Source organism: Hyperoodon ampullatus, assembly GCF_949752795.1.
Source record: "Hyperoodon ampullatus genome assembly, chromosome: X".
Lineage (NCBI taxonomy): Eukaryota > Metazoa > Chordata > Mammalia > Artiodactyla > Ziphiidae > Hyperoodon > Hyperoodon ampullatus.
Genome location: NC_136913.1, coordinates 130,911,979 through 130,980,728, shown reverse-complemented (window position 1 = coordinate 130,980,728; position 68,750 = coordinate 130,911,979). Strand labels below are relative to the sequence as shown.

The 68,750-nt window shown below is 45.8% G+C and overlaps 2 protein-coding genes across 2 annotated transcripts; one reads left to right on the top strand and one right to left on the bottom strand.

The window, feature by feature from the left end:
* Positions 1–8,059: 8,059 nt before the first annotated feature.
* Positions 8,060–35,779, bottom strand: NSDHL (NAD(P) dependent 3-beta-hydroxysteroid dehydrogenase NSDHL; the record flags this gene model as incomplete). The annotated part of the gene is made up of 8 exons (XM_079727317.1): positions 35,702–35,779; positions 29,353–29,467; positions 25,624–25,782; positions 18,812–18,958; positions 13,006–13,134; positions 10,551–10,693; positions 9,212–9,314; positions 8,060–8,392 (listed from the first exon to the last, which is right to left on the bottom strand). The coding sequence occupies exons 1-8, from the start codon at positions 35,749–35,751 to the stop codon at positions 8,060–8,062; spliced, it is 1,179 nt and encodes a 392-aa protein (XP_079583443.1). The 5' UTR covers positions 35,752–35,779.
* Positions 35,780–36,004: 225 nt separating this feature from the next.
* Positions 36,005–39,673, top strand: CETN2 (centrin 2; the record flags this gene model as incomplete). Its single annotated transcript, XM_079727722.1, has 5 exons — positions 36,005–36,103; positions 36,966–37,124; positions 37,383–37,511; positions 38,916–39,053; positions 39,484–39,673. The coding sequence occupies 5 exons, from the start codon at positions 36,005–36,007 to the stop codon at positions 39,571–39,573; spliced, it is 615 nt and encodes a 204-aa protein (XP_079583848.1). The 3' UTR covers positions 39,574–39,673.
* Between the last annotated feature and the right edge of the window lie 29,077 nt (positions 39,674–68,750).

The window sequence follows — 68,750 nt, the reverse complement described above, 5'->3', positions numbered from 1 at the left end:
TTAGGGCTTCAATGTGTCTTTTGGAGGAACACGAGGCAACTGGTAACAGTGCCCGTCTGGTTTCCAGTGGCCAGTGAGAGCTTTATTCCTGTGACTTTCCCTCCCTCACTACTTTCCTCAGCACAGACTTCTAGAAGGAGCTGGACAGAGGATCTAGGATGGGATTATCATTGTAATAGCTATTCTTTCATGAATAGGCTTTTCTTCTTAGACTAATCTCAGCCCTCCCTGAGTCTTGACCCCTTATCTGAGCAATGAAGGGGATGACCTAGGTGCCCTCAATCAGTTCCAGACCCTAGAGGAGGAAAGTCAGCCAACTGGGTGCTGGACTCTGGCCCCTGAAGACTGCTAGGCAGAGCCTGGCTGTTCCCAGGCAGTCTTGGGCCAACTTGGACTCATGGAGCTTGGGTCCTGGAGAATTCCTTCAGCCCTGGGTAATTACTGCTTTCTCATTACTGTATTGCTGGGCTTTCATGCCAGTGGCCTACTACAGCAGAGGCCTCCTCTAGCTAACCCCCAAGGCAGCTTCTGCCTTCTCTTCAATTCCATTTAGTTCAGCTCTGTGGAACACTCATGCTGAGGTGGGGAGAGGTAGGCTCCAGGGTGCCAATGCCTGTACTGGCAATTCAAGGGTCACAGGGAGGTTCTGAGTGGGCCCTGTCTTGGAGGACTCCTTAGTCTAGAGGGATGCAGGTATAAGAGCCAGGAATCTTGGGCTAGTGGCAGTGGTAGAGGAAGCAGGTACAGTGGGAGCTTGGGGAAGGGCACAGCAGGACCTTCAACTGGCCAGGCTGCCAGCCCAGGCAAAGGGGACAGGAGGCATTCCAGGAAGAGGCCCTTACGTGCTACCATGGGTCTCCCTCTAAAGCTCCTGAGCAAAGTGCATGTGGAACCCCCCGGCCATAGATGTCAAAGGTTACCTTGGGCCCCTCCACACTGAAAACAGCCTCTCAACATCCAGTAGTCTGAGCCAGAACTGGCTTTGGAAAATTGAGCAATCAGACAGTCATGTTAACAGGACAGGGACCTCTGGAGCCCTTGGCGCTGCAGTGGCATGGGGCACCCTCTCCTGAACAGCCTGCAGTGCCGTCGAGCCTTGGGTCTTGTCCCTGCCTCTCTTGCAGGGCCCAGTCTCTACAGGTTTGTTATCAGCACCACATGGGCCCATACTGGGAGCCCTTTTAGTTGGCTATGGCTAGATGGCCTTTGGCTGGTTGGCCTTAGCTTAGCCTCTGAGCTTCATTCCCCTGAATGCTAATCCCGGCCCCAAACAGGGCACAAAGAGCATGTCCAAATCCCAATCCCTCCCCTACTGGGACCCAAGGCCCAGTCCAGGATCAGAGGCCCTGGTCCTGGTCCTGGAGGCAGTGCTGGAGCAAACACTTGCTCACCTGGGCCACTGGATTCTCAGGCCTTTCTGAGCCCTCCCTACGGATCCACCCACATTTCTCAGCACCTTCTAAGCCAGTGCCATCCTATTAGTAACCTCCGTACAGGTTTTACAATCATCACTTGTGCCAAACTAGCCCAGTGAATGATCTGAATAATATTTGGCAGACAGGGCTCCAGGGATGTAGCAGTTTGCTCAGAGCCCTTGGCCCAGCAGAGGCAGGTTAGACCGTTAGGTAGGCAGCCCTTTGGCGCTTTACCCAGGGCCTCGTCTCTTCCAGCCAGCTCTGCAGGAGCTGCCCCACACTGGATTCATGGCTGTTGAGCCTATCAGGACTTGTCTGTCCTTTGGCCCCCTCTTCCAGCTGGAGGCCTGTCACGTACCTGGGCCCCTCCCATGCCTCAATGGCCTGCTCAGCACCCTCTGTGTGCATCTACCCATAGTGTTGCAACTCTACCTGGCCACCGCCTGAGCTAGTTGTCTCACTGCCTTGTACTTGGGTTCAGACAGAACTTCATGCTTGACTGGTTTTGCCAGATGAATGTTAGAGGACTAGGACACTCCTACCCTGCTGACCACCAGCCCAGAGGAATCCCTTTCTAGATCCCATGTACCTCATTAGCCACTGTGGTAGGTTGATTAATGGCTCCCAAAGATGTCTACATCTTGAGGAGAAGGAGATGTGGCAATGGAAAACAGAGACTGGAGTGAAATAGGCAAGAAAAAGGATTTTCACCCCAGAGCCTCCAAAAGCAACCACCCTGTTGACACTTTGACTTTCTGTCAGTGTAACTGATTTTGAACTTCTGACTTCTAGAACTGTAAGAGAATAAGTTTCCATTGTTTTAAGCCACTAAGTTTGCAGTAATTTGTTACAGCAGCCACAGGAAACTCATACATCTAGTATTCCCATCCAGTGCAGGGGATAGGGGCTCAGGCCACTCAGGATTATCCTGGGAGAGTGGAAAGCCATTGGGGAAGAGAATGTTGGGTCGGAGGGCAGCCAGCCTGGGGTTAAGGCACAACTGTGACTCAATCAGCTGTGTGTCTTGAGAAAACCCCTCTCCCCCGCCCAAGGCTTTGGGCTTCCTTGTACAAAGTGGGGATCAGAATAAACAGGATTGTTGTGAGGATCAAAGGAGAGAACACTGATCCGTGTGTCTGTTCATCCATGTATTTGGGAATGTGCTGGCTGAGGAGGTGCTGAACAAAAGCCAGCCCTCTGCCCTCCTCCCTAAGACCCTGCTCCTGTCATCTTGCTCTGCATTCCTCTTTGGCCTTTTCTCCAGTCCCCTCCTATCAAAATCATTTAACAAATCTGGAGTGTCATTGGTGTGACTAGCATCATCTGGGTCAGGAGTTGGAGGGTTCTTTAAAGTCAAAGAAAATCTGCCCTTGAGAAGACAACCATCAAAGAAGAATACGGAGGGGAAGATGAAGGAAGGATTCGAGTTGCATGAGCAGGACATGGAAATCTGCCTTGGGTACAAGAGTACCACTGACTGATAATGCTTGCTGCCTCAGGCTGCAGCTTCTCTGTGACCACTGAGCCCAGTTGTAATGAACTGTGATTCTGTCATTAATAACTACCTCTTCCTCCCTGCAACCTCATCTCCTACCATTTCTGGAAGGTGGAATGCTATTCTTCCTCAAGTTGGCCAAATCGGTCTCATTCTATTTTGCTTTGTTTTGTTTTTTTTTGATAGTAGCCATCCTAATGCGTGTGAGGTGATATCTCATTGTGGTTTTGATGTGCATTTCCCTAATGATCAGTGATGTGGAGCAGCTTTTCATGTGCTTGTTGGTGTACTGATCACTCTTAAGCAGAGGTTGGCAAACTTCTTCTGTAAAGACGAACTATTTTAGGCTTGTGGGTCACATGATCTCTGCCATAACTGGTCAACTCTGCCGTGGTAGCACAAACACAGCCATTGACAACATGTAAAAGAATGGACGTGCCTGTGTGCCAATAAAACTATATTGACCAAACCAGGCAACAAGCAGGATGTGACCCTGACTTCACAGTTTGCAGACCTCTGCTCTTGAGGCAAGGAGCACTTGAGTTGTTACTTTCTCTGTGGGACTCACTGAGAGTAAGGGCTCTGTCTTGGTCACTTCTGTAACCCTTTGGACTTAGAGGTGGTCAGTTAATGTTTTCTGCATTGATGGTCCCCGACTTCCCCTGCCACAGCCAATGGTGCCTGTGTCTCCTAGCACCTGCTAGACAAGGCATATTGCAAGAGTTAGTTGGGAGATAGGCTCCAGTAGAGGACAAAAGGAGGGACCCTTTTCCCTCCTTTCCTCCCTTACCCAGGTCACTCTAGAAAGTTCTCTGGGCTGAAGCAGCTAATGTGAACAAAACTGCTGGGGCTGAGTGGGTGCGAGGCAGACCCAACAAAGGGAAGTCTACTTTGTGTCCACCATAATTTGGAGTCTTCCGAGATCAACAACTAGGTAGTGCTTATGGAAAGAGGTGAATGCTGGTGATGGAAGGTTCTAGTGTCTCCCAACATGCCTCTTTTCTTTCTCCCCATTCCTAAATATCTATTTGTGCCCCTTGAGTCCTTCACTTTGGAAAGCCTCAGATGAGAGCCTGTGTCCCTTGGTGGTGCGTTAAGCTGCCTGAATCTAGATGGTAACATGGGGTGCGCTGGCCTGGGGAATCGGGAGCCCATGGTCCAGCCCTGGCTGTGCTCAGTGCCTGAGTGCCCTTGGCTGTGGCTGCTTCTCTCTGGGGCTCCCCCAGCTGGTCAGTGTGGGTGTTACTGGCTTTCTCCTCTCAGTGCCCTTCCAGTCTGGTGACACTTACTGATCACCTTCTCGGGAGTAAGCACTACACAGGACTCCAGGGACAGAGAAATGAATCAAAAGCCCCTGGCCCTTGAGCAGTGTAGCGGCTCATAGGAGATCTGGGCAACTGAGCCAGTGCTTACTGTGTGATTGAGAAAGTGCTCAGACGGCAACACAGGCCAGGATTTGTAGGAAGCCAGAAGAGAGAGATCTTCATGGGGGAAAGCTGTGAGGAGGAAATGCTGCTGCAGGTGAGGTCTGAAAGAAGGGGATGTGGGCCCAGCTGTGCAGAGGAGAGTGCTGCTGAGGAGCCACGAGGAGCTTAGAGGCTAACTTGCTGGGGTTGTGTGGAGGGAGGGAAGGCGAGGGAAGTCACATCGAGAGGCATTTCAGTTCAGTAGGAGGGAGAACCTTCTAGCACCAAGGCTGTCTCACCCAGCAAGTAGAGAGGAAGCCTAGAGCTCCTTGTAAGTGGGGAGAAATGCACACCAGAGTTTACAGGGCTGTGGCCAAAGGCCTCAACCATTCCTGTCCTGTCTGCTGAACCAGCCTCTGCCTTGGTTCCAGTCCTTCCCTGGTTTGGAGTCATGGACCCCACAGATGGAACAGCTGGCCACAGGCACCCCCTGTCCCAGGAACACACACAGGTTGGGATGCCTGGGAGCCCCAGTCTGGGCTCTGCCCCCTCGGCTTGTCTCTCTTGGACCCTCCATCCAGGGCAGGCTTCTCTGCAGCTGCTGGCCCCCAGCCCACTGGCTCGAATTTTGTGTTGGGCCACAGTCATCTGTGAAAAACTGATGACAGCTCTGTGCCTCTCCTGCCAAAAGACACACACTCACAGATGCCCCAAAGGCCATGTCCAATTTATGGGGTTCACAGACCTCCCGAGTTCACACACGAATGCCAGGCCTGGAACCTCTGCTCCAACTAGGCCCGCTGGCTGCTGTTCCCCATTCCTTGGACTGTTTCCTCTGCTTGCAGCTGTTACTCTAGGATTCTAGGCCAGGCAGGTGCTTACCCATGCTTCCTGACCTCCCCTCTGTGCTGTGGGGACACTGGTTGCCTGTACCTCCAAGGAGCTCCTGCCTGGTGTGGGTAGGAGAAAGCACACAGAGGGAATACAGTAAATGACGTAAAGTTCGAGAGCCTCGGGCCGGGAGCCCAGAGGAAAGAGATGGTTTCCAGTCGGGAGGCTCAGGGTAGGCATTGGCGGGGGAAAGGGAGCTGGCCATTCTGGACTTGGGGCCACATGGGGGAGAGGACACTGGAGACGGCGGGGGCAACCTGGGCAAGGGGATGGATGACAGGGCCAGAGAAGTTTGCCTAGAGCACAGCAGGTGGGAAGCCCAGGGGAAGAAGCTGGCAAGGTGGACTGGGCACGAGCCATTATGGACTGGCTGCAGAATGTGTTCAGGAGAAAACTGGGACCCACTCAAGTGTTTTCGGCAGAGGAGAGGCAGGATCTAGTTGTGTTTTAGGAAGGACACCTGTATGGGCGTAGAGTCTGCATTGGAGGGGACAGACAGATCAGCTCAGCCGTCTCAGTACACCTGACCCAGGTGTGCACGGGGCCACGTGTGGAACTAGGTCAGCATGGATGGGGAGGGGAGAGGGCCTGAAACAAGAGAGCTCCCGAATGAACATGCAGAACCGGGCCTGGACTTGTAGCTGTCCCCAAGCTGGGAGACAACGGCCTTCCCTCAGGCCTGAGGCTGCACAGGGGTGAGCCACAGGCCGGTTCGGTTATCCAGTGTATCATTTTAGGGACGTGCACTGCACTGCGAGGCTCTGGTTGGCAGGAAAGGGACAGGGTGGGAAAGTGGATGGAAGGCGGTGGTCCAGGGATCCGGGCAAGTTCAGTCTTTCGGGGGCTGACGCGAGGTTCTAGCTGTACTCAGTGACCTGGTGGGAGACCACTTCAGTTGCTCTGAACCATTGTGGGGGCTTGTGAAACAGAGTGCCAGGCCTGCCCTCCAAGTCTCAGTTCAGGTCTGTGGTGGGGCGCCAGTTTCTAACAACTTCCCAGGGCTGTGCAGAGTCTGTTTTCCTGGCTGTCACACTTTCTACAAACAGGTGGGGGGCCGGGAGCATTTTGGTCCTCGGTGCTCCTCAGCGAGACCCGCCAGCTTCAGTCTTCCCGGCCTGAGACCCTCCTTCCAGTAGCTCCAAAAGTGGAGTCTTCCCTTCACTGCCCTGGCCTCCTCCTCCCTCTCACCCCCCAGAGGACTCCTGACTCCTTTCCAGGCCCTTCCACTAAGGCTCCATTTCTAGTTCCATGGACAGCTGCATCATTGCTCAGAGTTTTGTTACTTCCTATCTGGTCTCTCAGGCTCCACATAGGGTGGCTGGAATGAGTTTGTGGGTTTTTGCTCCCCGTTGCTGGAACTGTCAATGGTTTCCCAGGCTTACAAGATAAAGTTCAGGTCAACCAACCTCCAGGACCAGCTGGACATTTCTGTACTTCACTGAATCAGAGAGACAACACATTGCTAATGAAACGATGACAAGCCAATGCCTGTGAACCTTACCTTTTACCTTGAAATGCCATCTAGGGGCCTGCACCTACTTACTCTTTATCCATCCTTCAAGGCCTTGGCTGGAAGCCACGTATCCTTCCTCTGAACTTACAGCACCTCGTCTCGAGCGTGTCTATCATTTCCTACCTGCTATTATAGGGGCTTGTGAATGCATCTTAACTCCTCTGTTCTAACTGCCTTAGGGGCAAAACCCGTTTTATTTCTGTTTGTGTCCCCCCACCCCAGTAGCTGTTTCCCCCTAGGTGGGGGTCAAGTTCATATCACACAAACTGCACAGCATGTACACTTTATTCCAGCCTTCACTTTATTCCAGTCTCCCCAGCTGTCTCCCCACCCTTGCACCAAGGCAGAGAAGCAAACAGAAGCCTTTAAGGTTACATTTCAATGAGTCTGAGAAGAAACCAGATTCTGTAAGCAGAACATCAGAAAATAAAGAACGCTGAATCACTATATGTGCTATGACTGTCAGAAACTGGCCTGAAGGGTTCTATGAGCATGAGCTGCAGGGAAGTAGCCCTTTCTGCATCATCTCGTGCTGTTTCTGCCCAAACTCCAAGCAGATAAAGGAGGCACTCTTCTCTCTGACCTTTTCCATGGCTTACTGTCAACCTGCCCAATGTCCCATGTTAGGAGAGGTGCTAAACAGCTTGAAACGGCATGCCACTCGGGCAGACCACCACCTTGCCATTAAAAGGACACAGGGCTCTGTGGATAAAGAGAAAGGTGTCCATGAAGGAATGTTGTATGAAAAAATACCATAGGCAGGCACACCAGCTGTACCTGAGAGAGAACTTGGGCGCACGTAAGGAGATGAACAACCGGTAGCTCTTCTCCCCAGGGATTTGGGGGGTTTATAGTTATTCAAGCTTTTTAGAAGCTTTTGCTCTAAACTCTGTGTCTATTTAAAATGTACACTTGAAGCCTCACCATGTGTTTATAACTTCTGCTTTTCTCTAGGGTATCTGTCATCTGTGGCTCCTTGAACAGTCTGCATGGAAATCAGTCTAGGACCCCCCCTCAATCAGCAAATGGCTTGTTTCTTCCCTACGGCTTCTTTGATTGTTTACAAGGCCACTGGAATGATAAGGAACCCAGGAGGAAGCGGGTGGGGGAGAGGGAGAGAATACAAAACAGTAGACTAGGAAGCTGCCCTATTTGAAGAAATCCAAATCCAGTCCTACGAAGAAGGAACGTCTGCTGATTTCACCACCCTCGGAGTCACAGAAGGGTGGGTGTGGTCTCATAGAACCAGCTGGAGGAGACCTAAGCTCAGAAGAAACTCACTAGAAGGAGACAGTGATGGGCTGGGGAATGCGTGGAAGGGCCCGGGCTCCAGGCCGCCTCACTCGACCTTCCGCAGGTGGTGAAAGCTCCGCACGGTCCTGTCCACGGCGTCATCCATGTTGACCAGTGGCCGGTAGCCCATGACCTTTTTGGCTTTCTCACAGCTGTAGTAATGGAATGTGCCAGCCAGCGCGACCCGCATGGGTGTGAAAGTGGGCTGAAGCTGGACTATGGGACTGATTACCATCACCAGGAAGGAGAGCAGGAGGGCCAGGTAGTAGGCCACCCAGTAGGGGATGTGGTACTTGGGGGCCTCGTAATTGAGGCCTGTCAGGATGCGGGACAGGAAAGTCCAGAAAGGGATGGGCTCATCATTGGTGATGTGAAAAGCCTGCAGGGGGGAAGGAGAAGTTAGGAACTGCTCCCCAGCAGGACGGGGCAGCAGGCCATGCTTGGAGCTTGGAGCCCAGCCAGGACCAATGTTTTGAGAAACCAGTGGCCACTCCCTGCCTGCCCGCCCCAGTTCCTTTGCAAGGCAGCTCAAAAGTGAGTCGGTTATTAAGCCTACACAGATCGCAGCATTTCACGTGGTCCTCGAATCTGCAAATATGAGCCAGTGGCTGACAGGCCTTTTTGATTTGCAGCTGCAGGCAGCTTTCAGGCGATGACAGGATTTCAAGTGAAGCTTAGATTGCACTTGGGAAGGTACGTTTGTTAATTTAATAATTGTGTTAATCATGGTAAATGCAGTAAATCATCTTATCTTCAGATGTGATGAACGGGTCATAGGACATTTCTGCAATGTGCTGTCTTTGGTGTAAACTAAAAGTCATACCCACCATACCCCCGCCACACTGAGAGTTACAGGAGTGGGAAAATGGCAGAGGTCCAGGAGAAAAAAATGAGGCCCAAATGCGGGGGATTCCAAAGGCCGGAGTGAGAAACAAAGAAGATGGGGCCCCTAGGAGTGGGAGTGAAAGGGGCCCGCGTGTGCTCCCTCATCTCTGCGTGAGAGCCGACCTCACCCTACCAGAGGGGCTCAGCCGTGGCCCAGTGGGATCCTAAAGCAGCTTTGCCACGATGCAGGGTCATAGAAGCCATTTGCCAGTGGGTCCAATCACTGGGAGGAGAATTGTGAAGGCAGGCAGACACACAGGGGCAGGAAAGGGTGGGCCGGCTGCTGCTGAGCAGGTAGAAGCAGGTGCCTTACCTTCCCACCCAAGGCTGTGTCTCTGGAGAGGTGCTCTGCAGCCAGGATGTGTCCGTGGACCACGTTCTCCACGAAGGTGAAGTCCACCAAGTTCTCCCCGTTCCTGCATGTGCACAAGGAATGCACCTGGTAGAGCCCCTGCACAAGGACCCAGGGCCAGGACCCGCCTTGGCAATGCCGGCCCCTGGCACACCTGGGCATCCATAACAGTTGAAGATGTGCAGGAGGCCAGGGCTCCTAGGCCCTCAGGGCCAGTGGGACATTTAAGGGCCCCCCAATGAATCTGCAAGTCCCATGCCCTGCCTGTCCCATCCCACTGTGGCCAACACTGGTATTGTCTGCCCTGGGCTCTAATTAGGGCAGCAGCTCTGAACTCCCCTCCAGGGCACTCTGGGCTAATGCCTTGCTCTGGCCTCAGAGTTTTCTACTATCTTTTTCTAATCCCACAGCAGGGAAGCCAAGTGAAAGGCAGGGAGGCAAAGTGGCAAGGCACAGGGATAAAGGGGGAAAGAAAGGGAGAAAAGAGAAGGAAGGAAGGAAGAAAGGAAGAAAGGAAGAGAGGGAGAGAGGGAGGGAGGGAGGGAGGAAGGGGGGGAAGGAAAGGTATACCGGGGACACAGTCCCAGTCTCATCACCTACAGCCTCCCTCCCACCTGCACTTGCCCAGAGGAGGAATGTTAACACCTCCCCCGCCTTCCTAGATGCAAGGAGAGAAGAGGGCCTGGCCCTTATCTCGGGCCAATTGTTTCCCCTCTGAGCCTGTTTCCGGAATTTCCAAACAGGGACACAAATATTTTCGCAGCCTACCTGAGAGGGCTCATGGGGCAGAAGAGTGTCCTGCCACAATCCATGTGTCCCTGGAACTTGTGACTATGACCTTACCTGGGGATAAGGTCTTTGAATATGTAATTAGTTTAGATGATGTCACGCTAGTGTAGGGTGGGCCTTAAACCCAATGACTGGTGTCCTTATAAGAGGAGGGACGTTTGGATACAGACACACAGAGAAAAGAACGTCACATGAAGATGCAGGCAGAGACTGAAGTGATGGGTCTACGAGCCAAGGGACGCCAAGGGTTGCCGGCAGCCACCTGAGACTGGGAGAGAGGCCTGGAACAGACTCTCCCTCAGAGCCTCCAGTGGGGGCCAACCCTGCCCACACCTGGATTTTGGAGTCCTGGCCTCCATCACTGGGAGTGAATCCATTTCTGTCGTTCTAAGCCTCATTCGTTGTGGCAGGCCCAGGAAGTGAACAGTGGGCAGTAGAGAAGGCCACGTAAGGAAAGAGCCGACTGAGTCCAGGGCGGGGGGTGTGGGGAGGAGGAGAGCAGCTGACTTACCCGATCATGAACTTCATCTTGCCTTTCCTGGCCGCCTCGATGAGAATGGGGACCAACTGGGGATCCCTTGGGCCAAAAATGCCATGAGGGCGGATGGCTGTGGTTACGAAATTCTGGTCAGGATCGTTCGCACCCAGGACCGCCTGCGGGAGAGCAGAGGGACCGTGTGGGCTGCAGACATGCTCCCCAGGGGACAGGTCCTCGCACGGGGGCATGGACGCCGCCCACTGCCCCGGGCTGCAGACCCATGTCAGCGACACTTACAATTCGGGACTACTTCTGTATCCCTTTCCCCACTCCAACACCCAAATCTGAAAACACAGGAGAGAGCTGGGCCGAAACCAGTAGAATCCAACAGAAAGGCCTGGGTTTGGGTTTAAACACTAAAATGCATGAATGCAGCAGTTTGTGGAAAATATCTGAGAGATCCAGTTAATGAGTTAGCTGGGGGCCTTCAGTAAGGCTGCTGCCACCAAACCAGCTCCTGACTTAAGCTCCATGTGCCAACTGTATGTTTCCACCAGTCCTGGGCTGTTGTGGTCAGAACTGAGTACCACCTTCTAGGAAGGGACTCTGATGAACCCAACTGGGCCAGGAAGAAGGGGCTGAGAAGGTGGAGGGTCTGGGAGAAACAGGGCAGCGACTCAGTAGCTAAACAGATGAACCAATGTGTCGGGTGAATCCTCAGAGCCACGTTCTGTGTGGCTTAATGTACAAGCTAGAACTTAAGGGCTTCAAGTACAGAGAAACAAGTTTTGTCTCAAAGGGAACAAAACTTCCCAAAGGATCAGATAGGTTGTTAAAAATGGGGATCACGACAGTACTACTGCCAGGGCTGTGTGCTGCTGAGATGGCCCACCTCACCTAGGATTTCTACTCTGTGCTGGCAAAATCCTTGTTCATGTTTTGGTCCAGTGAGCTTAAGCTACTTGTTGACTGCATTCACATCACAATGATCGGACTTACCCAAAGGTGGAGCTGCCCCTCCTCTCCCCACCAGGCCCTGGTCCCCACAGCGACAGAGGAAATGACTAAATAAGCCTTCAACTGCCCTCTAGCCGAGGCTCATCTCTGTCACTGAAGAGGAGAAAGCTCCAGGAGTCCTAGATAACACCACACTCCATCTATTATCTGTCAGCTCGTTTGAAAGCCGACAGCAGCTTGACAACTGCCGCCAACTGGAGGCTCCAGGACAGTTACTGCCAGAGGTGTTTACAGGCTTAGCTCATTTCCAGCAAAGCACCCAAGAGTCAGTGCAAGTGACATGACGATGGTCTGAACCACAGCTGCCACTTGCAGCACCTGAGCCCAGTGGGCGGGAGACCCAGGAGCACTGGAGGAGGGTGCAGGGGGCCCAGTGGAAGCTTAAGCGCTCCTTGGGTCAAGTCTGAGCAGGTGGGAGCTACGTGGGGCTCTCTGTGCTCCAAGGAGCAGGCGGGCAGAGCCAGGACTGGAGCTTGCAAAAGCTAGGCCTCCATCTGCTGCACTGGGAAGCCCTTGGGTCTCTCGGCAGATGAGGTCTTTTGGGACTTTCTGAGTTGGAGTAACAGCAAACAGATGGGAGGCGGCTGACACTCAGGCCGCGCAGGGGGACTCTGGCCAATCTGGCGTTAAGCTCTGGTTCCATATGTACCGGCTACGAAAGAAAACCTCAGTAGGCGTGGCCCGCTGCCAACAGCTGGGAGAGGCAAACTCACAGCTGCCTGGCTAAGGTGAGCTGCCTGTGGCTGATGAGCATCCACGGCCTACAGTACTGGGTGTCCTCAGGGTAATATTCTCCTGGACCTTAGTCCCGGAGCTGGCTACTGTCACGGTCTCTGTTACTTGGCCCAGACTGCTGCTACAACCAGGTGCTCCCTGGTGAAGCTGGCTTGCCAAGTGGAAAAGTACTTTTCCTTAAAATAAAGCAAGAGCCTTCCATTGTTTAATTTCAAAAAAAAAAGGACAGGGGGTGCAAGAGTGCCACTAGGAAGGTGTGTTCAAATCAAAACACACTTGAGTGTTTAGCCTGAGTTCTGCCTGCCACTTTGGGTCATCATAAATTGCCTGATTTCTGGAGCAGTTCAGTAAACATGCATGGTACACATGTTGAGTGCAGGCTCTAGAGCTGCGCGACCTCAGGAAGCTTCCGAATCTCTCTGCACCAACTGTCCTCCTCTGTAACCTGGTGACGATAACAGTACCTGCCTTACGGGGTCATTGCGAAGTTTAAATGAGGCAGCTCCTCGTAAAATACACATAGTAGCGTCTGGCCACATTAAGCTATTATGTTCGTATTTTTTCTGTTATTATCTTTGAAATTGAATTCCATCCACAAATTTTACTGCCCACTTTACATATTAGGCTTCAGAATACTAACTTCCTATGTTCATAAACATTCTTCTTAAGAATCTAAATTCTGTAGATGTTCATGGACCTCGTTTGTCACTCACTCAACCAGTTCTCAGGTACGTACTCTCTCCTGTAAGATCTTTGTCTCCGTGTAGTAGTCAATGGGTTTCATGGCATAAGGGAGGTCTTCGGTTCCATTTTTGATGTCGACGCCCTCAAAGATGACACTGGCACTGCTGGTTAAAATGAGTTTCTGGCAGAGGAGAACAGAAGATTTAAAAAAATGAGTCAGGAACGATCGCTGTTTAAACACCACGATGGTCATGTAGGAAAGAGAATCAAATGGCACGTGTTCACAACCCTCGCCCCATACAGATTCTTTACTATGATGCCTTCCCTTTTCAGGCCTTCTTAAAATAATGCAAAGATCACCATCTTTTGCAGGTATGGGGATTTGAGATACATTGTGGTATCACACTGTAAAACAGTGAATCTCACATTTTCCCCCCCTCTTATCACAACCAAGGGATAGAACAGACTTCCATTATTCATGCTATCTCACTATGGGAGTGATTCTCCATGGGGGAAGCATAGCCCACAAACTTCGAGGGAGATGCCTGTCTGCAAAAGACCCTGGTGATTCTGATCCCAACCTTGGCACGTCAGCACACACGAACGGACACATGCACATGCCCACTGGCGAAATGCTATTTGAAAGGAAGTTGCTTTCTTATGACGGTTCCTAGCTTCCAGCTATCTGGTTAAGGGCAGCCCATCCTAAACTGAACACCATTAGCTCGAATCACATCTTTATCACTTTTATTCAGCATGGCCCTGGAAGTTCTAGCCAGCATGGTAGGATAAGGGAAACAACAAAGTATAATGATTTGAAAAGAAGAAACAAAACTATTGCCACTTACAGGTGTTGCAAATGTCTACATACAAAGCACTATGAATATACAGAAAATATTAGAGTTCAGCAAAGTTGCTGAGTACAAAATCGATATACAAAAATTAACTGTGTCCCTACGCAGTAGCAGTTGAAAATGTAATGTGCAAGGTATTTCAACCACCAAAAGCAAGGTACATGGAATAAATTTAACAAAAGATGTACAAAACCTTTATGAAGTAAAGTATAAAGCTCTATTGAAATGCATTAAAGAGAGATAAACAGACATATTATGTATGTATTTATGGATACGGAGACTCAATATTTGAAAGATATCAATTGTCTCCCAAATTACCTTTAGGTTTGAGGCAATTACAGTAACATTTCCAACAGGCTTTATCAAGGAACTCGACAAGCTGGTTCTAAAATGTATACGAGCAAAGGGCTAAGAATACACAAACAAATTCTTTTTTTTTAATTTTGTAAAATATTATATTTTCATTTCTTTAAACATCTTTATTGGAGTATAACTGCTTTACAATGGTGTGTTAGTTTCTGCTTTATAACGAAGTGAATCAGCTATACATATACATATATCTCCATACCTCCTCCCTCTTGCGTCTCCCTCCCACCCTCCCTATCCCACCCCTCTAGGTGGTCACAAAGCACCGAGCTGATCTCCCTGGGCTATGCGGCTGCTTCCCACTCGCTAGCTATTTTACATTTGGTATATATGTCCATGCCACTCTCTCACTTGGTCCCAGCTTACACTTCCCCCTCCCCATGTCCTCAAGTCCATTCTCTACGTCTGCGTCTTTATTCCTGTCCCGCCCCTAGGTTCTTCACAACCATTTTTTAAAATTCCATATATATGTGTTAGCATACGGTATTTGTTTTTCTCTTTCTGACTTACTTCACTCTGTATGACAGATTCTAGGTCCATCCACCTCACTACAAATAACTCAATTTCATTTCTTTTTTATGGCTGAGTAATATTCCAGTGTATATATGTGCCACATCTTCTTTATCCATTCATCTGTCGACAGACACTTAGGTTGCTTCCATGTCCTGGCTATTGTAAATAGAGCTGCTATGAACATTGTGGTACATGACTCTTTTTGAATTATGGTTTTCTCAGGGTATATGCACACTAGTGGGATTGCTGGGTCATATGGGAGCTCTATTTTTAGTTTTTTAAGGAACCTCCATACTGTTCTCCATAGTGGTTGTATCAATTTACATTCCCACCAACAGTGCAAGAGGGTTCCCTTTTCTCCACATCCTCTCCAGCATTTACTGTTTGTAGATTTTTTGATGATGGCCCTTCTGACCAGTGCGAGGTGATACCTCACTGTAGTTTGATTTGCATTTCTCTAATAATTAATGATGTTGAGCATTCTTTCATGTGTTTGTTGGCAATCTGTATAACTTCTTTGGAGAAATGTCTATTTAGGTCTTCTGCCTATTTTTGGATTGGGTTGTTTGTTTTTTTGACATTGAGCTGCTTGTAAATTTTGGAGATTAATCCTTTGTCAGTTGCTTCATTTGCAAATATTTTCTCCCATTCTGAGGGTAGACAAGCAAATTCTGAAGAACATGGTTGGGGGAGTGACTTGTCCTACACTAGATACTGAGGTTCATCCTAAGGCAGGGCACAGGGGCCAAGAGAGTTTGAGAGCCGGGAACAGGCCCGCACAGATGTGCTGCATAGGGCGCTGAACAGCAGGGAAAGGATGGATCATATAATACATGCTGCTGAGCACCAAAACATCCTCTGTCTACTTCAGAACATATACACACATAAATTCCTGGTGGATTAAGGATTTAAATGTGGGAAGTAACACTTTAAATCTTTGAAAAGAAAAGCACAGTAACCAATCTTTTGATTGCTCTATTGAGAGACATTCCCTAAATACTACATTAAAAAAACCACTTCCTGCACTGTTACCCACCAAGCAACCCTGCCACTTCAGTGAATATACCAGAGCTATGCATATCAAGATGGAGAAATCTCAAAAACATAATGTTGGGGAAAAAAGCAAGTTGCAGGAAGATATATTCAACATGATATTATTTTTACAAAGTTTTAGATTTTCTTTCTTTTCTTTTAGCCATGCTGCACAGAATGCGGGATCTTAGTTCCCGACCAGGGATCGAACCCACACCCTCTGCAGTGGAAATGCAGAGTCTTAACCACTGGACTGCCAGGGAAGTCCCCTACAAACTTTTTTTTTGGAGCATAATTGCTTTACAATGGTGTGTTAGTTTCTGCTTTATAACAAAGTGAACCAGTTATACATATACATACGTCCCCATATCTCTTCCCTCTTGCATCTCCCTTCCACCCCCCCTATCCCACCCCTCTAGGTGGTCACAAAGCACAGAGCTGTTCTCCCTGTGCTATGCGGCTGCTTCCCACTAGCTATCTATTTTACATTTGGTAGTGTATATATGTCCATGCCACTCTCTCACTTCATCCCAGCTTGCCCTTCACCCTCCCCGTGTCCTAAAGTCCATTCTCTAGTAGGTCTGCATCTTTATTCCTGGGTACACGCGGGACTTCAGCTTCACTAGTAATACTGTTACCTAAATGCTGTGATGACTGGGAGCTATATTATTCTCAGATCTTTTCTGGATGTCTGGGATAGTCCATTTAAAAAACAGCAGCATCTCCAAAGACATACAGATGGCCAACAAACACATAAAAGGTTGCTCAACATCATGAATCATTCAAGAAATGTAAATCAAATCTACAATGAGGTATCACCTCACACTAGTCAGAATAGCCATCATCAAAAAATCTACAAACAATAAATTCTGGAGAGGGTGTGGAGAAAAGGGAACCCTCTGGCACTGTTGGTGGGAATGTAAATTGATACAGCCACTATGGAGAACAGTATGGAGGTTCCTTAAAAAACTAAAAATAGAACTACCATACGACCCAGCAATCCCACTAGTGTGCATATACCCTGAGAAAACCATAATTCAAAGAGAGTCATGGACCACAAAGTTCATTACAGGTGTAATTACAATAGCCAGGACATGGAAAAACCTAAGTGTCCATCGACAGATGAATGGATAAAGAAGGTGTGGCATATATTTACAATGGAATATTAATCAGCTGTAAAAAGAAAAGAAATTGAGTTCTTTGTAGTGAGGTGGATGGACCTAGAGTCTGTCATACAGAGTGAAGTGAGTCAGAAAGAGAAAAAGAAATATCGTATGCTAACACATATATATGGAATGTAAAAAAAAAAAAGGTTCTGAAGAACCTGGGGCAGGACAGGAATAATGACGCAGACGTAGAGAATGGACTTGAGGACACAGGGAGGGGGAAGGGTAAGCTGGGACGAAGTGAGAGAGTGGCATGGACATATATACACTACCAAACGTTAAATAGATAGCTAGTGGGAAGCAGCCACATGGCGCAGGGAGATCAGCTCGGTGCTTTGTGACCACCTAGAGGGGTGGGATGGGGAGGGTGGGAGGGAGGGAGATGCAAGAGGGAAGAGATATGGGAACATATGTATATGTATAACTGATTCACTTTGTTATAAAGCAGAAACTAACACACCATTGTAAAGCAATTATACTCCAGTAAAGATGTTAAAATAACAAAAGAAACAAAACAAAACAAAAAAAACAAGAACAGCAGCAGTGTAATTCATAGAGCTCCAGTTATACAAGCATGGTAGAGAGTAAGGAGTCTGGGATTTGGCACCAGAGGTCTGATGTCTCAATCTGGTTCCTCACATATTAAGCAACATTAGTAGCCCCTGGTTACCTATGGAGGAGCAAATCAGGTGACAACTGCAGGACAAAGGGTCTTGTCATTTGCTAAGTGTAAGGGGTCACGATTACTATAACTGATCCTTTCCGGGGCACCGAGCCCCAAAGAGCTCCTTTCCCGCCTGTTCTTGTTGTGCCAACAGGCTCACTTCAGCCTTTTCTCTTGTTCACACAGCATCTGTGGCATATGCCACTGTGAGAGTTGGGGGTTTGGCTGATAGGAAGCTGTTTTGTCCAGTGGCTGGTGCCCCATAAAGGTGATCCAGAGAACCAGGGTTTATAACAATGCAGCAAGCTGCAATGTGGTGGACACTGTACCCCCTCGGGTCTGAGTTATAGCAGGTTTCTATTGGCTAAAATGAAATAGTGTGTTTTCCTTTGAAAATATAAGCAAAGTCTGGAAAATAGTATGATAGTTCCTTAAAAGGTTAAACACAGAATTACTGTATGATCCAGGAATTCCACTTCTGGATGTTTATCCCAAAGAAATGAAATCAGAAAGTGGAGCAGATACTTGCACACCCATGTTCACAGCAGCATGATTCACAATAGTCAAAACTTGGAAACAGCCCTGGTGTCCACCAAGGGATGAATGAAGAAACAAAATGTGCTCCATCTCTACAGCAGAATATTATTCAGCCTTGAAAAAGAAGGAAATTCTGATACTTGCTACAGGACAGATGAACCTTGAAAATGTTCTGCTAAGTAAAGTAAGTCAGACACAAAAGGCCACATGTTGTTTGATGCCACTTCTGAGGTCCCTAGAGTCAAATTCATAGTGACAGGAAGCAGAATGGTGGGCATCAGGGGCTGGGGGAGGAGAGAGTTAGTGTTTAATTGGTACAGATTTCAGCTTAGGATGATGAAAAAGTTCTAGAGACGGATGATGGTGGTTGTTGTGACTGTGAATGTGCTTAATGCCAGTGAACTGTACACTTAAAAATGGTAAATTTTATGTTTTATATATATCTACATTATATATATATATATATATATATATTTAAGCCACAATAAAAAATACAAGCAATTTCTAAATTTTGTAGCTCTTTAACCAAGACTAATAAACCTTAGGGTCCTCAGATCGTCTGTTCAGATGCTCAGCAGCTCCTAGGGCTGAATTTCTAGGCTCTTCACAGCACTTTAGAAAGCAAGCCTGGCTAGGCACAGGAAGAGAACAAGAGCCCTGGTCCCCACACACTTGGAAATGGCCATCACACGTTCCTGACAGCACTCATTCCAGCTTTCCCCTTACCTGAACCCCAGCCTCTTTGCAAGTTTCAATGACATTCTTGGTGCCAACGTAATTCACTCTGTAAAAGAGTTCCTTGTTGTTACCGGATGGTGGGGGCGATGCGCAGTGGAAAACTGTGCTTACACCTTTCAGAGCTGGGTACAGATCCTGGAGAAGCAAACAAAGACAAAAAAAAATCACTCCTGCTTTAGACAAGTAAACATCCTCCTCACGTTACCACTCGCCAATCTGGGGCATGTATGTGTCTTGCCCTTTAACACAGAAATACATTTTCATTGTCAAAGAGTCCGACAACACATGAGTACTTGGCACAGAAACCATATTGTCCCTTTAACCGCCCCCCTCCCCATTACCTGGGCCCAAATAAAAACTGGTTTGGGGCATGAGAAGCCTGTGGGATCCAGAGAAAGGCAGCATCTTTGCCTTTGTGCCTCATGGGTGGTGAGTGGGTGGGGCACAATTCAGGGCACCTGGAGTTAAAGCCCACAGACACACATTGTGAATCATATGAAAAGACAGTGTAAATACCCAATACACAGCAGCATTCCTTTCTGTGAAACTAGACATAAAACAGTAACCTGAGACAAAAACATGTACGTTGAATTTATTGCTACAGGGAAGCAGAGCTCCTGAGATCAACGGCTGATTGCAGATCTGGGGCAGGAAACAGACAAGATGAGCCAGGAACACCTTGTGGCACCAGAAAATAATTCCTGTTAAAAGGGCTGGAGAGCCAACTTGAAGACGCTCCCAGTGGCCAAAAAGGAAGGGACAATTTGATCCCCAGTAAGAGGGAGAATTCCTTCTGCCAAGTGGCAAATAAAGGGGAAGAGTCAAGCATTTAATCTGCACGAGGTGCAAAGACTTGAGCTAAGACATAAAGAGAGAATAATAGCACGTCACCATTTTGTGAAACCTTAACTAAGTAATAAGATCTAGGAATGATCAATAGATACTAACATCACCAAAAGAAAGACAACCATGAATTATGTGCCTAGATCCACCAATGATTAGCATTTTGCCACAATTTTCTCTATGTAGACATGATGCTTTTTCTTGAAACCATTTGAGAGTAAGCTGTAGACATCATGCCACTTAGCCTCTCGAGTCTTCACCAGGCACCTCCTAAGAACAAAGACGTCCTCCTAAATAACCACAAAACATTGATCGTATGCAAGAAATGTAACAGATAGGATACTCCTATCCAATCATTAGTCTCTATCCAAACTTCCCCAACTGTCCCAATAATGTCCCCTCAATTTGGATTAGTCTTTTAGATTTAATACTTTTGGCAAGAACATCACACCAGTGACATTATGACCTTCTCAGGCCATCACCCAGGAGGAGCAAGACGGCAGTCTGTCCCATTGTTGGTGATGCTGACCCAATCATTTGGTTAACATGATGGCTGCCAGATTTTGGCCATCAAAAAGGTACCTTTCCCTCTGTGTAATCCACTATTATATTTTGTGAGGCTCAAAATGTCCCAAATTTGGCCAGTGGAGGCTCTTCAAATTGCTTCCTGTGTCTTTTTGACATATTCTCATTAGTTTTTGAGTACTTCCTTAATTTTGTCCTAAGAAAATACTCCAGGCTCCCCTTGTACTACCTACCCCTGCCCCAGAGTCCTGCATAGGCTATTTTCCCAAGAAGCCCTGGTTCCTATTATGGGCAATGGTGTATAGAAAGCAAAATCTGAGCACTAGGTGTGCTTATGGCTATTGGGGTATCAATCCACGATGCCCCAAAGGAAAAAAACCAAACCAAAATCAGATGCAGTCTTTACTCCATTAGAAATATAATACAAAGCATAGATATGACTTCAAATTTTGTAGTAGCCACATTAAAAAAGGAAAAAGTGGGAATTCCCTGGTGGTCCAGTGGTTGGGACTCTGCGCTTCTGCTGCGGGGCGGTGGGGGGGAGGCCTGGGTTCAATCCCTGTTCGGGGAACTAGGATCCCGCGAGCTGTGTGGCACGGCCAAAAAAATTAAATAAATAGAAGTAAAGAAAAACATAAAAAAGTAAAAAGAAACAGGTGAAAATAATTTTAATGTATTTAATATAATCTACACGGACATGTTCAACAACACCACGGGGATGAAATCTGCAAGATCCAGACCATGGTTTATGATAAACATCCATCATTCAGTGAACAATCTAAAGCTTTAAAATGTGAAAGGGAACTTATAAATTCAGAGAGACTTAAACACTTCATTCCTGTCCTGCCCCTTCAGTTGACTGCAGTATTCCTCAACCTTTTTGGTTCCTTATTTGGAAAGACTACTACACAAAAACATTGTGAGACATTCAGAGATGTCTGAACACTGGTTAGAAATTAAGGAATTGACAATACGTTTTAGGTGTGGTCATGGAGTTGTGTTTTTTTAAAAGGATTCTTATCTTTTAGCAACAAATACTGAAATATTTACAAAAACAATGACAAGATGTCTAGGTTTGGCTTTAAAATAATCTGAGGGTGGGGAGGGGATACAGATGAAACAGGCCTGGCTGTGAGTGTATATGGAATAGAGGGAATCTATAAAATATCATAAAGACAGAAGGAGAAAGAACACATGGAGGAGAGACTAAGAGACATGTAGAATATAACGAAACACTTCGCTGTATGTCCAGTAAGGCTTCCAGAAAGAATGGGGGTAAAGTCAGTATTTGAAGAATTTTCTCAAAATGAGGCCCACTAGGCCTAGAGATAGTCTCTACAGACCATAAAGGACAAAAAAGAAAATCCTAAAAGCATGAGGAAACTTCAGCTGACCTACAAAGGAACGATGCTCAGACTGAGCGATGGGGGGAAAACTGTGAAACTAGAATTCCACCTGCAGCCGAACTAGCATTTATGAGTGAGGGGAAAATAGAGACATTTTCGGGCATAAAAGGACTCAGCGAGTTTACTGTGCACAGATATTCGCTGGAGGGAATGCTACAGGAAATGCTTCAGCAGGAAGAGGAAGGAACCTGGGAGAGAGAAATGGGATAGGAGAGGTGCTGATGAGTGGAGCCTTCAGTCCATCCCTCCCTCGTCCTTCACTGTCTTCAGGGTGAAGAAAATCTGGAAACAAAATACTGGCAATGATAGCATGGGAGTTGGGGGAGAGTGGTTTGGAGGGGAGCTGAAGTTTGCTAAAGAGCCTGTCTCCTTTGAGGGGACATGTCAGTGATCAAATGAGACCATATCCCTGCCATCGAGGAGGGTACATTCTCTGGGTGGGGGGCACAGGTACCTAAGTTTACACAGAGTATATCAGCTAGTGCCAAGTGTTACACAGAAACACAAAGCAGAGTAAGGGAGAACCAGAGGGGCTGGATGCTTAGCATAAGGTGCTCAAAGACTTACAGGAATTTCCCGAACAAGCTCTGCAGTTCACGAAGAGCATTCCTGAGAGAAGGAGCAGCAAGTGCAAAGGTCCTGAGGCAAGAACTCAGTTGGTGAGTTTGAGAAGCAGTAAGGAGGCCAGTGTACCTGGACCGGAGCAATGAGGGGGAGTGTGGGAGCGGGTGAGGTCAGATCACGCAGGGCCTTGTGGGTGATGATTCAGGTCTGTATGTTTGCTATAAATAGGACTGGACACCCCTGGAGGCTTCTGAACAGGGGAGCCCTGAAGTCTGATTTATGCGTTAAAAGGGTGGTGGCTTGGACCAGGGTGGTAATGGAAGGGGTGAGAAGCTGATGGATTGGAGATCTACTTTGAGAGTGGAGTCAACAAGATTTGGTGATGGATGGGATCGAGGGTACGGAAGATAAAGGAATCAAGGATAAATCTAAAGTTTTTGGCCAAAGCAATCCGAAAGACAGAGCGGGCATTTATCAAGATGGTGAGGGCTTTAGTAGGAGCAGGTTGGCTGTGGTGGGGGAGGGGGCCAGCTTGTAGCAGGGAGCCAGGAGCTGAATTTTAGATACAGCACAAAGAGAGATACCCAGCAGGCAGCTGGATAGACACGAGGCTGGAGATCTCAAGCTTGGAGCTTATTAGCTTCTACACTGTATTTAATCTGCGAGCCGGACTGGATTCACCAGGACACTAAGTGTGCTTGGAGAAAAGAGATCTAAGAAATAAGCCCTGGATCCTGCCAAGTCTAGAAATTACAGAGAGAAGGAGACCGAGGAGGGGCAACTGGTGAGGCAGGAGGAGAAATGAGCGGGTGGTGAGTGAAGAAACTATCAGATGCTGGAGAAGGGTCCAGGCAGATGAGAAGCACGGTGTGGCCACCAGATCTGGTCACTTCCAGGTCCCTGGTGGCTGTGTCAGTGGCTGTTAGGTGAAGACCTAGCTGGAGCGCTGCTATGAGACAATGGAGGGAAGCAGTCAGAGGTGCTGAGAACAAATGGCCACAAGGGGAAAGTGGGGCAGTAGCTAAAGCCGCATCAGGGTGTTCTGTTTTCTTAAGATGGTGATGCTGTGCTGATGGCTGCGATCTGGTAGAAGGACAACTTGCTGATCAAGGAGAGAGGGTGGAGAATCCCTAGAGGAATCACCAAGTAGGGAAGAAGACACGGGCTCTAGCTGGTGCCTGGACCATTTCCAGGGCTAAGCACGTGCAGAGTGTAGGTCTGTGGATATGGTGCCGGAAGGTACATGGGCCGCTTGAAGACCACGACCGTGAAGAAAGAGGCAACAAGCTTGTATTTTCTTCTCCAGCCCCATCTGGCTGCACAGAGGCCCCCCAGGGAGGTAGAACTGGATTTAACCAGGGCTGGGGTTTAACCCAGGAAGTACAACATGATGGGGAGGTTTATGTGTCCATGTGGCTGTCTCCATTTTTCCAGCAGACACTAGACCAGGGGCTGCTCTGAAGATATTCTGTAGCTGTGGTTAACATCTATAATCAGTTGACTTGAAATCAAAGGAGACTATCCTTGATAATCTGGGTGGGCTTCATTCAATCAGTTGAAAGGCCTAAGAGTAAAACCTGCGGTTTCGGTAAGAAGAAAATCTGCCTCAGGACTGCCTGAGCTTCCAGCCTGCCGGCCTGTCCTGCAAATTTCAGACTTGCCAGCCCCCACAATCCATGTCTCCCTGGTTATTTCTCTGGAGAACTCTGACTGATACATACAATGAGAAGAAAAGGGTAAGAGGGCTGAGAATCATGCAAGAGAAAGTCAGCCATAGACTTGACAGCAGGGAGGCTCTGAATGGGTTGAGGGATAGTGGGAAAGGGCCAGATGCCTGGGTGGGTCACAGACCTGGTAGAGTGGAGGTCTTAGAGGCTGTGAACTGGAAAGACAGGAGCTGGGGCTCACAGTGCAACACCTGTAAGTGAGATCACGGAGAGGACACACTTACTGGGGATGACCGAAGTCCGGGTCTAGGGAACGACAACAGGAGTGCAGGCCAAGGCGAGGGTACTGGCAGGATCTTATGTGTGAATACTGAACTTGCCAACAATTATGATGAGCTTGACCTTGGCCAGGAGCTGAAACCACTGAGAAATGAGATGGAGTCACCTGGGAAAGGGAGAGGGTGGCTGTGGATCGTGGCCACAAGGAAGGCTACTAGGGTATGTACAGCCTGCTGGTATTACCTTCAAAGCTGGAGGGAGCTCAGGTCAGGGTGAGAGAAGCAGTGATGATGAACAAGGAAGACTTCTACCCCATCTCCAGGCCCACAGGTGCGGAGGGTGGGGTAAGGAAGACAGCCTGGAATTTGACAGGGCTGCAGGGGAAGCCATGGCCTTAAAATCCAAAACAAACAAATAAACAAAACTATAGCCAACGATGCCAAAGCCAAGAAGAAGAGCCCAGTGACAGGCTGAAGGAAGCCACTGTGATACATACAACATGCAAAGGACTGTCTCAAATAGAAAGGAATTACACATCCCTAGGGAGAACAAGGTAAAGCCAAAGACAAATGAGCGAAGGTCACCGACATGCATTTCACAGAGGAGGATCAGCAAAAGGCATGGAGCCTAGCCACCCATGCAGGGGGGACATGTGACACTAAGCATCACTGAGGCAGCACTTCACACTCTCCAGAATGGCAATACCAAAAAGTCTAAGTGCTGGTAAGGACGTGAGCAATGGGGATCCTACCACATGGCTGCTGTGAACTTAAGCGACAAAGCAGCCTTGTTGAGCAATTTGGCAACATCTTAAAATTCAAAATATTAACACCCTTATAACTCGGCTAAATCTTGAAAACATTAAGGGAAAGAAGTCAGTCACAAAACGACAAATATTATGATTCCACTTATGTGAAGTGTCCACAACAGAGATGGGAGATGTATGGTTGCCAAGGGCTGGCGGGGGTGGGGAGGACAGGAAACGGGGAGTGACTGCTAGCAGGCCTGGGGTTTCCTTTTTGGGTGACGACAATGCTCTGGAATTACATAGTGGTGAGGGATGTGTCACTTTGTGAACAGACTAACAACCACTGAATTGTGCACTTTAGAAATGTGAAATTTATGGACTGTGAATTATATCTCAATTAAAAAAAAACCTCCAGCAATTGCATTTTCGGATATACGCTCTGGGGCCACAGTCGGCACACTATGGCCCGCAGACAACTTTTTGTAAATAAAGTTTTATTGCGACTCAGCTACACCCACTCATTTATGTATTGGCCACACTTGCCTTCGAACTACCAGGGCAGAGTGGGGTAGTAGTGACAGAGATGACAGTTACTCATTCTCACTAGTAACAATGTGGGTGTGTGTTAAATTCTTTCCTATAACTTTACAATTTTTCAAAAAAACTTTTCTTTTGGAAACAACAACTTGGCTGGCCTCTGAGCAGGGTAAGTCTGGTAGTCTCCCTTCAGGGGCCTGGGGCAATTGGCAAGGCTGGGTGGCCTGTTACCTGTTGGCTGCAGAGGTCGCCCAGGAAGAACTGCACGCGGGGATCGTCGAACCCTTGCCGAATGTCAAATACGTTGACAGCGTAGCCTCTTGCCAGCAGCTGCTCCACCATGTGCTGCCCCAGGAACCCAGAGCCTCCGATCACTGTGCATTTTGTGGCCTGCAGAAAGGGAGGGATGGCAGAGGGGTACGGGTGTGCTGAGAACTGGAAGCTATTAAGAGCCTGGACTCACAGACCATGAGCCACTGCGATGGCAGGTCCATCTCTTAGTTTGAAACTCTTCTTGAACCAAGTTGGAAGCTTCGTATAATTCTGGTGTCCTATCACCAATGCCAACCTTCTCTCCTGGGATCAGGAGAGACAGGATAGCAAATGATACTGAGGCAGACTTTGGTTAGACTGGATGACCTGAGGGGAGTTCCCTGGCAGTCCAGTGGTTATGACTCGGTGCTTTCACTGCCGTGGCCCGGGTTCAATCCCTGGTCGGGGAACTAAGATCTCACAAGCTGCACAGTGTGGCAAAAAAAAGGGACACCTTCTTGCTCCCAATAGCTGATCCATGGGCACTTCTAAGGCAAAAAGCAAACCAACCAACCAACCAACCACACACATGAATGGAAAAACAAAACAAATCAAAACATGCCACCCACTCAATTGACAGTGTGCACTTAAAATATCAGAAAGAAGAAAGCAGAGTTTCCTTACTTGCAGGAGAAAGTCAGCCCCCTTTGCTCCCCAACCACTATAGGGCTGGCTGTGTGGCTTTGGCTCGTCACCTAACCCCTTCTTGCCTTAGCACATCCATGTAAGACTGTGCTTTTGTCTGATGGGATCTCCTGGTGGGGTTGCAGGGAGGATGGGTGACCTGTTCATCAGCCAGGCCCAGGGCTTTGCTTCCCCTTCTCTGAGCTCTGAGGAAGCTGAAATATTAGGGGAGAGCTATGGTGTTTACATTTCAGTTTCCGCAACACATGCACTCTTTTGGCTAAATTCCAACTCTGGTAACTGGGGATAAAGGAAGGACAGTGCGCCACATGCAGGCACTTAAATATTCTGACTCCAGGGAGTCAATGCAAAACTGTAGCTGGTGTACACTGATGAAGCTGGCTATAAGGGTCCCCGATGAAGGACCTGTTATATCCCTCCTCCCAGGGGTCTTTGTAAAACTATATCTGGGCTTCCTTAAGATGACAAACCCCCATTCTTCCCTGAGCTCATGTACAGTAAATCAAAGTTGGGGATGGTACGTAGAGATCTTAAAGAAATTCTGCTCCTGATTAAAAAACCAACCAACCAACCTGCTATGTATGCCTTAAATGCCTATATAATTGAGACATGCAGGAGACTGCAGGGGTGCCAGAGCCTCTTCTATGGATCTACCCCTCTCAACCTGTCATCCCATCTGGAATGGTATTGCTAGTGGAGTCCACCAGGCCATCTGTAGATGGCTCTGTAGCTTTAGCATCATTTGTTCAGGCATTTGTAATCTCCTGACAGAGTCAGCCTCACTAGGCCACCCCCCACCAACCAAATTATCTTTTAAGCCCATTCTTGTCTATGCTTCAATTACGGCCATATACATGTAATCATAGCACGCTACATTATTTGCACCTTTACTAAAATTTCTAACACCCCCCCCCCCCAGGGCAGAGGCAAATGAAGTTACACAAATCCCACTTGATCCCCCTTTTGGCAATCCCTTATCCTCCCGTTCCCCCCAAGTCCACTGCACAGGCAAATTCAGTTTTTTAGAATAACTCTGAGCCTCCTTGCTTCCCAAGCTATTTTTTCTTGGTTTAGTAAAAGTTTGCCTGAGCCCAAAGAGGGTCTGAACTAGACATGTCTAAGGGCATCCCAAAGGATTTCAGAGTCTCTTGTTTATATTATCTGCAATCTCTAGTTACAGTTGTTTCAAAAGGCTGATAGTCTAATTTAAAAAAATCAAATAACCTTGCTATTATGTCCAGTGCAATCTCGTTTCATGATTTTAAATGTGAGCAATCCGTACTCCTCTCTTTGACAGTGATGTGGATTTTTTTATTATATTGAAATGTTGCGCCAATATTGCCTGGGAAGCGTGGGTCAGCAGCTGTGCCACAGAGAGTTTTGTAATGATGAGAACAGAGCTGGCATTTACCCCAGAGAAGTCAGATGTGGGATGGAACCATGGTATTTGGTTATGGGAGATCATGTGAAATAACCACTTAACTTTTCATGGCCATGAAAGATGGTATGGGGCAAGTGGGCCCAGCAGACAAGAAGGAATATGCAATAACAAGTAAGAATGAAACTCCAGACTGGAAACAGGTAGTGAGACTCAAGAATGGGTTACTGCTGGGAGTTATAAAATTGACATCTTGGAGACAGTTTTAAGAATAGGAAAGAGGGGCTTCCCTGATGGCGCAGTGGTTGAGAGTCTGCCTGCCGATGCAGGGGACACGGGTTCATGCCCCGCTCCGGGAGGATCCCACATGCCGCGGAGCGGCTGGGCCCATGAGCCATGGCCGCTGAGCCTGCGTGTCCGGAGCCTGTGCTCCACGACGGGAGAGGCCACAACAGTGAGAGGCCCACGTACCGCAGAAAAAAAAAAAGAATAGGGAAGAAAGCCATCTAGACATACTATTTCATTGCAATATGATCTTGAGATAAGAGAATGCTCCAGGTCACTGGGTTTATTCCATCCTTTTCTGTTTTCCCTTGTCTTTAGCCGTGGGCCGTTTTCTCAGAGAAGTCTTACACAGAATGTATATGTAAGTTAGGGTGAAAGTGTTCTTTTTATTTTAGTACTTTGTGTAACTTTTACTTCCTATAAAGTCAATCAATGAGAACGAACAACCATCCGAATCCAGATTGTTTTTGGTTGCTGAGTATCAGTCAAGTGCTGATTCACACAAATAATGAACTACAGATGGCAAGGAGCTCTGGTGGTTTGTCTGAGCACTAGAATCTCAGATTAACACTCAACTACAGAGGCATAGAGAAGGCCTTACTCTGAGCTGTACACTAAAACCAGGGTGATCTGGTGACCTCTGGCAACCTCCTGGGAATCCCTGATTTACTAACATTTGATATAAACACATTTTTTACCTTGGTGTGATTTCATTTCTGAAGTGTTCGTTCAGCAAAAGTGGATCCAACCCACCCTTTGCAGATCTTTGTGGAAAAATCTCCAAGAGGCCTGACAATTCCTTCAAGTCCCTTCTGACACTTGCGACGCTAGACTTTAGGAGGCCTTGCTACCGCCCTTGTTGGCCCTGGAAAGGCTTCTGCCATTCTACCCAGAAGCACAGTCTAACCTGCTGGAGGCCACGTGAAGGCAAACCGAGGCACCTAGCTGACAGCCAGCAGTTACTGCCATGTGTGTGAGGCTGCCTGGAACATACACCTCAGGGTCCCCATGATAGTGGCTGTGAGAGCAGGCCCAGGGGAGACCCACCAAGGAACCCCCGCCCCCCGGCTGGGCCGAGCCCAACCTGTAGAATCGTGAACAAAGAAACAGGTGTTGTTTTAAACCACTACATTCTGACAGAGTTTGTTACACAGCAATAAGTAACTGGTGCCTTAAATAAAGATATATATCTTCTATAAAGAAACAATACTCAACATTGATTGATTTAATAAATGAACCCAATATGATTTTTAACCCATAGCTACGTATCAGTGTCTTGTTGGTATGTATGTGCTCGACTTTGCCCTTACCTGGTTTTGGTTAACCCTTTTCGTACTCACTTTTGGAGTGTCTTCTGTCAAATGTGTCCATGTGCCCTGGTCTTGCACTGGCTCACCAGCTGCTTGCTCCATTTCAGCTGCAAATTTGGCCCTGTCTGCAGTCAACTTTTCTCTCCTTAAAGACATATTTAGAGACAGACATGTTATATAAACTGAAACATCTTTTAGTTGTTAGTGTTTTGTGTGGATGCGCCCCCCCGCTCCACGCACACATGGAGTTTTCACAAAGAGCTCAACCATAGCTTCAGCTGCTGGATGAAGCACTCAGCGAACATTCCTGTGATGCAGGCTGCCCTCAGAGAAGGGCCTGACTGGGCCCATAACTCACTGTATATTTGGCTACAGGCAGAACAGGAAGCCAGTTAAATAATCTCATTCATCAGTTACAATGAAAAGAATATGTCTAACATCACAGCTTTTCCCACAGCACTTCAATTATTGTCTATTTCCCTCGAGTCGATCAGTAGACTAGTAGACTGTGGCAGCGCAGTGTGAAAATGCACAGACCCGGGAGGCCCAGGTTCCTGTCCTGGCACTGTCAGAAAGTGTATCAATCTGCTCAAGCCGTGTCTCTCTGCTGCAGCTCAATAAAACAGACTCAGTGCTCACCCCCATGGTGCCAGGGCATGGGAGGCTGGGAGGAGGAAGAGTAAGAAGAGACAGAGCTCTCCTTGTTGGTGGAATTAAAGCCACCCTGACCACATATAGAACTCAGAGTGTCTGGGGCCATCAGAAACCCTCGGGAAGTGGTCAGAGTGTGGTGGGGACCCAGCAGTTCATAACCAGGAGACAGTAGCAAAGCATATCAGGTGATAAAGTCCCACAACAAAACCAAACCACTGAATTGCAAACAAAGAGAAGCCGTTCAATTCAATTTGGGGTTACAATGCATTTGGTCTTGCATCTGCTTTCTTGGCAGTGGTCAATTTACCTAAGTCACAGATCCCCTAACACCCAGGGATGGCAAAATCCATGACAAAGAAAGTCTAACTGCTTGCAAAAGGCTAGATTCAGAGAATACTCTTCAGTGAGGAGGTGGCAGGTAGGCAATCCAGTTACACACACACACACACACACACACACACACACACACACTTTCATGTGTCCCTGTAGGAGCTGATTTTGTGGCCTGGAAATGGATGTTAGGATCCTCAATGTCTGAGGGAGCCATTTTGGGGAAACATATTTCTGCAACCATAATGGAAGTTATTAGGAAATATATTTCAAAACTTCATTTTTCATAGAACTTTTTAGAAAGCACATTAATGAATAAGCAAAGTTCACCTGTAGTTCTATGCCTATCCCGTCTGTCTTGTACACCATAATCCTCTTTGTGTTGGCAGATGGCCCCGTCATCTGTTCTCCCTAAACAGATGTGGCTGGCGAACTTTTTATTCATTTGGTTCAATGTGCATCAGCCAGGGAACAAGGATCTCGACACCTGCACCAAGGCCTAGCAAACAGTGTGCCTAGAGGTCCTGTCTGTCTTGCTCACCACTATATCTTGGCCCTCACACATCCACTGGACTCATGAATACACGGTGTGTGTATGCACCCATGCTTTCTGCTTTCAACCGCGTACACACAGACACCCATGTAAGATGCAGGAGCTTCACTGGGGGCAAATGGGTTTGTTATTTTTCTGGTGGTGTTACACTCACCCATACCCACTGCTGGTTTCTTACTCAATCTCTCCTGATACTCAGGGAAGCATGAGGAAATGAGAGGGCAGACAGCATTTGGAGTGCTGTGGTCACAAGCCCAGGGACACCTGGAGCCCCCAGAAGCTGGCAGAGGCAGGAAGGATCCTCCCCTAGGGCTTGCAGAGGGAGCCTGGATCCATAACATAACTTTCAAATAATGCACATACAATTCTCAGCAAACCAGCCTCTTGTAAAAACAAAAACAAAATCAAATCTAATTTGTCTCAAATTATATACAAATTATTTTAAAGTCTGTAAATACTTTAAGCCAGATAAGAATTTTGGTGATACTTTAGTTGTCTCTAGAGGCTGGGTACCCAGGTCTAGCCTAGGGAATGAATCAGATCCCACTGGCAGCCCCCCTCCCCTGCAACCTAAATCCCCCATGTGATATATGTTCATGTCCAAATGAACACCAAGAAGAGTTGTGATTTAACAGAAATTTCTCCAAAAAAGATATACTTTACAGATGACCAATGAGCACATGCAAATATGCTCAATCTCACTAATCATCAGGGAAATGCAAATCAAAAGTACAGTGAGCAATCATCTCATACCTGTTAGGATGGCTATTATCAAAACCCCCCAGAAAACAGAAAATAACAAGTGTTGACAAGGATGTAAAGAAACTGGAACCCTTGTTCACTGTTGGTGGGAATGTAAAATGGTGCAGCTGCTGTGGGAAACAGTATGGTGGTTCCTAAAAAAATTAAACATAGAATGACCATAGGATCAAGCAATTCCACATCTGGGTACGTACTCCAAAAAACTGAAAGCAGGGATTTGAACAGATATTTGTACACCCATGTTCATGGCAGCACTATGAACAGCAGCCAAAAGGTGGAAGCAAGCCAAGTGTCCACTGATGGATAAATAGATAAAATGGAATATTATTCAGCCTTAAAAACGAAGGAAATTCTGGCAACTATGGAATGGGAGAAAATATCTGTAAAACTTATATCTAATAAGGAGTTAATCTCCAGACTGTATTAGGAACTTCAAATCAATAGCTAAAAAAAAAAAGAAATAAAAAACCCAACCCAAACTAATAACCTGATTAGAAAATGAGCTTAGGACTTGAATAGACATCTCTCCAGAGAAGACATACAGATGGCCAACAGGTACATGAAAAAAATGCTCAATGTCATTAATCATCAGGGAAATGTAAAACAAAACTTCAATGAGATACCACTTCACCCCTGTCAGGATGGCTGTTATCAAAAAGTCAAAAGATAAGTGTTGGCAAGGATGTGGAGAAATTGGAAACTTTGTACACTGTTGGTGGGAATGCAAAAACGATATAGCTACTGTGGAAAACAGTATGGAGCTTCCTTAAAAAAATTCTAATAGAACCACCAAACCACCATATGATCCAGCAATTCCAATTCTGGGTATATATTCAAAAGAGTTGAAGCCAGAATCTTGAAGAGATACGTGTACTCCTAAGCTCATTGCAGCACTATTCACAATAGCCAACACGCAAACAACCTAAGTGTTCATTGATGGATGAATAGATAAAGAAAATGTGGTATATACATACAACGGAATACTATTAAGCCTTAAAAAAGGAGATTCCACTATATGAGACATGGATGAACTTTGAGAACATTATGCTAAGTGAAATAAGCCAGTCACAGAAGGACAAATACTGCATGATTCCACTTAAATGAGGTATCTAAAGGAGTCAAATTCACAGAATCAAAGAGTGGAACGGTGGTTGCCAGGGACTGGGGGAGGGGGAAAGGGGGAGTTGCTGATCAATGGGCAGAAAGTTTCAGTTAAGCAAGATGAGTAAGCTCTAGAGGTGTGTTGTACCTATTGTACATTCAAACATTTATTAATATGGTGGATCTCATCTTAAGTGTTCTTACCACAATAAAATAAAAATGAAAAGAAGGGACATTCTGACACATGCTACAACATGGATGAACTTAAACTAAGTGAAACAAGAACCTTGGAGACATTATACTAAGTGAAAGAAGCCAGACACAAAAGGACAAATACTATATGATTCTACTTACATGAGGTCCCTAGAGTAGTAAAATTCATAGACACGGAAAGGAGAAGGGTGGGTGCCAGGGGCTGGGAGAAGTGGGAGAATCGGGGAGTGATGCTTAGTATATATAGAGTTTCAGTTCTACGAGATGAAAAGAGTTCTGGAGACGGATGGTGGTGATGGTTGCACGACAATGGGGACGCACTTCATGCCACTGGACTGTACCCTCAAAATGGTTAAAATGGTAAATTTTCAGTTGTCTATTGTACCACACATACACTCACACGAACAGCTGTAAGTGAGAAAATAAGACCCCAAAGAGTCACGTTCTAAGGGCTGGCATTGTTAAGGTTCACACGTCAGAAGCCTCAAGTCTTTTTCCTTAAAATGATACGTCTCTGAATTAAAACCAGTACGTATGCCCTTGTTCCTCTATACACACTGGGACAAGGTCTTAGGCTAAAAAGAATCTAGGAAGAGAACCATCTTCTATTAGGGAAACCCAAGCGCCTGGCTCCACTTCTGGGCAAGGGGGAGGAAGGTCACTGATAGGATCAGATACAGAGAAGGGAGTGAGCCCATCACCGCCTTCCTGCTGGGGACAGTCCCCAGCTAGTGAGTCCTGGGGACAAAAGGATGGGATAGTCTGCTCCATTTTGAACCAGATAGAGACAAGTGTTCCTTCCTTCGCGAATGTGGGAGACCAGGCTCTTTGTGAAGGGGAAATCCAGAGGAGCTCACAGGGGTGTGTTGGGGTAGTTGGGGCACTGGCCTGCTGCTGTCCACAGACTCAGTGCAGGAAGCTAAACTGTGGCCACCGTGAGCTCGATACCCTAGTCTGTGGAAGAATGACGCCAACAGCATCCAAGGCTTCCCACCACTTCCCCAAAAGTCTCAATCAGCTCAATCTTGTCCTTTTATGGATCGGAGGTGTCTCTGTGCTTCTGTCAGTCATTCATCTCTCTGCTGGTCTATTTACTTTTAAGACACAGAAAGGCCCTGATTTTGAATTTGTGGTGGCCACTGATAAAGCCAACAGCCTGCCTGAGAGCTTTAGCTTATGCTGTTCCCTCCACCTGGAATATCCTCCCTGTCCTCTCCACGGTGAGCTGCTCTGCTCAGCTGTCACCTCTGTGGAACCTCCTCCCCCTCCCCAGGCAAGGTTAGCAGCTTCCTCAGAACAGGTTTCTGTTCTCATTCTAACACAGCACACAGCTTTAGGCTTTCTCCCCGTCACATCTGTCCTGGCCCGCCAGGCTGTGAGCCCCTGGAGGGCCAGCAAGGACCCTGGAATGGAGAGTATGGGTTGAACTGTGCTGCTGCGGCTGGTCTAAGAGGCCTCATCTGTAGAGTAGCGATCCTTCCCACAGACTTCAGAGTTGCTGTAGGGCTGAAACAAGCCCCAGGGGTAAAGGGGGAGCTGTAACTTGTCAAAAAGTTGTAAAAAAGCACCCTGGTGTCAGCTCACTCACTCATACATTGCCTCATTCACAAGGCCATTGCCAAACAGAACCTTGCACAGCACAGACATTCAGGGAGTCCAGCATCCGGGGTGGGAGTCAGGCTTAGCAGAACATTGCAGAAGTGCCTTTGACTAACGAGGCGGGGAGGAGATCCCTAAGCCAAGTTCTAAGGCCCTGGAGGCGTGAGTCAAACAGAGGGGGTGGTTGTCTGGCTTGTACTCATAGGGAGGCTGCTGCTGAAGGCCTGAAGTGGGAGAGGAGCGAGCAGCAGAGGTGGGAAAGAGAAAAGAAACGGCATTTACGGGGGAAAATGGATAGAACTTGGAGGCTGGTTAATGGGAAGGGGGCACGAAAAGAGTCAAATATGGCTGCGAGGTTTTGGACCTGGTTTATGCTCAAAGAGGAAGAGGGTAAAGGGCAGAAGGTTGGCGAACACTCTCGTTTAATGAATGTCAATAAACCTCAGGCTTTTTTTCAGCCTGAGAAACTTATGCTCTGTCCCCTGCCCAGAGGGGAAGCAGGTAAGGACTGAGAGCCAAGAAGTGCCCTTACACTGAGCTAGCTGAAGGCAGACCCTGGACCTCCAGCTCCACTGCCGCAGCTCCATCTCATCTCATACCCTGGCACACGTCCCCTTGTAATTCTCCAGGCAGGTCTCACACTTCCAAAACTCCTGTGACTTTGCTCAGGAGGCGTCTCCGCCTGCAATGCTCCTCACTATCCACCTTGAGTGTTTGGGTGTCAAAAAGAGTATATTTTGATGACCTGCTCCCTCTCACGCTCGTATCTGCTTCACTCCCTTCGAAGTCCGCTCCCAGGCCTCCAGCTCACTTTCCTGGGCTGCTTTAAGCCAGGCAAGAACTAAAGTGATCCTGTCTTGGAACCTACTTGAGAGGCAGGGGGTGCTCTTGAAGGGACACGCTCAAAGAAAGAGCCTCAGCTGCGTTTGGCCGCTAACTCCCAGACGTCCGAACCTCTGCGACAAGGCTTGGCACGTCCCTTCCCTTCTCTGGGTCTCAGTTGCCCAGTGAGCACAGTGTCCGCTCCAACACAATAGGTCACGGTCTTCTCTGGCCTCTCTGACCCTAACTCAATCTCAGGCCAAACCAGAGAGTCCCCGACCCGGATCGCCCCACCCAACCCTTCCAGTCCTGTTGCCGACACAAGGGCCAGGTCGCAACCCTTACCCGTCCGTAGGCGGCCCCCGGGCTGTCCCCAGCGCGTCCGCAGCCTGCATCCTCAGCGTTCCAGCGGCCTGCAGCCACCCTTTTCTCCCCGCCCGCGTGAGCCGAGGATCTGCCGAGGTTCTATCATCAAGGGAATTGGCTCGGCTCGGTGCTGGCTCAGCCAACCGGCGCTCGCGGCGTGATCCTGCCCAATGAGGCCAGGCCGGGAGCGCACAGCCCCCCGCCCAGTGCCGGGAGTTCCTCAGGTTAGCCCCGCCCACTCCAGCCCTGTGACAATGGGGAGCGGCAGCGAGCGGTCCGCCAATGGGGAGCGACGCCGCGCGCGCGGGGCGGTGGGAACGGAGCCGAGTCACTGTGTACGTCGGTTGCCGTAACAACGGGAAGTGGAGTCCATCCGCGATGGTGAGTGCGTGCCGCCGTCTGGAGCCCCGCGTCCAGAGGCTGAGCCCTTCCCAGGCCTTGGCAAGGCCCCGCCGCCTCTCCTGCGCGGTTCTCGGCCTTGGCGCACTCCTTCTTCCTCTGAGAGCTTTCCCGGAAGGGTAGGGTAGAGATGCCGGCTGCCCTGCTGGGCCTGTGCTTCGTCGCTCTCTCCCCTTCAGCCACAGCCGCCCCCTACCCGCCCCTCGGGTTCCCCTGGCCTTCTCCAGCCCCTTCCGTGACCGTCCCTGGGCAAAAAAGACTCGGGTTTCCCCCAGGCCCCGACCCCTCTCTGACTCTGGTCTTCTGGCCGCCTCTACTAAAGTTTCCGCACAGAGTTGGGGGGCAGTTTATTATGTTTGATTGTTAATGCATTTAAAATGTTAAATACAGGGACTTAGGGAAACACTTTGAGCTTCTTGGAGAAGGCTCAGAGGTACCAAGGGGATTGAATTTTATTATTCGATATTGACAGAACATGCATCTTACCTTAGTAATATTTGGCCTAAATCTAGAAGTAATCAGAAAATCGGAGAACTTAGAGTGAAGCGGAATAGCGTTCTAAGGACATTTTTATAATTAGGATCCCCGGATTCAGGGAGAGCTGGTTATCTGTACAGTTCTCCCCAGTCAGCTCCTTGGCTAGCTCTCTTTTGGGATGATTTTTCAATAAGAGACGTCCAAAAGAACAAGGGATTTCCTTGCTTCTACAAACAATAGTTTGTTAAGCAAAGTTTTGGAATTCGTTGGTGTAAACTATCTTAAAATACGTGTGGTTGTAACTATTTTATGTAAAATGTGGACTCTTACTTAATATTGTGCTTCTGTGTTTGTAAAACATATAAAGGCCTCTAACTTTAAGAAGGCAAACATGGCATCAACTGCCCAGCGGAAAAGGATGAGTCCTAAACCGGAGCCTACTGAAGAGCAGAAACAGGAAATTCGAGAAGCTTTTGATCTCTTTGATGCTGACGGCACTGGGACAATTGATGTTAAGGAACTTAAGGCAAGCCCTATACATTCCTGCTCTGCTGCCTTGACTTTTCTCTGCCTCTTTGTCTTCTGTGCTGTGTTTTCCTGTCTTTACTTACCTCAAGAATTATTAAATAAAATTGAGTGCACATATCAATTTGCTGAATGTTATAGTGTTTCTTAGTCATTTTAACAGGATTGTGGCAGATGCTGGCTTAACACCCTCAGCACTGTCATTGTTTTGCTCCTGGGTTTAGATGTGCCTATTGAGATGATCCTCTTTTTGTTGTAGGTGGCAATGAGGGCACTGGGCTTTGAACCCAAGAAAGAAGAGATCAAGAAAATGATAAGTGAAATTGATAAGGAAGGGACAGGAAAAATGAACTTTAGCGACTTTTTGACTGTGATGACGCAGAAAATGGTAAGTTAGCTAAGATAATCAGCATATTTTCCACCAATAATGGTGGACAAATTTGAATCTCGATATGGAAATGTCTTCACTGAGGAAAAGTTAATAGAAACTGGAGCATTCAGATAAAGGAGAGTATTTGTGACTGAGAATTAGGATGTTTAGGTTCTACTTGGCTTTCTTCAAGGCCACAAAGTCACAGGAAAAGTCATTTTACCCTCTGAAAGGAAGTAAAAGTATTCCTGCTATCATGTTTTCTGCTATTACCTTTCTCCAACCGGTATGTCAGTGTGATAACCAAAAGCAGTAAAACTTTTAATAACACCAACAATATTACAGTGTCTCGCATTTTGACAACACAAAGTCCATGTATTTAAAGTTTGAGATTCTTTTCTCTCCTATTTGTTGTTATTCTGGGCAGCCTCAGCCTGAGGCTGTGTTTTTATTGCACTGAGGATTTGGTCTTTCACCACTTCAAGGTTGAATTCACCCATTTTCTAGTCTCTTGGGTGTCACCCTTTTAAAGGGTCCAAATGGTCCAGAGAGACTCTAAGATGACACCTCACCAGTCTGCCTCAATCCCCTGAGTGTCCCACCCAGGAAAGATGTTCACATTGGTCCATTTCTCTTTTGTTGACCTCCTGGCTCCTCCTTAATGTGGCTCAGCTATGTTCTACTGGCCTGTGGAAAAGTAACTCCATCAGTGTTTCAGGTGTGCTTCCCAGGGCACAGGCCTGTTCCTACTCTAATAATCCTGTTGCTTTGAAATTATCTAATCACACCTATATTTTTCTTCAGGGACTAGTTTAAGAGTTCAGGAAGTTTAACATTCTGTAACAACCTAGTAAAGCTGTCCCACATTCAAGGTTGATTCCCAGATTGCTCTTATTAGAGGCTCTCTCTATCTTTAGCTACCTTTCAGGAATATTTGGACTTGGAGCTCTTGGAGATTTTACTCTTTTCCTCTGTTAGAGTACTTGGGATCCCAGTAATGCTTTGTGATCTCATAACAAGTGAAATAGCCTTCTCCTTCCTCCCTTCCCCTCCACCCTCACCAAAAGGATCCCTCCTCCACCAGCTTAAGCAGTATATTTCCCCTAAATTTAACTCCACCATCTGCTTGTATATCTTAAAAACAAATCTACTTTCTCTTTGGTTTATACAGAAAGTGTTTTAAATACAATCCTTTATATTTCCTTTTTAGCCTCTGGGTTTGTAATAATTTCATCGTTTGTCCCCTTTTTCTACCCTGGTTGATGTGTGATCTTCTGTGATCTAGCACCTATGGTCATGAAGGCTGTTACCAAGATGTCTGTGCAGGGCAGGGGGGATGGGCAGTGGTGGGGCTGCAGGAGCCGAGTAAGTATGAGTCATGAATGTCTCCGTATTCATGTGTTTTATGTTCTACTTGTTAAGTCTGAGAAAGATACCAAAGAAGAAATCCTGAAAGCTTTCAAGCTCTTCGATGATGATGAAACTGGGAAGATATCATTCAAAAATCTAAAACGTGTGGCCAAGGAGTTGGGTGAAAACCTCACCGATGAGGAGCTGCAGGTTTGTGATGCATCAGCCTGGAGCCCTGTGTGACTTTTCTGAGTTACATTTTCTCTGGTTACATATGAAGGAAAACTAGTGTTCTCTCGTCGCTCCGTTGACTACTTAATTTCTCTTTTGATAGTGTGACAAGCCTATGGATGCTGCTCCCAGAAAAATACACACGTGAACAATTTTACTTACTATTTTAGGTTTTAGGAATGTCCCTAGTCAACATGATCGTTAAGCTCCCTTCTAGGTGATACACACGTGGCAAAGTATGGCTTGGTTTTCAAGTGACTTTTCAGGAACCAAGCCATTATAAAAAGCAGCACATTTGCATCAGGTGGACCACAATTGTCTATTCATGTAGCATTTTAAAGCCTATTACTTAGTCACATTTTCGTTTCATTTATGAATTAACCTAACCGGAATCTTTTCTGTGCTGCAGGAAATGATTGATGAGGCCGATAGAGATGGAGATGGAGAAGTCAATGAGCAAGAGTTCCTGCGCATCATGAAGAAGACCAGCCTTTATTAAGATCAGTGTCATCCTTTATAGCGCAAGCACGTGGAACTCGATTTCATGCCTGCTGTTGTGTGAAGCCTGGATTTTGAGAAAGTAAATCATCTTTCCCCCACTGACCTCTCTGTTTGACTTTAGTAATAACTCTGAATCTATTTTCAACTTTTGAAAGTGTTCTTTGAAATTGAGGTTCTTTGTAAGGTGACCTACTAACTGCTTTAATTCCCCAGGGCAGAACGAGAGCACGTTAGAGTGGAGAAAAGGGTCTTTGAGCTTTTGCACACCTGCTATTCTGCCTTGTATCGCTTAACTCTTGTCCCGCATTCCCACATTTATGCCACCGCAGAACAACTTCTTCACAAGCACATGTTGTACTTGTGTTACCACAAGCAGGGGGCATCTCTTCAATGGTTCCAATTTTAATTGGCACCTGAGTGCAGCTTTCTCTCTCTCTCTCTCTTTTTTTTTTTTTTATGGCACGCGGGCCTCTCACTACTGTGGCCTCTCCTGTTGCGGAGCACAGGCTCCGGACGTGCAGGCTCAGCGGCCATGGCTCACGGGCCCAGCTGCTCCGCGGCACGTGTGATCCCCCCAGACTGGGGCACGAACCCGTGTCCCCTGCATCGTTGGCAGGTGGACTCTCAACCACTGCGCCACCAGGGAAGCCCGGAAGTCTTTTAATAAGCCAAGGAATAAAAGAACAAGTAGTGGTTTGGAAGGGGGAAAAATCACATTACTTTGGCACATAACAGGTGAAGGATTAGATAGCATGATCAAAGTTTCTTTTTTTTCTTTTTTTTGCGGTACGCGGGCTTCTCACTGCTATGGCCTCTCCCGTTGCGGAGCACAGGCTCCGGACGCACAGGCTCAGAGGCCATGGCTCACGGGCCCAGCCGCTCTGCGGCATGTGGGATCTTCCCGGATCGGGACATGAACCCACGTCCCCTGCATTGGCAGGCGGACTCTCAACCACTGCGCCACCAGGGAAGCCCACAGCTTTCTCTTTTATAAAACCCAGTGAACTCTCTTACTTGCATTTGGATGTGTGTGTGTGTGTGTGTGTGTATGTGTATGTGTGCACGCTATTTGTTTTGTCTTCAAATAAAACCTTTCTTATTTTGAGCTCTTGTTCTCTAAGGATGACTTCTTTAGCCTTGACTATGAGTTCAGCTTCTAAACCATTTCATTGAACGTAGGCTGGTAGATCCCAAACTCCTTGCCAGCCCGTGAACAGAAAACAAAATGATCCTTTACTATGGACGTGAATTGCTTTTTGCCCTGGGAACCCATCAGTTTCTAAAATTAGTTGATTGTTTTGCATAAGCCTAAATGATGCCCTAAAAAATAGTTTTGGCAAAGTGTACAGCTGGAAAAGAGTCTTATTGGTAATTTGTGCTTGGGACAAATTGGGGAAAGCCAGGTGATTATAACAGTAGGTTAAGCTTAGCCAACCTCTGGTCAGTTTATTTGCTGGATGGTGTCTCAGAATCTCTGTGTGGTTCGGGTCCAGTGACCTTGTCCAGCTCCCTCCTGGGCCCATATGGGATGACCTATAAGAGAAATCCTGGCAGATGGCATTAAAGTCTCTGCCCTAGGCTGAGGGTGAGAAGCAAGAAGGGATGAGGAGGAATGGAAAACTGATTAAGCTAATAAAAACAGAACACCTAGGTCAATTTGAATTTCGGATCAATTTTTTTTTAGTGCAAGTGTATCCCATTTGGACATTTTGTTGTTTATTCATTGTTGATCTGAAGTTGATCAACTAGCAACCCTATGTGGGGTGCATGTTAAAGAGGTGTGACCATGGGCCTCATCTCTGGACACTGGCATCCTGGAGGACTTGGGTGTCCTCCAGGATAACTCTCCTGCAGAGGGACTTCTCCTTGAGAAACACTGAGGTATGTGGGGGGACCCCAGAGTAGCTTCAGACCTGGGTTCTCACAGGGGCTTCACCACTTTCTGGCTGTGTAATTTGGGGCAAGCTGCTTCTCTGGGCACCCCAGTCTCCTTGTCTGCGAATAGGGAGAAGAGTGGTGCTTAACTCAGAATCGCTGGGGCGGGGGGCAATGAAAACTTAACAGAAAGGGCCTGGATTTATAGTGCCGAGAAGGAGGCATTTCAGAAGTATTTGTTCTCACTCATTCCTTTGGTATGGTTGTCACATAAGCTTTTTGTTAAATGTGGGTCAATGAAGCTTTTATGATTACTGTCCCCAAAGTCGAGTTGACAGCATTTCCTGTGAGGATTTGACCTTTGTCATATTGCTGTTCTTTAATAAGAGGCATATGATCTGATAAAAGACGTACAATATTGGAAACGAGTGAGAAAACTGGGCCCTACTTCCCATTTCACTGTTAACTGTCACCCTGGAAACATTCTTTTTTTTTTTTTTTTTTTTTTTTTTGTGGCACGCGGGCCTCTCACTACCGTGGCCTCTCCCATTGCAGAGCACAGGCTCCGGACGCGCAGGCTCAGCGGCCATGGCTCACGGGCCCAGCCGCTCCGCGGCATGTGGGATCTTCCCAGACCAGGGCACGAACCCGTGTCCCCTGCATCAGCAGGCGGACTCTCAACCACTGCGCCACCAGGGAAGCCCCCACCCTGGAAACATTCTTATCCCTCCCTGCGTAAATTTCTCCTAAATAAAGTCAGAATCTCTTGGAGGGAGGGAGAGTGGCATGTAACATGTTATCCCTAAGGATAAGGACAGACATAATGTGCTTGCCATATCTATGGCTGGCAGCCATTCTAAGATAGGTTTGCACGAATCCGTGGCTGTGGCACTGGAGCAGAGTCACAGGAGGGTCAGGAAGATGGGGATGGAGAGGAGGCTGGGGTCAGTTCATGTGGGGCTGGATCAGATAGACTGATGGGGTGGGAAGGATGGGGAGGGAATGGTAGGCGAGGCTAGTGCAGGTGCAGTTGATGCAGAGAGTGTAGGGTAAGTAGGGTCATGAAAAGGGAGCGGAGTAGAGGTTGGTTCATGTGGGGCTGGACCAAGAGATGTAGGCAGAGTGGTTGGGTAAACTCTGGGCAGTGTGGGGATGGATAGGGAGGGAGAGACAAGGTAGGTCAGTTCCCGAGGATGGATGGTCTACAGAGCTGGAGGGGGATGGTGGGGGATGGGCAGGGAGAGAGTGAGAATGGGTCAGCCCTTGTGGGTGGACCAGAGATGTAGGGGGAGTATGGCAGGGTGGACTGGGAGAGGTAGCAGAGGTCAGGTCAACTGGTGATGGAGCAGAAAGATAATTGGGGACTGGGAAGTAAGGGACTGAGGTCCAAACATGTGGGTAGGAAAAAGTGATGCGTGGGGAAAGGAGAGGGAGAGGGAGAGGGAGAAAGGGTTGGTTTCTGTGCAGACGGATCAAGGCTGTAGGGGCTTGGGGGTGATGAGGAGGGGAAGGCAGCAGGTGTTAGGTCATGTTCAGCTGGAACAGAGAACTATAGTGGGATTGGGGTGATGGGGAGGGAAAGGATACATAGTTCAGTTCATGTTGGGCTGGACCAGAGAGTTGTGGGAGAGTGGGGGCGGGATTTTGATGATACAAGATTTTGACTGGTTTGCAGGAGCATAAACCAGAGAGCTCTATGGGAGTTGGGGGAAGGGGGAGGAGGGACCAGGGGTTCCTACATGTGGGGCTTGACCAGAGATATGCAGGTGGAGTTGGGGGGAAGGGAAGCAGAGGTTGGTTCATTTGAGGGTGGAGTAGAGAAGCATATGGGTGTGGGAGGATGGTGAGTGAGAGAGGGGATTCCGCGTTGGGCTGGGTATTGGGAAGCAGTGGGAACTGAAGTTAGTTGATGTAAGATGGACCAGAGAGGATCATAGGGAGGTGGCGGGGATGTGGATGGAGAGGGAGCGGAAGCACCTTCACATGGGGCTGGAGCAGAGAGGTGTGGGGAGATGGAGGGCCGGGGATGGAGAGGGAGCCGCCATCAGTTCCCGTGAGGATGCTGTGGAGAGGTGGAGGTGGTGGTGGGGATGGGGGCTTTAGGGGAGAAAAGGCGAGTGGGATGGGGAGGGAGAAGTCAGTTCTTGTTGGGCTTTGTGGGCCTCCTTAGTAACTCAGGGATGTACTAAGTTTCCTTGAAATAACTCTCCAGGGGGTTAGTCTTTTCTTTGCTCCAAAGTGTTCCAACGACTAGGAACAGCCAGATTCATTGGTAACCATACTCAACGTTTGATATAAGTAGAATCTAAGGAAGTTGTTTAAAGAAAGGAGGAAGCTCAGTTCCTGTCCTTTTCAACATGGAAGAGCTCCTGGACCCAGAATGTTGACCAGGTATCGAAGGGTGAAAATGCACATTGGGTGCCCTAGAGGGCCCTTTTGAAGTCCTTTCACCCTCTATCAGATTTTAAATTATTGTTTTTGTCACACTTTCAAATAGTAGGAATTTTGGAAGCACATTCAAAGGGAGAATACACTCAAAACAACACTTTACCTACAATTACAGCTCACTCACATTTCTGTAAAAAACAGCCAGTAGTCATTTCACTACATGCTTAATCACCCTTTTGTTTGCCTAGACCTGCTTACTCCCTGATGGCTCGCTCCACGAAGCCAAGTTCTGCCACAGGCCAGGAAATACCCTTTTATGAGCCCTCCACGGCCTTCGTGATAAGTGTGTTGCAGCAAGTGGCTCCCTCCTCCATTCCATGTCTCATGACCTGCTCAGCTCAACATCCTATATTCTTGAAGTTGCTGGAATATTGTGCATCTTCACTTGTAGCAAAAGTTATCAATCTTGGGCTTCCCTGGTGGCGCAGTGGTTGAGAGTCCGCCTGCCAATGCAGGGGACACAGGTTCGTGCCCCGGTCTGGGAGGATCCCACATGCCGCGGAGCGGCTTGGCCCGTGAGCCACGGCCGCTGAGCCTGCGCGTCCGGAGCCTGTGCTCCACAACGGGAGAGGCCACAACAGCGAGAGGCCCGTGTACCGCAAAAAAAAAAAAAAAAAAAAAAAAAAAATTATCAATCTTCATTGATTGCAGCTGTGGAGCAATGACGCCATCCTGGTGTGCCATGCTGTGACATATGGGACATATTTAGTGACCCAAATCCCTATCGGCAGTGCCCAAAACTCTCACAGGGGCTCTGAGCCCAATTCTGAAAACATCACCATCAGAACTTGATGTATCTGGAAGCCAAGTCACCTCTTGTGCTTTTCCCTGCTGACCCTCAGTCTTCTAAGCCTTTCCCCTTTTTCTTTGTGATTGCCATGGTTTAGACGCTTGCCATTTTCATTGCCTTTCTCCTCTGCATTGAGCATCTATTATGTCACCAAGATTTCCCTACAGTAGTCACTCTGATCCTCCTCTTCCTTTTTCATTTCTGAAGCCACCACCTCAACCCAAATTTGGAATGCTGTAATGTCCTCCTAGTTGCTTTTTCTGTCCTGTCTTTTCCCAAGATGATCTGCGGTACCATCGTCCTTGTGCCACTATCTTGCTTAGGGAAGGAGCCTGGCCTTTAGACTGACTCATACCTGCTTCAGATCTCAACTCTTCTATGCAGCAGCTGTGGTCCCGGGGGACATGACTTAACTGTGTTTTTTAATATAAATTTATTTATTTTTGGCTGTGTTGGGTCTTTGTTGCAGTGTGTGGGCTTCTCATTGCGGTGGCTTCTCTTGTTGTGGAGTATGGGCTCTAGGCATGTGGGCTTCAGTAGTTGTGGTTCGCAGGCTCTAGAGCACTGGCTCAGTACTTGTGGTGCACGGGCTTTGTTGTTCCGCGGCATGTGGGATCTTCCTGGACCAGGGCTCGGACCTGTGTCCCCTGCATTGGCAGGTGGATTCTTAACCACTGAGCCACCAGGGAAGTCCGTGACTTAACTGTCTTGAGCCTCAGTTTCCTCCTTAACTTGGACTGTTCTGTCCTTAATCAGTGCCTATATATGTTATCCTTGGTATAGGGTTAATTTCTATATATGTACTTATGCCCCTGCCATTGTCCCTATTGAAATATAGCCCCCATTTCCGCCCAAATCGGTATTCTTCTCATGTTGTGAAACTCAACCTAAGAGTCCCCTCCTTCCAGAAAAACTTTTGTTTGATGGTAGGAGTATTTGTGGTCTGCCTCCTAGCTGGAATTGAGAATTGAGACAGCAGCTTTGCAGATATGTCCCTTGCCACTAGGTGGAGTGCCAGGACAGAGAGGCTCCAAGGCACCGAGTCACCTGGAGTCCAATGGTTCAAGCTGGATCTTCTCAGGTGCCCTGAGAGGGCTGTGGTCCCAAACAGCCTTGGAGTGTGATGGAGAGGATGCCACAGTGTCGAGAATCCTGGCAGAGCTGTGGACCCCTCAGAAAAGCTACCGGGTGCGGACACTGATGGAAGGATGGCTTGTCTGGTTAGAAGCTTGATTAAGTCTAATTAAAAGAGAATAAAATGACGTGTTTACATTTCTGAGTGTTTGCAGGGAAAATTGTTTACCTGCTACATGGCCTCATTGAGATTCCCCAACTACACCGAGCATTTATCAAGGGAAGGGCACAGATGTGCTTTTGATTTCTTCGTAGCCATGCTTTGTACCCAGTAAAATGCTCTGTTCACAGTCAGGCCTCTTCATTTGCCAGCTTTGTTGATCCTGTAGCAAGGGTTTATTAACTCATTAAAAACTCCAGCATTCTGTGGCTTTCTTTCTGACCACTGTGCCTTCTTATGGCTTGAATTGTGTTCACTTAAAAGATACGTTGCAGTCCCAGCCCCCAGGACCTCAGAATGTGACTATATTTGGAGATGGGGTCTTTACCGAGTTATAATGAGTTCATTAAGGTGGGCCCCGATCCAATCTGACTGGGGTTCTCAGAAAAAAGGGAAATTTGGATGCAGGCATGCATAGAGGGAAGACAGTGAGGAGACAGAGAGAGACAGTCATCTATAAGGCAAGGAGAGAAGCCTGGAGTAGATCCTTTCCTCACAGCCTCGGAAGGAACCAATTCTGCCAACACCTTGATTTTGCACTTCTAGATTCCAGAACTGGGAGACAATACATGTCTGTTATTTAAGCCCCCAAATCTGTGGGACTTTGTCTTGGCAGCCCCTGCAAACTCATACGTGTCTCTCTTTTACGGAAAACCTTCCTTTATTCCACCAAGTGTCCTGACCAGAAGTGCACATGGTGATGTCAAGGAAACAAAACTTGGACGTGGGGGTATGCAGCCTCGCCCCCACCCCCCCCGAAACATTTTTTCTCAATTTAGAGTGTAACCTTGTACATGGATGTGAGGCCATCTCCTTGTGAGATGTTGTATGTGGGTGAATATTTGTGCAATCCCTCATACAAATAGGTCCAATGATGGCAAACTGAGTCTGAAAAGCATTGGAAAGATCAGTAACCAGAGGCAGTGTGACAGAATTTCTGATGTTGTTGTTGGTGGATGAACCTGGCTCTCTGAAGAACAGACACCAACCTCTTGAGGGGCACCGTGGAGTAGTGGCGAAATATCTCTGGAGCTAGACAAGTGAAATCCCATTATGTGACCTCTGGCAAGTTACCTAAAGCCTCAGTACTTCATTGGTTTCTTCTGTCAAAGGTTCTTTAAAAAAATTTATTGGAGTGTAGTTGATTTACAATGTTGTGTTAGTTTCAGGTGTAGAGGAAAGTGAATCAGTTATACATATACATATATCCACTCACTTTAGATTCCTTTCCCATATAGGTTATTACAGAATACGGAGTAGAGTTCCCTGTGCTATAGAGTAGGTCCTTGTTGGTTATCTATTTTATATATAGTAGTGTGTATATGTCAATCCCAAACTCCTAATTTATCCCTCCCCCCACATTTCCCCTTTGGTAACCATAAGTTTATTTTCAAAATCTGTGAGTCTGTTTCTGTTTTGTAAATAAGTTCATTTACATCATTTTTAAAAATTAGATTCCACATATGAGTGATATCATATGATATTTGTCTTTCTCTGTCTGACTTACTTCACTTAGTATGATAATCTCCAGGTCCATCCATGTTGCTGCAAATGGTATTATTTCATTCTTTTTAATGGCTGAGTAATATTCCATTGTATATATGTATCACATCTTCTTTATCCATTCCTTTGCTGATGGACATTTTGGTTGCTTCCATGTCTTGCTATTGTAAATAGTGTGGCAATGAACATTGGGGTGCATGTATCTTTTCAAATTATGGTTTTCTCTGGATATATGCCCAGGAGCAGGATTGCAGGATCATATGGTAACTCTATTTTTAGTTTTTTAAGGAACTTCCATACTGTCCTCCATAGTGGTGGTACCAATTTACACCCCCACCAACAGTGCAAGAGGGTTCAAAGGGGGTTTATTAACAGAACCCACCTCAAGGGCAGTTATAAGGATTAAATAATCCAATATATCTAAAGAGCTTAGAACAGAGCCTAGCACATGGCAGGCATTCAGTAAACATTTGGTGAATGAAAAAATTCAGAATTTGGCTAAAATCCTCAACTATAGGGTTTGGGAGTTACACCATTCATCCCAGTGGTGCAATTTAGGGAGATACCTTTAGAACAAGGATTCTTAACCTGCGACACTTACATTTCAGAGGTCCACGAATTACTCCAAAGATGTTCTTAAATCTCCTAAAATAACATGCACAATTTGAGGGTACAGGCACGTGGGCAACTATCATCAGAATTGTTCAAAGACCATGAGCCTAAAGAGATTCAGACCCACTGCCTTGGAATTGGGCATTGCCATTTGGGGCATGGAGAGGAATATGCAAACCCATAGCATTGTGTAGTAGTAGCAGCAGCAGTAATAATAGTAGTAGTGTGTGAGACCTGGTTTTGTGGTCCTTTGTCCACACAGGCATTCCCTGAGATTTGTTTCTTGGCTCTGCCTGAGGACCTGAGGCTGCTGCTTTCTTGCCACTTCGGGGTCTGGGAATCTCTACAATGCTGTTTCTGTCCCTGTCTAGACCTCCTGGCGACCCTCCACTCCTTGGAGCCTTTGGATTCCAACAATATCACCACTTGCCTGGGTTTCTGGTCATCTCCTCTCCCAACACTTTTAGCCTTTTTCAGCTTGAAAATCAATCTTCTTGAAGTAAAATGCCAACAAAAGAGGATTTATTTTCTTTAAGAAGTTGTTCTTTCCCCTCCTTATACTGTTTAAAAGGCCTTTTACTTATCCGTCTTCAGCAGTTTTCAATCCATTTTGAGGTCTAGCCTTCCTGAAATTGTTGTTTGGGATTCATACCATTGCTTTTTTTTGTTTTGAATCAATCATTAGATCTTTTCTCTCCTTCTATCATTTGAATTTATCATTTATTCAGCAATAATGAGCATCTATTCTGATTCAGGCCCTGAAGTAAACAAAATACAGACCTTAGCCTCATGGGATTTACATTCTGGTGAAGGAGACAGAAAAAAAATCTCAAGAAAATAAAGCAGGAAGAGGAGATAGAAAAGGATGTAGGGGTGCTTTTTTAGACAGGATGGTAAGGGAAGGCTTCTCTGTGGGGATGACATTCAAGCAAAGACCTAAAGCCATGAGGAGATCTGGGGAAAGAGTACCCCAGCAGAGAGAACAGCAAGTACAAAGGACCTGAGGCAGCAGTGGGGTTGGTGTGAGTGAGGAACAATGAGGAGGTCCATGTGGCTGCAGCAAAGTAAACAAAGTGAAAAATGTCAGGCTGGAGAAGGAGGCAGGGGTCTGGTAAGATAAGGCCTCGTAAACCCCATAAGTAATGGTTATGTTCTGCAGACAATGGGTTGTCATCACTGAGAGCTGATCAGGAAGGTAAGCTGACTTGTAGTGGAAAGTCTCACACTGGCAGCTGTGTTGTGAATTGCCTATGGGAGCCAGGGTGGAAGCATATATCTTTTCGTAATATGAGCTCATTTAGAGGTCTCCCTGCATAGCCATATGGCTGACTTTTAAAAAATTTTTAAATCTCATTTGGGTGATTTGAGATTGGGAAATTTCTGGGGACAATTTTTGCTCTGGAATTTGAAGTAATGAAGCAGATTTCCCCTTTTAAGAATCCTCATCTTTTGGACCCACTTCCCTTAGAGTCTCTAGCAGTAGGACTGCAAATTGTGTTGTGTGCTATTTTGCTTTGTGCCCGTTTTCCCCTGGAGTCTGCCTTCTCAGATCCTCTAATCTAAGTTCATGTCTGATTTCCACCCAAGCTTGTCTGCCATTATTATGAACCTCAAAATGTCATTATTGTTTTTTCCCAAATTCTGGTCTTTCCTCATCCACAACCAGTTCTTCAGGTTTAATCAATCATTCTAGGGACAGTGGCCTATAACTCCCAGACCCACGATTTCTAAAACTCTTAGTCCTTTCTAAACCATAAAGAGTTTGGGAAATCTTGATCCTTGAATTATCAGCATTGGGCAAGGATTATTATTACCCCATTTTACAGATAAAGTAGCTGAGGCTCAGAGTTTCTGACTCTAAAGTTCATGATCTTTCTACTTTATCACTCTGCTCTCTAAGACAGCGTGCTCCTTGTTTCAATTAATTTAAATACTTTTAACTGAAAACTAGATGGTTGAGCCTATTCTTTTTCTCTCTGGGTTGGTTTACAAGTTTTCTATTCTTAATTTCTTACTTAGAATTTTGATTGCTTGCAACACCCATCAGGGCAATTGCTTAAATACACCACAGCTTCCTGCTCTGGGTTTGGTCTCCAAAGCAGTTCACATGACCAGTCCAATGGTTAATTTTATGTGTCAACTCAACTGGGTCATGTGTCAAACATTATTCTGGGTGTTTCTGTGAGGGTGTTTTTGGATGAGATTAACATTTACATCTATGGACTGAGAAAAACAGATTGCTCTCCCTAATGTGGGTGGGCCTCATTCAATCAGTGGAAGACATGAATAGAACAAAAAGCCTGACCCTTCCCCTGAGTAAGAGACAAAGAATTCCTCCTTTGAACTGGGATATTGGCTCTTCCTGGATCTTGAGTCTACCAGCCTTCAGACAGGAACTACACCACTGGCTCTCCTCGTTTCCAGACCTTCACACGCAGACTGAAACTTATGCCATTGGCTCTCCTGGGTCTCCAGCTTGCTGACTCACCCTGCAAAGCTTGAGACTTGTCAGCCTCCATAATCCTTGCAGTCAATTCCTTACAATCTCTCTCTCTCTCTCTCTCCATATATATGTGTATATATATATATGCAAAACAGAACCAATAGGAGATTAATTATATATATATATACATACATATATATATATATATATATATATATATATATATATATATATATATATATATATATAATCTCCTATTCTGGAGAAACTCGACTAATACAGCCAGCAGAGGGCAATGTCTTGTCAAACACTACCTGTTTCCCATTTGGAACTGTTGGACAGTTGTTTTCTTCAAAAGGGAGAAAATCTTTCCAATTCTTTTTTTCCCAGACGAAGCAATTTCAGAGAGGGAAAGGAGCATAAAGAGTTGTTGGTATATGTGATAGGAGAAGGTCATTCCAAAACAAGCCTGACACTTCCTAGGTGATGCATTCTGCATGAGAAAGATACTAAAATTCAGCTGCTAGTGACAAAACTAGTCAACGCAGCTTACTCTTCTAGGACATCAATGACCACATTATAACCAGTGGGATAAGCTATAGGGTAAGATTTCAGAGGTGGAATTTCTCTAACAGAAAGAACAGTGGAAGTGGAAAGAAAGATGGAAATTGATATTAATGACATAATGCATGTGTATACATTATGTATAATCTTACATTCAACCTCTGTAAGAATATAAATGCAGAGAACAAGGTGTGGAATGATAAGCACCAAACTTTTAACAGTGATTTTCTCTGGAGAGAAGAAGGCACTTGGAGGTGGCTATAGTGAAATGGACTTACTCCTTTTAAGCTGCTTTGGGTTTAAATTTCTTAAAACAAGATTGTATTTATGTATGATTTTCTTATTTAAAAATATTATTAAATAACACAACACATGCACTAGGATGGCAAGAAAAAATGGAAAATGACAAGTGTTGGTGAGGATGTGAAGACAGTGGAACCCTGGTTCATTGCTGGTGGGAGTATAAAATTGTGCAGCCACTTTTGAAAATAGTTTGGTGATTTGTCAGAAGATTAAACATTGAACTACCATATGACCCAACAATTCCACTCTTAGGTGTATTACAAAAAGAATTGAAAGTACAGACATGAAAAGATATTTGCATACCCATGTTCATAGCAACATTATTCACAATAGCCAAAAGGTGGAAACTCAAGTGTCCATCAACAGATAAATAGATTAAAAAAATATGGTTTATATAACACAATGGAATATTATTCAGCTATAAAAGGAATGAAAATTTGATATATGCTGTAATATGGATGGACCCTGAAAACATTATGCTTAGTGAAAAAAGTCAGACACAGAAGGACAAATACTGTATTTGTCTGCTTGCATGATGTACCTAGAATAGACAAGTACATAGAGACAGAAACAGGTTACCAGGGGCTGGTAAGATAGGTCCAGTCCTCGCAACTAGTACAGTGCCTGGTGTACTAGGCAACGTGTTCTGCATGAGAAAGATACTAAAATTAATAGATATTTGTTGATTAATAGATATTTATTATAATTAATAGATATTTATTGATTACTACTAAAATCAATTGATATTTGTTCAATGAATAAATGAATTTCTGTGACTTTAATCGACTTTAAAAAAACATTCTCTGTCTTATCATTTTGGGCAACCATTGTCAATTATCTGATGCACAATGAGAAATACAAGCCCAGAATTCGTATATTTGATTTTCATTAGCATAGAGGTGGTGTATCAGTTAGTGAGGGTTAAATGCTGTATCAAACAATCTCTGTATCTCAGTGAGCCGACTTAATAAAGGAATATTTTTCACTCATGTTATAGTTCAAAGTCAGTGGGGACGGGTTGGGGTGCTGCTTGGGCTCGACTCCATACAGGCTATTAGGGACCAAGCTTCCATCTATCCAGTAGCTCCAGAGGGCCCTAGACACATTGAAATCCCCCCTGACTTCTTTGCATGTGGCTGGCAGATGAGTGAAGAGACCGATCTTGGAGGACCACATGTGAGGTTTGAGTGGCCAGACCTGCAAGTGTCATAGTCTCTTTCCTCCACATTCCAGTGATCAGAACTCAGTCACATGACTACACTGAATCAGGAGGGATTCTGGGGAATGTGGCCTAGCTGCAGGTAAAGTAGGAAAAGGAAATGGTGTTTGATGAACACGTAGCATCGCCTGTGTCACAGATAATATAGATGTGGGGAGCACTCCTAGGGTAACTGTGTCATGCACATGCTGAGTAAGAGAAGGCTGCCCAGGACCAAAGTCCTGGGATCTTCAGTGTTTAAGAAATGGGAAGAGGAGGAGAGGCAAAGCAAAGAGACTGAAAATAAGGAAAGTGACTGCAGGAAACCTAAGGGAACGAAATGTCACAGAAGCAAGGGGAGAGTGTGTCAACAGACAGACCTTAGCAACAGCAATTTCTGTGGAAACCAAAATGTAGTGGCTTAGGGATGAAATGTTTGAATGTTTAAAGGGAAGTAACCATAGTAAATAAAACCAGTGTGGTATAGGGCCAGGAAAAAATTGGACTATTGGAACAGAAGAAATGGGCTTGAAACAGACTTAAGTGTATATGACAGTTTGGTTTATGTCAGGGATGCTGTGAAAAGATGGACTGTTTCTGCTGCATGTATGTATGCGGCTACCTATGTATATATTTTTCTTTTTTTCAGAAAGGATTTAAGGATACTTGAAAAGATACATTCTGGTGACAAAAATAAAACAAATGATTAAAGAGGGAGAAAATGACATGCTGGCACAATGAGGTGAAACATGCATTTAGGTTTGGTAACTTTAAACATCTCTGACCACTTTAAACATTGGCGCTAAGCTGATTTTAGATACCTTGATCAATTTGTGGTGAGATCTATCAGATGGATAATTCCATTTATGTAACTTGCTCTGCAATATCACTTGTCGGGCAGAGACTCACATATATTCTGAACGTTGCTATGAGAATCATGCAGTCCCTGGTCTTTGCCCTGTGTATTGTACAACAGCATTGACAACAAGCAATAAAACCTGACATGAGCATTAGACAGGCACTGACTGTTCTGGCTTCGGAAACAGCTTCTAAGTCACACAAGAACCTTGAGTTCATTTCTCTATAATCATATCTTCTTTCTGACCCCAAGTGGCAACCTATGAGCCATGCTATGCTGTGTTTACTCTGATGCCTTTCTCCTAAGCTGTTTGATACCCCTAAGCCTTCACATGTCTTTATGTCTACAATGTCCCCTTATTTTTTCTCTTCCCCAGCAGACTCAGTCTTATCCTACAAGATCCAACTTACTTGTCACGTGCTCAAGGGGAATCTTTCATGACTGGCCTGACCTGGATCTGTGCTCCTCTCTGTGCTTCCCTAGTCCCTGTCCTCTCTGTCATAGCTCTGGTTCTACAAGATTAGCAAGGTCATGAACTCCACTGACCTTGTGCTTCAACTCTGCATCCTTGGGGCCCAATACCTGGCATGATCAGAGTTGTCACACTATGTGTGGACAGCTTGTAGCAGACAAGTGGGGATTTCCACTTAAAACCACAACTACCATTTCGATCTGCATGATGATTACATGGGAGTATACATTTGTCAAATTTCTCATCAAGTTTTACACTTATGGTCTGTGCAATTTTTTTTATGTACGTTGTACCTTGATAAAGCACTGTTAACTTAAAGAATTTTTTAAAGAGAAAAATCCATCCCCTTAACCACCTGCAGTTGCTTTTGCTTTCCAGGGGAGAGGCATGGTTTTCTCTGGGTAGATAGTTCTTTGCTTATGGAGATACTTGGCTGCCTCGGGGATGAAAGGAGAGAGTCACAGAAAGCTGAATTTCTCCCCCGCACGAAGGTGGCAGAATCTGGAATTTCCTGGTGCAGCCACTTTAACACTAAAGGAAAGTGTCCCCTAGTGTTAAAGGGCTTAGGGACCCCATGAGACTGCTACTTTGCTTAGTGACACTTTTCAAAGGCCTTTCATATCCACTCTTTTGTTTGTCTTCAGGACAGTAAATGTCAATATGGCCTCAGGGTCCTTCTGTGAAAGGATCCATCCAGGGTGATCATCTCAGCCTGGGGCACAGGTTCCAATGACCAGGAAGTTTTGAGAAACTGGAACACTGGGCAGAAATGTGCTGGTCATGGGCCCGGGGGCAAGAGTGTCATGCCAGAAGTCCCTTAGCCCACAGGACAGCAGAAGGAAAGGGATCTGGATGTTCTGAATTGGATAAGCTGGGGTGCAACTCACTCAGGCTCCCTGAGATGTAAACACTGGTTTGGGGGTCAGACTAAGCTGAGTTGAATCCTGGCCTGGGCTGTGTGGTAGCTTGTGTGACCCTGAGCAAGGTAATTAACCCCTCAGAGTCGCGGGTCCCTCCTCTGTGAGATAGTCATAGTCTTTACCTCACACGAGTGGGAGCAGAGAAAGATATTATATTAGTCTATTGGGGCTGCCATAACAAAATACCAGCGACTGCGGGAGCTTAAACAATGAAAATGTATTTTTTCCCAGTTCTGGAGGCTGCAAGTCTGAGATCAAGGGGTCAGCAGGGTTGGTTCCTTCTGAGGCCTCTCTCCTTGGCTTGTAGATGGCCATCTTTTCCCTGTGTCCTCACATGGTCTCCCCTCTGCCTGTCTGTGTCCTAATCTCTTCTTCTTATAAGGACATTACTCACATTGGATTAGGGCCCACCCCAATGACCTCATTTAACTTTAATCACCTCTTTAAAGACTGTATCTGCAAATACAGTCACACTCTGAGGTACTAGTGTTGGGACTTCAACATATGAATTTTGGGGGACCACAATTCAGCCTAGAGTAGATATCATCCCAGGGTCTGGCCAACAGGAAGTCTCACTAAATATGTGTGTACTGTTGCATGGGGCTTTCCCTGTTACTGTAGAAGTAGTGCCTAGGGGATAAAGAAATGGGAAGTGTCCACTTTCTAAAGGATCTAGGGTGATAGGAAGCAGATAGCCTCTCCAGAGTTTCTAAAATATGGGCAGAAACAGTGCTGCTACCAGCAACCATGGACTCACTGCCACCTCAGTCCTTATTCCAATTGTATTTCCTTAATGCTGGCAGTATCCTCTACTAGACTGGGAGCTCCCCCAAAGCAAGGCTTGGAGAAGCCTTGCTTTCTCCAGTTTTCTGTTGAAGCCCTAGAACAAGTGAGGGGACCATGACTCTAGCCATCCCTATCTTCTTGTCATGGGGATCCCAGGGGTGCCTTTTCATGCTGAATGCCTGTTTGGGTCAAACCCTTCCAGCTTCTGGTGTCTGAAAGCAGCTAAGGGACAATATAGCGACCCCTAAGGTGTGCTTTCTGACACATGAACTTGGGTTAATTACATCTACTCCCTATAGGTCAGTTCTCTCTTTTGTAAAATGGGGGTTACAACTAGGACTGGCTACATAATTTGCGGAGCCCACTGCAAAATAAAATATCAGGGCTGCTTGTTTAAAAATTAAATTTCAAGATGGTGACAACAGAGCATTATACCAAGTATGCAGAACCTTTCTAAGCATGGGGCCCTTGGGGACCACCTGGGTGGCACACCCTCATCCATGAGGCTAGCCTTAGTTCTAACTTTGGGCTTTCTCCTTAACCAAAGCAGGTGTGTGCTATGTGATAATCTTGGGGAAAGTGCTTTACAAACAGCCAAGTGCTAGACTTGAAGATTGAAGAGCTTCCTGAAGCCCAGCATCTTCCAGTTCTTGGCATCTTTTGGGCTCATTTGGACTTTTCTAATTAGTTTGCTTCCCCCACTGCACTCCTTTCTCATTCCCCTCTCAAGACCTCTTGCCCAGTGTGCAGCCCCCCTTCACTTGGCTATGGGCCATGGTGACCTGAAAGGACCAGAGTGAGGGGGTACCATCCATTCCCTGGGGCTCAGACCTACAGCTGTGCTCACGTCTCTGCCCTTGGGCTAGAGCAGTCTTGCTCTGTGGCAGCCTGGGAAATCCCAGCGTTCCCTAGCAACAAGGCCGAACCAGAGCTGTTGCTAGGGAAACCCTGGGATTTCCATAGCTACCAAGAGCTCAGTGAGCATCTCCATTCCCACAGCTGAATATATTTGTCATTAGCAGAGGAGCAGAAAGGAGAGCCGATGTTCTGCTGCCAAGGGGGGCAGGGTCGGTTCCTCTGAATCTCATTACCTGCACAAAGAGGGTCAAAAAAGTCACCAGGGACAGGATAACTCCTCCAGGCTGACAAATGGATGGTCTCTCCTTTTACATAGACCTCCAAAAAAATGGCTGGTCTGCTTGGAGTTGAGTAGTCTGCTGGGTTCTCACAGTGCCTGGTGTCCCTGGCACAGAAGTCACCATAGTATGTTGCATCTACACATCTGTGTGCCCTCCCACTCCCAGTGGCTGGATCTTACTGAGGCTGTGTCATGGGCTGCTGTGTCCCCAGGGCCCAACATAGGGCAGGGCTTCTTAACCTCCTTGCTCATCTGGGGGAGACTGGGGGCATCTGTTTGAGAATGTTTTTGAATGCATGAAACAAAATAAGTAGGGTTACAAAGGAAAGCAATTTTATTGAAGTACAGTTATCAAAATATTTAAGAAACACAATTGTGATATTGTAAAATATATGTGCATCTTCACTGATGCATTAAATAATATGACTGAGTAGTATGTCTAATAATTACTGTAATTAGGAAGTAGTGACAAGGGTAAAGAATATTTGGAGAGAGCTGATGCCATGGTAACATGATATAAAACTACCAGGGATTTCTTCTGGTGACAAAGTTGCAGGTGCTGCTAACCTTCCTGTGGTTGGTTGCCTGCATTAGTGAAAATAAAGAATGTTCTTCCCCCATCTAATACCACAGAGCTTCCTAAATTCTACTAGGTTGTGGGCTCTAAGTTTGGACACAGCACGTTGTATGAATGAATGAATGAATGAATGGGTGATGAAAGAGTAGGAGCTGAGTAAATTATCCAGTTTCCTTGAGAAACTGAGTGACTCAGCCAAAGGAAGGACCTTGTTCACAGTCATCCAGTCACCTTCAGACACCCTGCTCCTTGTCACTCTTCCTTTAAGAGCTGAGGAATTTCAACAAATGGTTTTGGAACAACTGGGCATCTACATGCAAAAAGATGTTGAGCCTTCATCTTACACCATATAAAAAATTAACTCAAAATTGATCAAAAACCTTAACATAAGTGCTAAAGCTAAAGCTCTTAGCAGAAAACATAGAGGAGAAACTTCATGACATCGATATGGCAATGATTTCTTGGATATGACACTAAAAGCACAGGCAACAAGAGGACAAGAAGATAAACTGGACTACATCAAAAATTAAAATTTCTGTGCAACAGAGGAAACAACCAACAGAGTGAAAAGGCAACCCATGGAATGGGAGAAAATATTTGAAAATCATATATCTGATAAGGGGTTACTATCCAGAATACATAAAGAACTTTTAAAACTGCACAACAACAAAACAAACAACCTGATTTAAAAATGGGCAAAGGGGGCTCCCCTGGTGGCGCAGTGGTTGAGAGTCCGCCTGCCAATGCAGGGGACATGGGTTCGTGCCCCGGTCCAGGAGGATCCCACATGCTGTGGAGCAGCTGGGCCCGTGCGCCATGGCCTCTGAGCCTGCGCGTCCGGAGCCTGTGCTCTGCAACAGGAGAGGCCACAACAGTGAGAGGCCTGTGTACCGCAAAAAAAAAAAAAAAAAAAAAGGCAAAGGACTTGAATAGAAATTTCTCCAAAGAAGGTATATAAATGGCAAATAAACGCATGAAAAGATGCTGAACATCATTAGTCATTAGGGAAATACAAATCAAAACCACAATGAGATACCACCTCACACCCATTAGGATGGCAACTATTTTAAAAACCCCAGAAAATAACAAGTGTTGGTGAGAATGTGTAGAACTATCATATTGATCCAGAAATTTCACTCCTGTGTATATACCCAAAAGAATTGGAAGCAGGGTCTTAAAGAGATATTTGCACACTCATGTTCTTAGCAGAACTATTCATAGTAGCCAAGAGGTGAAAGCAAATCAAGTGTCCATCAGTGGATAACTGGATAAGCAAAATGTGATACATACATACAATGGAATATTATTCACTCATAAAAAGGAAGGAAATTCTGACACCTGCTATAACATGGATGAACCTTGAAGACTTTCTGTTAAGTGATAGAAGTCAGTCACAAAAAGACAAATACTGTATAATTTCATTTCTATGAAGTCCCTAGAGTAGTCAGATTTATAGAGACAGAAAGTAGAAAGGTGTTTGCCCAGGGCTGGGCGAGGGGTTGGGGAGTTAGTGTTTAATGGGAACAGAATTTCAGTTTTGCAAGATGAAAAGAGTTCTGGAGGTGGATGGTGGTAATGGCAGAACAACAGTGAGAATGTGCTTAATGTCACTGAACTGGACACTTAACAGTAACCAAGATAGTAAATTTTATGTTATATATATTTTACCACAATTGAAAAGATTGGAAGGAAAGGAGGAGGCAGCTTCTTGGCTTGAAAATGCCTTGTCAGGGAAAAAGGTGCCCATGAATCCTGGTGGGGGACTAGCAGGAAATCAACAGCCTTTCTTCATTGTCCTGCAACCTGAGGATGAGTGAGCCAGTATTCAGGACAAATGACCTGTACAACAAAACTGCCTAATAGGATATCAGAGAAGGATGCCTGCTACAAGGAACTCTTTGTAGGGACCTGAGGGATCTTCCAACAGCTCTCAGCTCTCAGGCTTCCCAGTCTTCTCACTTTCAGCTCCTCAAACCTGCAGACTGGGCTGAGACCTATGCAGCCAAGCACCCGGGGAAGTGAAGCCAGAGGAGGCACTGCCCCACAATCCCACGAGTGAGTCATCAGAAGGGTGGGGACCTGGTAAGCCTGAGCCCCTGCACAGGGAAGCCCTCACAAGCCACAGAAGCTCAAGGGCACAAAGGCAGTGTCTGTAGGGGCCCTCAACATGGCAGGTAAGAGCTTTGCTTGAGGGGTGGGGTAAACCTGGGCCTCAGATTGTAGCCAAGTGGGGAGAGTGACAAGATGCAAGGCTGGCTAGGTGGTCAACGTCCTCAGTGTGTAGGACCCCATGAGCCATGGAAAGGAGTTTGGAATTTATTCTGAGGAAAGTAGGGAGCCACTGGAAGATTTAAGCAGGAGAAAAATGTGATTTAATTTATTTTTCAGTCAAGATCCATCTAATGACTGTACAGGCAGGAAGAAAGATGCAGGCCACAGTTGTCAGGCTCTTGTACAGTCCTCCCCACTAGCAGGACCTCAGAGAACTGAGGCCCCGGCCCCGTGGCATTTCCTGGCACCGGCTGAGGCACAGTGGGCAGATGCTGGGGCCTGTCATCCTCTTCCTGTGTTGGCTTGTGCTCCTGATTTGGAAGTCGGGCCTTGGCGGTCCAGGCATCAGTTGCAAACTAGTAAAGTTAGTGAAGGCAACGGGCTCCCGGTGGGCTTGGGCAAGTAGGGGCAGCTGAGAGGGCCAGTTGGGAAAGTGAAGATTCTCTCCTTGGCCAGACTGCTGTAGGGCAGGGGTGCTGGCTGGCAGCGTGCCTTGGTGGCAGAGACAATCAGGCCACTAAAAGTGAGGAGGTGGCAGGGGCAGATATAAATGTTGCCACTTCTCTCTCCTAAGCTGGCCTTACCCTCAGGAAAAGGCTCCCTCTTCTCAAGATGGTTGCCTCCTGTGTCTTCTCAGGATCTCTTGCCAGAAATCTTGCTTCCTACCTCCAGCACCGTGGGCTCAATTCACAGTGCAAATCATGCATTTCTAAGGACACCATCTGCCAACTTTTGTGATTTTGATTTCTGGCCATCCCCATTGTCACATTCTTCAGAGTTATCCAATGAGGAAAGGACTGTGAACTATCCACTGTATTTAGCAACAAAGAGACAGTGGAGTCTGAGGTTACATTCATTCATCCATTCATTCAACTAAAATGTATTGAACATCTGCTACATGACAGGCACATTGTTAAGGAAAACAGAAAGAACCATAAGAACAGGGAAGGAGCCATGTTTCAAAGAAAGGAGAAAGTCTAGGACCAAACCTGTGTCCCTTCTGCCCTCTCAATTCCTAAAAGATTCTCTGGCAGCCATGAGCCCTACCAATGGGCCCATATGACTCAATCCACCTGCCTTCTCATGAGCAGGCTTGCCTAGGTGGCAGGATCCTGGGAGATCATGGGCTCAAGCAGACTAAGCCCAGAGCTGGGAAGAGAGATATTCCCCTACCCCTTCCTGCTTGTGGGAGTCAGGGTAAGATTTGAGGCAGCTTTGGGGATCAGGTCCCATGGCCTGGCCTTCACAGGTCCATCACAGGCACCTGCAGAGCATGCAGCAGTGTCCAGGGACGGTGACCTGGGACCTAGCGCACTACAAGATGACAGACCAGGGCTGGGGTGGCATGGCTTTTGCACAAGGATCTTAGAACATTTTAATTCTAACTGCCTTTTCCCATCTTTTATGTTATTGTTGTGGCATATTCCCCTATACATTTCTGAGTCACTGTTCATATATTTTTAAAATATATTTATTGGAGTATAATTGCTTTACAATGGTGTGTTATTTTCTGCTGTATAACAAAGTGAACCAGCTATACGTATACAGATATCCCAATATCTCCTCTCTCTTTTCTGCTCTACAAAATACACTACCAAGAGAATGAAAAGACAAGCCACATACTGGGAGAACATCTTTGCAAATTCATAACTGATAAAGGACTGTTATCCAACATATACAAAGAACTCTTAAAACTTAACAAGAAAATGCACAACCTGATTAAAAAATGGTCCAAAGATCTGAACAGGCACCTCAGCAATGAAGAGTTACAGATGGGAAATAAGCATATGAAAAGATGCTCTATCTCATACATCATCAGAGAAATACAAATTAAAACAGCAATGAGATACCACTGCATACCTATTAGAATGGACAAATTCTGAAACACTGACAACGTCAACTGCTGGTGAGAATATGGAGCAACAGGAACTCTCATTCATTGCTAGTGGGAATGCAAGATGGTACAACCACTTTGGAAGACAGTTTGGACGTTTCTTACAAAACTATACTCTTAACCACACAACCCAGCAATCACACTCCTTGGTATTTACTCAAAGTAGCTGAAAACTTCTGTCCCCCCAAAACCGGCACATTGATGTTTATAGCAGCTTTATTCCTAATTGCCAAAACTTGGATGCAAAGAAGGTATACTTCAGTAGGTAAATGGATACATAAACTGTGGCACATCCAGACAATGGAACACCACAATTCAATGCTGAAAAGAAATGAGCTATTAAGCCATGAAGACATGAAGGAATCTTCAATGTTTATTACTGAGTGAAAGAAAGCCAATCTGAAAGGGCTACATACTATATGATTCCAACTATATGACATTCTGTAAAAGGTAAAACTATGGAGACAGTAAGAATTCAGTGGTTTCCAGGCGATGGGGGAAAGGAAACATGAACAGGTAGAGCACAGAGGGTTTTTCGGGCAGTGAAACTACTCTGTATTGTATCATAATGGTGGATACATGTCATTATACATTTTCCCAAACCCACAGAATGTACAACACCAAGAGTGAACCTGTGGACTTTGGGTGATAATGATGTGTCAATGTAGGTTCACCAGTTGTAACAAATGTACCACTCTGGTGCCAGATAATGGGAGAGGCTACACGTGTGTATGGGTAGGCAGTATATTGGAAATCTCTGTACCTTCCTTTCAATTTTGTGCTGAATCTGAAACTTCTCTGAAAACCAAATTGTGTTAAAAAATAAAATGTCAGACTCAAGCCCTAATATTTCCATAATTACATTAAAACACATGGTCTAAAATACATCAATTAAATGACAGAGAGTGGAAGAGTGGATTTAAAAAATGACCCAATTTTATCATATGTGTAAGAAACTCATTTCAAATATAATGATACAAGTATAATGAAAGCAAACAGGAATATAATTGCAGCTTTATTTTTAATAGTAAAACAGTTGTAAACAACCAAAATGTCCTTTACTAAACTAATGATTACAGAAGCTGCTTCTTGCATACCATGGATTACTACTCAGCAATAAAAATGAGCAAACTCTTGATACATGCAGTAATTTGTATGGCTTAAAGGACATTTTTCAGAGTGAAAACATCCAGTCTCCAAAGGTCTCATACTGTATGATTCCACATATATAGTTTTCTTGAAATAATAAAGTTATAGAGATGGAGAAGAGACAATTGGTTTCCAGGGGCAGGAATTGTGAGAGTAGAGGGATGAATATGATTATAGAGGGGTAGCACAAGGGAAGACTTTGTGATGATGGAATAGCTCTGTATCTTTTTTTTTTTTTTTTGTGGTATGCGGGCCTCTCACTGTTGTGGCCTCTCCTGTTGCGGAGCACAGGCTCCGGATGCGCAGGCCCAGCGGCCATGGCTCACAGGCCCAGCCGCTCCGCAGCACGTGGGATCCTCCCGGACCGGGGCACGAACCCGCGTCCCCTGCATCGGCAGGCGGACCCTCAACCACTGCACCACCAGGGAAGCCCTAGCTCTGTATCTTGATTATCTACACTTGTGATAAATAGACAGAACTATACTAATACATTGTATCAATGTCAGTTTCCTGGTTTTGATATGGTATTATAGTAACCCTTGCGTGAAACTGGATGAAAGGTACACAGAACATTTCCGTACTATCTTTTTAGCTTCCTTGAATCTACAATTATTTCAAAATAAAATTTAAAAGAAAGCAAATGCAGACTTCCATTTTTTACAACATATTTTAAAAGACCTTGAATAAGCATCCTCATGAAAATGACTAAAACACTGAGTAAATCAAAGCTTCTTAAATGCATCACTCCTTGGTATTCAAGTATGGAATTCACAGAAGCCATAAATGAAATGATAGCAGGACTCTTGGGAGGTGAGAGTATCAAAGTCAGCTTTTATCCTTGAGGTTTCTGAAAAATTTGGAGGCTTTGTGTTCCATTTTGATGGCTACATTAAGTACACAGGGCAGGAGATGAAATTTAGAGCCTGCCTAAAGTGGAAGTCTAATGGGAGATTAATAGGAGGTCTAATAGAAGATCCCCTGTTTGGGAACTTGTTACACTATCAGTAAAAGGATAAATAATAATAAGCCTGCCAGATAGATGGAATGACAAGGAAATTTGCTTTGGGTAGAGGAAAAAAATCTTACCCTGAAAAATTATAATACTTGTAGATTATATACATTATAAGGCACTGGTATCCAGAGTATATAAAGAATTCTTACAATTCAAAAATAAAAGGACAAATGTTGCAATTTCAAAACTGTCAAAATATTTAAATACACATTTCTTCAAAAAAGGTATATGAATGGCCAATAACTACATGAGAAGAAGCTCAAGATTTTTGATTATTAGGGAAATGCAAATCAAAACCACAAAGATACCACTTCACAACCACTAGGATGGCTAGAATGTAAAAGGCAGATAATAATAAGTATTGGTAAGGATGTGGAGAAATTGGAACCATCACACACTGCTGTAGGATTGTAAAATGGTGCAGCCACTTTGGAAAACTGTTTGGCAGTTGTTCAAATATTTAAACATTGAGTCACTGTTTGACCCAGCAACTGCATTCCTAGGAATATACTCAAGAGAAATGAAAACATATGTTCACACAAAAACTTGAACGTGAATCTTTAGAGCAGCACAGTTTACAATACCTCAAAGTTGGAAACGACCTAAATGTTCATCAATAGATGAGTTCAACACCATGTGTTATATCAATACAATGGAATATTATTTGGCCATAAAAAATAAAAATATTATACAGGCTACAGCATGGATGAAACTCTTGAAAACATTTTGCTAAGTGAACGAAGCCAGACACGAAGGGCCACATATTACAGGATTCCATTTATATGAAAGGTCCAGAATAGGCAAACTTGTAGAAACAGAAAGCAGACTAGTAATTGTCTGTGGTTGGGGTGTGGGGTTGGGAGGAAATGGTGAGTGAATACTAATGAATACAGGGTTTCTTTTTAGGTTGATGGAAATATTCTAAAATTGACTGTGGTGGTGGTTGCATAACTCTGTGTACATACTAAAAACTACTGAACTGTACACTTTAAATGGGTGAATTTCATGGTATGTGAATTATATCTCAATAAAGCTGTTTTTTGAAAAAGCAAGTTGCAGCATAATAGGAGCAATATGATGAGATTTATGTAAGTTGATGGAAGTTTGGGAGTATTAGAAACTTTTCATAAACAACTGACACCTATATTTGCTGAATCCATTACTAATTTAATTAAATGATACATATATCCCTATTGACAGCCTAATCCTGTGAGGTCTGCCTTTCTCCTGTGAAAACTAAGCAGGCAGGGACCTTGGTGGCAGCTCTAAGTCCCCACACATCCCCATCGCACAGATGAAGAAACTGAGACCCAGAGAAGGGATGGCACTTGCAACTTAGTAAGTCAGTGGCAGAGCAATGACTAGAATCTGAATTTCCTAACCCGTTGTCCAAGGCTCTTATTACTGACAACTTTTCATTAAACTTCTTACTTCCTTCTGCTTCCTCCTCCTTTCTGCTCACCCTGTCCTCAAAAACAGCCCTTTCAATTATTTGCTTCATAGATTTTTAAAAAATTATCTTCCTTCCCTCCCTCCTTTCTTCCCTCCCTTTTCCATTTCCTCTATCCCTTCATCTATTCTTCCCTCACTTTCCTTCCTGTTTTTAAAAACAGGTCTACTATTTTCTCAGGGAGCAATTTCAATGGGTTCTTTGTAGTCTACTGTAATCCAGGCCAGACTTTCACTTCAATCTCCATCATCCCTCGAAGTGTCAGATTCATCCTCTGGGGGTTGCTTTATGAGCCCTAGGCAGTTAGGATTGCAGATCTGGGAGGAGGTGGGGGTAAGGTTGTCACATAAGAATAAGAGTTGGAGAGGGTTGGGTCAATGCCATTCCACACAGGTCTGAGGCTATGCGCTTTCTTGGTTTCTTAATCTTCTCCTTTCCCCCTCTTCTCAGTTCTGCTGAGTGTCTTTATATTCAAAGTGGGAAGCATGCATTTAAATCATTCTGTCTTCTGCTTGGACCAAGGACTGATATTTTTTCCTCCTTACTAGTCTGTCTTGTATTTACAGTCTTTATTTTTCATTATTTAGAAGGTGACTCATGTCTAGCTGTTGGAATGAGGGAGAGAAGAGGCCTTCAGGACCAAGGGTTGTGGGTAGAGGGTGTGGAAAAACTTATTCCTTAATGCCTGAAGTCTTGCCACAGTGTAGATTGTCCTAAGGAGACACATGGGGCCTTAAGTAGGGGTGGGTGCTCTGTAGGATAATATTGCCCCAACATAGTGTTTTCCACAACTTGGCGGGGTGTCATCTTCAGAAAACCAGATCTGGGCTGACTGTCCAGTTCTGACTTTCCTGCTGTCTCTCTGCTTGTCAGAGATCCTCACTTTCCCTTTCATAGCACCCCAGAATACTAATAAATCAGATTTCTGTATTTGAAATAAAATAACAGCAGGGACTGTCAGCTCCAGGACCTCTCTCTTACACACAAAGGATTACTTCTCCTTTCTTTCCTTCCTCAATGCTTCTATTTGGCTGGTGTATTTCTGCAGTCCTTATATTTGGCCTAGAGATCAGGTCTACTCTTCCTTCCTCTTCTCTCTTCTCTTTGTTTTTTCTTTCCACGGTTTCACCTGGAAGGTAACTAGAGTGGAGGCTGTGGCTGTGGTGAATCCAGAATGATGGGAGTGGAATACTACAGAGAACTTGCCTTAGTCAAGGGGTAGGCCTGACCCTGCCTCCTCCCACCTTCAGCAGCCTTCTTGGGCACCAGTCAGAGTCCAGTACACAGTAGGTACTGGTGCAGCCGTCTTTAGTCTCCTCTCTGGTGCAAAAATCATATCATGACTCTAACCTCTATTTTTGCGGGCCAAAGAGCTTAGGCTGAGTGGGCAGGTGCCTGGCTGGCCAGCCCATGCTCTCTTCAGAGGGTGAAGCCCTTGGCACCAAGGTACCTGGAAGAACCTTTGGTAGTGAGGGTACAGCCTCGGAAAGTCATGGGGTTCATTTGCTGTCTTGGCACCCTGTGGGCTTTCTCACACCTGGCAGCCTGGGAGGGAGTCAGAGAAAATCCCAAGGAAAGTACAACAAATCCAGCAAGGTTGAAGGATACAAGATCAACCCACAAAATTAACTGTATTTACATACAACTACAATCAAAAATTGGAAACCATTTTGGAAAAAATGGAAAAAATTAAAAACCTACCACTTTCTGGTGAGATTATGGGTGCTTTTATTATTTACTCTGATTTCTGTGATGAGCATATGTTACTTCTATAGTGACCAAACTGATTCTTTTATAAAAATTTAAAGTTTTAGAAGACTTTCCTGCCAGTCAAAAAGTTATTTGTCCAGAGATATCCACTGCAAGTTTCATTTCATATGTAACAAGAAATCTCCCAAATTGTCTCCATTAATATACGAATTTCCTCTTTGAAAAAAACTTACCTTTTTCAATAATTCCAAAATTGCAATATTTAGATATAAATCTAATAAGACATGCACAGGATCTGTATGCTGAAAACTACAAAATGCTAATGAAAGAAATCAAGACCTAAATGAATAGGAAATAAATAGTGATACCTACTGTGTTCATGGACTGGTAGACTCAACATAGTGACAATGTCAATTTTCAGTAAATTGATCTATATATTTAAAGTAATGCCAGTCAAAATTCCAGCAGGATTTTTTTGTAGGTATAAACAAGCTGATTCAAAAAGTTTATAGAAAGCCAAAAAAAGTTTATGGAATGGCAAAAGAACAACAATAGCTAAAACAATTATGAAAAAGTAGAATAAAGTTGGAAGAATCACACTACCTGATTTTAAGAAAAGGCTATAGTAATCGAGATGGTGTGATATTGGCTAAAGGGTAGACACATAGATCAGTGTTGCTGATTAGAGAGTCCAGAAACAGACTCAGTGGGCAATGAAGAGTTTGGGAAACAAGAAATGGGATGATAACTTATGTTGAGATTGCAGAGGTTAGGGTGATATTTGCTGGCAGTGCTGGCAACCTAGACAGATAAATTAGGAGTCACTGCATTGGGCAGAATGGAGTCCACACAAATAGGTGCCTGTGCAGAAGGATAAGGTCCATGTCTGAAGAAGGGTCTTCCATGGGCTTCCCTGGTGGCGCAGTGGTTGAGAGTCCGCCTGCTGATGCAGGGGACACGGGTTCGTGCCCTGGTCCGGGAAGATCCCACATGCCACAGAGCGGCTGGGCCCATGAGCCATGGCGTTGAGCCTGCACATCCAGAGCCTGTGCTCCGCGACGGGAGAGGCCACAACAGTGAGAGGCCCGCGTACTGCAAAAAAAAAAATAATAAATTAAAAAAAAAAAAAAAGAATAAGGGTCTTCCAGCATAGAGCTTTCCCTGCTGTGGTCAGGAGGACTTGGAGTTCTGTGGCTGGGTGTCAGGGCCAACTTCTTCAAGGGGGTAGGCAGGATTCTGGGATTACACTCCTCCCTTCCACCAGAGTGGTCTGCCTTGCTCATGTTTGTGGAGTGGATTTCTGTGGAAGGCTTCAGTTGGAATAAGAGTTTCCACATCTAAAATTTTGACAACCACTATCCACTAGATAAATGATGTATCATGGAAGCCCAGCCTCCAGGTACCAGAGCCCAATGTTGCCTCCAGGTCTCTGATCTGTTTATCATCAACAACTTTTGTTACCAAAGAGCTGCCAACTGCCTAAAACTCACACTAGGTTTGAGGAGATAAGTGTCTGGATATTGGGGGAAGCAGAGAGAGAGCGTAAGCTCAGTCTTCCCAACGGTTGTCAAGAGTAAAGTCTTAAAAGTGACCTGACATAGCAAATGTAAGAATGAAAGGTCATTATTGTAGCTGTATGCATGAGCCACAAATACACAGAAAAATATATTTAAATACAGGAAAACTTTCTATAATTGGATTTTCTGGTTGAGTACTTTCTCCCATTAAAGTCTTTCATAAATTTAATCTTTGTGCAACTTTAGTTTCCAACTGTGTTTGCAGGAGAGGAGATGGCATCCTATAGCATATAGGCCACTATCTAAGCAACACTCTTTAAAAAAAATTTTCTTTTCCATTATGGTTTATCACAGGATATTGAATATAGTTCCCTGTGCTATACAGTAGGG